Source organism: Mixophyes fleayi, chromosome 3 (genome assembly GCF_038048845.1).
Source record: "Mixophyes fleayi isolate aMixFle1 chromosome 3, aMixFle1.hap1, whole genome shotgun sequence".
NCBI lineage: Eukaryota > Metazoa > Chordata > Amphibia > Anura > Limnodynastidae > Mixophyes > Mixophyes fleayi.
In genome coordinates, this window is record NC_134404.1 from 327,251,895 (window position 1) to 327,322,353 (window position 70,459).

Here is a 70,459-nt window from a genome sequence, read left to right on the forward strand (position 1 = left end):
GCATACGATTAGCTCTCTCATCGTCTTACCATCCGCAATCTAACGGACAAACGGAACGAGTCAATCAAGATCTTGAGACTTTTATTAGGATGTTCTCTTCAGCCAACCAAGACAACTGGGTAGAATTGCTCCCTTGGGCTGAATTCGCCCATAACAACATGTACCATGAGTCATCATCCAAAACTCCATTCTTTGTGGTCTACGGTCACCATCCGTCTTTTCCGGAATTTCCTGCCCTCCCACCCACCCAAGTTCCTGCTGTGGAGACTGCTTGTCAGACCTTCAAAAATATCTGGTCTCAGGTCAAAACCTGTTTAAAGAAGACATCTAACAAATATAAGTCTTTCGCAGATAAGAAGAGGCGGGCTATTCCACCACTAAAAATTGGAGATCGGGTTTGGTTATCTACCAAAAATATTCGTTTGAAGGTTCCATCTATGAAATTCGCCCCTCGTTTTATTGGTCCATATAGGATCATTCAAGTTATCAATCCAGTATGCGTTAAACTTCTTCTTCCTAAGAATCTTCGAATTTCCAATGCCTTCCATGTGTCCTTGCTCAAACCTCTCATTATCAACCGTTTCTCGACTCCTCCCTCAGCACCGCAGCCAGTTCAAGTTCATCAGGAGGAGGATTTCGAGATTACTGAGGTATTGGATGCAAAAATTTCGCGAGGAGTCCTCCGTTTCCTCGTTCATTGGAAGGGCTTTGGTCCTGAAGAACGTTCATGGATCAAGGCTGAAGATCTTAATGCTCCTGCTCTTCTGAAGAAGTTTTATTCCAAAAATCCGGACAAGCCCGGTTCCAGGCGTTCTGTGCCCACCTTTAAAAGGGGGGGTACTGTCACTCACCGGACCGTGAGTGCCTCTTCCCGGACATTTAGGAACCGTGGTCGTCCTTCATCCTGAGGGTCTGCGCATGCGCAGCCCTTTCCAAACCTTCAGTGTATGTTCCTTTAACTTAATTGGCAGATCAGGCAACCTCCCTATATTAAGCACCTGTGGTCAACACCACGTGGCCTGATCTTGGAGTCTCATTCCCTATGAGTCTCTGAAGGTGTTCCTGTGTTTCCTCGTTATTCAGCCCAGCTGATTCCTGTGGTTTCCAAACCACTTCTACCTCTGTGGTTTCCAAACCACTTCTACTCCTGTGGTTCCCATACCACTTCTACCATCAACTGTATCATCGTGACTGTGAGCTGATTCCTATCCGCTGCCTCCGTGCACTACAGTCTTCTAACCACTTCAACCCTACCATTTATTATTGGGACTGTTAGCTGATTCCTATCCGCTGCCTCCGTGCACTACAGTCTCCTAACCACTTCAACTCTACTTTGTATTATTGGGACTGTTAACTGATTCCTATCCGCTGCCTCCGTGCACTTCAGTCTCCTATTCACTTCCATTCACCTGTTCCTGATTGTGACTGCCAGCTGATTCCTATCCGCTGCCTCCGTGCACTACAGTCTTCAACCTGCAACTCGTCTGTGTTTCATCATCGTGACTGCTGCTGATTCCTATCCGCTGCCTCCGTGCACTACAGTCTTCAACCTGCAACTCGTCTGTGTTTCATCATCGTGACTGCTGCTGATTCCTATCCGCTGCCTCCGTGCACTACAGTCTTCAACCTGCAACCCGTTTGTGTTTCATCGTGACTGTTTGGCTGATTCCTATCCGCTGCCTCTGGCGCTTCAGTCTTCAGTCCTTGTCAACTCTCCCGTGTTTCCCTGAGTCTACTGCCTATGGTGCTACCCGCTATTCTCCGTGATCAACAGTTCCAGTTCAACTCTGCTCTCCTGTGTCCCATCGTTACTGCACCTGCTGGTTGCTATTGGCTACCTCCGTGTTTCCGCAGAGACCCGCTGTTACTACTCCTCAGCGCGACTTATCCATCTGCTGCTGATCCGCTCTCCACGCTTTCCTGTGTTTCCCTGCTGGTCTACCTACCTGTGCGCTGCACCTACTAGACTACCGCTTCACCCATCCAGGGACTTCGCATCCTGCCGGCCTCCTGCCGTTCAGGTATCTCTGCACTCCTGTCTGACTGCCTTCTCCTGAACCACGGTATGCCTACTTCTCATTGACTGTGCTGTGTATTGCATACCTTGCTGGACTGTGTTGGTTCTCCTCTGGAGTGTGCTATCCGCTGAGTCTATTGCCATCATTGACTGTGTTAACTTATGCTGGACTACTTCAAGAGACTTTCTATATTGGCAGTATTGCTCAGTTATCTATACATTCATATTGTGCATATTACTGTGGTTCAAAGTCAAGGTGCCCGTGTATATCTTGTGTTGCAGTTTCTCCCCGTGCACCTCCTCACATATATATTCAGTGGTACAACTTGCTGAAGGCAGACCACTGATCCCTGTTTCCAGTATCACCTGTTTGATTATCCTCTCACATAGCAGTGGTACAACTTGCTATCGCAGACCACTGACTACCCGGATACCTCCACTTGGATTCCATTCCTTCACTCAGACAGCGGTACAACTTGCTATCCGCAGACCGCTGACTCTCATCACTCCCTCGTTTCTGTTGGACATTCCTCCTCACTATAGCAGTGGTACAACTTGCTACCGCAGACCACTGACTACCTTCACGTGTCCTTTGTCCATACAGTTCCTAGTGTATTATCTCTTCCATATTGCCAGTGCTGCTAGTCATAGACTTTCCTGAGCATCTCATCAGCTGCTATTTCCTGTTCCGTGATCACCCTGCTACCAGAGTACCATATTACCACCTATACTGCTCTGGTAAGCCTATCACCTGGTGATCCCTGGGTAAAGACTCCTAGTGCCCGTGACAATAAGTCTATCTAGAGCGGGGCTTTGAGGCCTACTCCAAACTATGGCTCTGTGACACTCAAATTTTTTAAACAAGTTAGAAACTTTTATTTGTCAGCGGCATATTTGAAAATAACAAACAACTAGCACATTCAGGGCACTGCCTCCCTAATTCGACCTCCACTATCAAGTGTGCAGCTAGACTGCTTACCATTTTAGCTGAACTAGCTTAAAACCTATAATGCACAGTCTTTATAGCATGAGGTTCCCTTCTCAGCCAGTTAGTCTCTCTCTGTTCCAGGACAAGAAACCCTCCTGTAATTAATTTCCATTAATGTCCCTCCTGTCCTTAATGTGCCATCTTCAGTCTCTACTCTTTCCTGCGACCTTCAAGTCTCTACTGGGCCTCTTTCCTGCGACCTTAAGGTCTGTACTAGGCCCCTTTCCTGTGACCTTCAGGTCTGTACTAGGCCCCTTTCCTGTGACCTTCAAGTCTGTACTAGGCCTCTTTCCTGCGACCTTCAGGTACTGGGCCTCCTTCCTGCGACCTTCAGGTCTGTACTGGGCCTCTTTCCTACGACCTTCAAGTCTGTACTAGGCCTCTTTCCTGCGACCTTCAAGTCTGTACTGGGCCTCTTTCCTGCGACCTTCACGTCTGTACTGGGCCACTTTCCTGCGACCTTCACGTCTGTACTGGGCCTCTTTTCTGCAACATTCAGGTCTGTGCTGGGTCTCATAACTGGGACCTTCACGTCTGTACTGGGCCTCTTTCCTGTGACCTTCAGCTCTGTACTCGCCCTCTTTCCTGCGACCTTCATTTCTGTACTAGGCCTCTTACCTGCGACCTTCACGTCTCTACTGGGCCTCTTTCCTGCAACCTTCAGGTCTGTACTGGGCCTCTTTCCTACGACCTTCAAGTCTGTACTGGGCATCTTTCCTGCGACCTTCACATCTGTACTGGGCCTCTTTCCTGCGACCTTCAGGTCTGTACTGGGCCTCTTTCCTGCGACCTTCACATCTGTGCTGGGCCTCTTTCCTGTGACCTTCACGTCTGTGCTGGGCCTCTTTCCTGCGACCCTCACGTCTGTGCTGGGCCTCTTTCCTGCAACCTTCACGGCTGTACTGGGCCTCTTTCCTGCAACCTTCACGTCTGTACTGGGCCTCTTTCCTGCGATATTCAGGTCTCTACTGAGCCTCTTTCCTGGGAACTTCACATCTGTACTGGGTCTCTTTCCTGCAACCTTCACGTCTCTACTGAGCCTCTTTCCTGCAACCTTCACGTCTGTACTGGGCCTCTTTCCTGCGATATTCAGGTCTCTACTGAGCCTCTTTCCTGGGAACTTCACATCTGTGCTGGGCCTCTTTCCTGCAACCTTCACGTCTCTACTGAGCCTCTTTCCTGTGACCTTCACATCTGTACTGGGTCTCTTTCCTGCGACCTTCAGGTCTGTATTAGGCCTCTTTCCTGCGACCTTCAGACCTGTACTGGGGCCTTCTGAGCCCTTCTCTGAGCTGTCTGAGTTCCTTCTTGAACTCTATCTTGGACCATGACTGTGGCATCTGATTGGTCCTCTTGCCTATTATCCCCTTCCATCCTGAAGCATAATACTACCGTTGTTTTTAGCCCGAGCTGTCTAATGAACCAAGGAGCCCTGGAAGAAACAGCTGCACAGAGGGGAAGGATCAGGTCATTCATGATTGGTAATGCAGATTTAATGGACATAATGTAAAAAGCAAATTGACTGATAACAAAATAAACCCCATATATGTCTCCTTCAGTAGGATAACAATTTTAACAGTAATTCCTAGTGAAACCAACGTAGCGCAAAATCATGAACGAGGGCCTCATAGTAGATGCGCAACCACTTCTGGTCTTTTCCTTATCTAAAGATATTTTAAATATCTAAAATTATGTTAACCTTTCAACCTATTACACTTGCTGCTTCTGATCATCTGTCTTGACCTGTTTCAACCGTCTCTCTTCAAATGTAAACTGAAACTCTACTTCTAAGATGATCAGAAATTACAAATGCACTAGTAATTAGTAAGTGCAAGTAAATGCACTATTTAACACTTAAAGTGTTCTCCACTTAATGGTTTGCGCCGATGGAACCCACTTGATCTTTGTAGAATATATTTATAAAGGATACTGACAATACTTACTTAGTAACCACGGTCCAGCAATGATTATTATATTTATATCCTTAGACAGAGTTCCCTGCTCTCTCCTGCCACCTGTTAATGGTTACAAAGTGCCATACTATAATTTACCATTATGATACCATATTATAGTAATACATATTATAATGTGTTATTACAGTATAGCACACTATAATTGCTTGTAGGTGGCAGGAGAGCTCAGGTATGCAGGAACCAGTGAACGATGTCTGCAATGCAAAGGACAGGGGTGAATTTTGGGGTTAGTGTTTTAACAGGGGGCATAGACTGGTATATTATGTGTGAAGATGGCACAGGGTGGTACTGTATATGTTTGTCATGTGGGTTATACAGTATGTAATTGTCCAAATGTAAATGTTTTCATTAAGTGTTCTACATTGTTAATATGCTGTACAAGCAAGGCATTGTGATTATCCTTACTCCTAAATAGCTTTTATGTTAGGAAATTGGTGGCTCCTAATATCGGCCTTGCCTTGTACATTATAGAGAAAGCTATCCAGGCCTGAATTAAGACAAATACATTCTGGGTAATTTTTTTATATTGATTTTAGTGTATAAAGTAAACCATGGGGATACTTATGGAAATGTGTATTTTTTTTTTAACTGTTTTTCTCTAGCCAATGCATGAAAAATATAAAAAAAAAAAAGGCAATTTTACTACATTACTAAAAGAAACCCCTCTATAGCATGGCAAAAAAGTGAAATAAAACTGGTTTGGGTGGAATTAAAACCCAATACAGCATGAAAATGTGTCTGGCCACAGAAGTGCAATCCACTTTTTGGCTTTGAAAGGTTAATTTGTGCATATCTTCTAAGGAGACCCGTTGCAGCGGTGAGAAAATAGTCTGTACCCACTTTTACCACTCACTTGCCAACTGCAATTTGCATTAATCTGGGCGGTTTATGTTGAAAGGTATAAGTAAGGACTGGAGAACATGGACAGTTTTAGAACCCTGGGAAATTACGACTAGGAAATCACTGTGTTCTGAAGGTAATAAATACACTCATAATGTGGCATTACATGTGGAGAGCTAATCCCCATCAGACGTAAATGCTTCACCTGTAAAAGTACAAATTTACTTAGATTGTAAACTCTTGTGAGCACACAGGCCCACCTATGTTGATGAGTACAAAAGAAACTGTCTTCTGTTGCGCATTACATTTATCACAGGGAAGCTCTTAGTCTCATGAGATTACCAAATCTCATGAGACTTAGAGCTCCGCGGCTTGCTCTGCAGGCTGTGTCCTGTCCGGGAACTGGGAGCAGCTATCCGTTCCATCCTGCTAACCATAGCTAGATTAAGGCTGAGGGGCCCGAGGCACTTAAGATAGGAGGGGCCCTATGATGTAAAATGGTTATCATTTTAGCCAAATACACAGGCAATACTGTGTGCACTACTGTTAGGTGCACACAGCTCTTCCTTCACGAGCAGTACAGTGTGAAGTGAAGTGGTACTGCTTGTGAAGGCAGAGTTGTGTGCAAATCCTGAGTAAGCGAGACAGTCACCCAAATATGGGACTGCCCACCAGATTCAGGACAGTTGGCAGACTGTCCTGCTCTCTCCTACCTGTTCTTGTCACTTTCACTGGTGTCTTTAGCTCTGTTGCTGCTTGTCTGGATCCTGGAATGTTGGTGCCCTATTTGAAAAATAAAATGGGTACATGAAATTTAGAAAACTCCAACCACCCCAGGTGTTAAATGATAAGCACCCATGTTTAATAATTACGCCCCCCTCCAGCCCCAACATTAAAATAATAGTATTCACATATGATAAATAGATCTATTTACATCCAACCAGCCCCAACATTAAATTAATAGTATTCCAATATAATAAATAAACCTATTTCCCTACCTCCAAAGAACACCAGTAATAAATTAATAGCATTTATGTTTAATAAATATAACCATTTCCCATGACCATCCCCGGCATTAAATAATTCATATCCACATTTAATAAATACCAGTCCTCCCCAAACTCAGCCTACATTCAATCAATAGTCCCAAACCACCCAGCTTTAAATTAAAAGGTCCCATCACTCATCTTAAATCACTATGCCCAACTATTAAATTGCTCCAACACCCGACAAATAAAATAGCACCCCTTATAGAATTAGCACCCAACTACACTACATTAATAGCCTACCTCCCACCCCCATTATATTAAGACCCCCCTCCCTTCCTTTGCTTATTATATTAACATACCCTCCCATACATTATAATAACATACCCGCCACCCCCCACTTCACTCACACTTACCTTGTGTTACACATCTGATCCCATGGACTTACCTGCTCCAGGCAGGTAGGAACTCTGGCAGCCATTGTTACGTCCTCTAGTTGGCGCGCGCAATCTTGCGTTTTTCTATTTAACACCTCCCCACTCGCCTCCCATTGGTCCCACTTTATTGGAGGGATATTTAAATCACTTGACAGCCTGTTCTTTGAGCTCACTTCCCTGGAGTGTTAGGAACTGGCTCTCTCTGCTCCTGGATTCCTCCAAGCCATATATTTGTAATGTTATCCGCTACTCTGTCACCTCCTTGTGTACAGCCTACAGTTCTGTGCTACTTGTCCACAGACTATTATTGGACTCCACGCTGTTCCAGTGACGCTATTACTTGTTACTGTGACACCTCCTCGTGTACAACCTACACTTAAGTGCTACCCATTCGCAGACTTTCTGCATTTTACTTCACGCTTTCCAGTCTCTTGAGGTTCCCATTGCCTTTAGCTACCATCTCTCTGTTCACTACTTTCCAAAGCAGGTCTGTATGGAACTCACCCAAGGGGCCGCGACCTGTGGTACAGGAGCTGCAAAGACCATACCTCCTTGCAGGGGTTCCTGGTGAAGACCACCTGTTCCGTTAGACTCCGCGCCTTTGGGTAGAGTTGTGCCAAACTGGGCAGATCCGGGGGATCCCAAGATCACCCGTAACACCTTGTTCCATCTGTACTGTGTAAGAGACTCTTCTGTCTGCCACTGGTGCTACGCTGGCCACATGAGACGGCAACTGTCATGTGGTGTACATCCCATGCCAGGGTCTCCAACTCTGAAATGAAAAACAAGCAACCGCTAAGTGAAAAACAAGCCCAAAACATGCCCAAACCAATCCTAAAAAGCCCAACGTACTACAACTACCCCACACACACACCAGTGCACCCCTCGCCTTCCGCTGGCTGTGCCCCCGCTCACACCAATGAGGAAGGGCCGCTGGTGACTGTGCTCCTGAACATCCAATTTCCCTGCTGAAGCCATGGGCCAGACAACCTGCTGTCAGTGGGGTTTAGAGAAGAACTACATCTCCCATAAGCAACACTACAGCACAGAACCTAAAGCAGCAATGAGAGCTGCACTGCAAAGCATTCCGGGAGTTGTAGTTCCGTGTGCCTGCCATTGCTCATGCGCGGCCTCAAAGAGCATGTGACTTGGTAGGAAGTGACAGCTTGGGACATGTGAGAGTTGTGACATGATGTGACTCCTGGGGAACAAAAACGTGCCGCCGGGAGGTGCTGCTACTTGGGCAGACAGATCGGCCCATCTAGCCAAAGGCCCTTCTGGCATTTGCCAGAAGGGCCAGATGGCCAGTCCACCGCTGCTTGTACCTGTCCATGCTGCTTCCTCAGTTTATTTGCAAATATACAGAGCTTAAACTTGTAATGACATGCAAACATTTTAATATTATGGTATGTTCTGTCCTTAGCCTGTAAACATATTAGAATTTTCAAAATATAAGTATTTTTAGAAAAACATGTTTGAGCATATACCAATAAGAGCTTGTTCACAACTATCCAGTGTTAACAAGGTTTTCATGCATTAATAAATGCATGAAGTCAATTTAAAATAGTACAAATTAGAGCCATTGATTCCCACCATTACATTTTTAAGTTTTGACAGTGTTTAAAATTTCCGAACACAGGGTGTCCAATTGATCATGTGTTAATGTGCAACACCAGTACAATAAATCTTATTGGTAAAAGCACAATGCATGAAAGTGCATGGAAAACCGTTTAAATATTCATGATTAGTGTGTGATATGTTGTATGTTTGAACCTTTTCTTTACATGTACATAAGGGAAAGGTGCAAAATCATTATCATTTATTTATAAGGTACCTCAGATTATTTAGTGCCAACCTTATAGATATGACATACATGAATGCAATAAACATAACAACATTAATGCAATAAACATGATAACAAATAGCAATAGCAGCAAGTACGAATACAGATATGAATTCCATACGTAAGAGTGAATGTACAGTAGATTCAGCATAACAGATGATGTCAGGGTCCTACAAAGTAGACAGACATGAGACATAGGGTACAGAGGACCTTACCCATGAGAGCTTACAATTTAGAGGCATGGGGGGGGGTGTAATGAGATATTAGGTGCAAAGGAGCACAAGTGGATTTGGTGGACAGTGGAAGTAGAGGGTGTGTAAATACTTGAGAGCCGTTTGAAGTATTGTAGTTTGGGGAAGTGTCTGGTGGGGCAAGACAAGATGCTCCATAGAAGGGGAGCAGCGTGGGAGAAGTCTTGGAAACATGAGTGGGACAAGAGTTGAAGGTCCAAGGTGGAGCGGTCGACCTGGGGTGTATCACATGAAGAGGTTCACTGTTAATGAGGGCCTTGTAGGCGACTGATCAGCGTGAACATGTATCCCTATACAAGGATGAGTCTCCATCTCCAGGACCTCAGAGGTGGCAGATAATTTAAGTTCTTTACCACAGTGGCAAAAAATGTTTGTTTTTAAGAAGGGGGGGCTGTGCATTCCTTCTTAAAGCAGGGACAGAACTGTAAATGCCCCCTAACTATCCCTTTTCCTCATTTAAATAATCCTGTCTAAATTGAGTAACGTGTGCATCCATGTAAAACTGGATGAACATCCGCAAATGTAGGCGCAGGACACCACAAAAGTGAAGTTGGCCTGTGTTTTTGCAGTTTGCAAATGATCCTTAGTACCTGGACAACTTGTGCAAGCCCTACCAACTATAAATTCTCCTGGTGAAATTACCTGGAGGATAGGTCAGACAGGAGAGAGCAGAGCCGTAACTCAAAATTTTAGCGCCCGGTACGAAAAACAAAAATGCCGCCCCCCTAGCCCTCAATTTTAACCAAATGAACCTAAAATATTCATGAACTGCGCCCCCCTTCATTCTTCACAGCCCTCATTACGGCCCTGGGAGAGAGTAACTTAATAAATACACAAAGGGGCATGTAATGTGATTTTGGAAAATGTGTTAGTGGATTGGAATTTGCCCTTAAGTATAGCATTTATTTTAATGAAATAAATAAATAAATATATATATAGCAATAACTTAAACTTTTAGTGCAAGAAACAAAAATGTCGCCCCAGCCCTCAATTTTGACCAAATGAAGATGATCCTAACTGGCACAGTGTGTCATTTTTGGGGTCCAGAGAACCCACATTAGAAGCCCCTTACACACAGATGAACTAGACTCTATGGGTGGATGAGGACTATGTACACATACAGAAGTATAACACATATGGGTGGATGAGTACTATGTACACATACAGAAGTATAACGCATATGGGTGGATGAGTACTGTGTACACATACAGAAGTATAACGCATATGGGTGGATGAGGACTATGTACACATACAGAAGTATAACATATATGGGTGGAAGTGCTATGTACACATACAGAAGTATAACGCATATGGGTGGATGAGTACCATGCACACATACAGAAGTATATCGCATATGGGTGGATGAGAATTATGTACACATACAGAAGTATAACACATATGGGTGGATGAGTACCATGCACACATACAGAAGTATAACGCATATGGGTGGATGAGAATTATGTACACATACAGAAGTATAACACATATGGGTGGATGAGTACTGTGTACACATACAGAAGTATAACACATATGGGTGGATGAGTACCATGCACACATACAGAAGTATAACGCATATGGGTGGATGAGAATTATGTACACATACAGAAGTATAACACATATGGGTGGATGAGTACTATGTACACATACAGAAGTATAACATATATGGGTGGATGAGTACTATGTACACATACAGAAGTATAACGCATATGGGTGGATGAGAATTATGTACACATACAGAAGTATAACACATATGGGTGGATGAGTACTATGTACACATACAGAAGTATAACGCATGTGAGTGGATGAGTACTATGTACACATACAGAAGTATAACGCATATGGGTGGATGAGGACTATGTACACATACAGAAGTATAACATATATGGGTGGAAGTGCTATGTACACATACAGAAGTATAACACATATGGGTGGATGAGTACCATGCACACATACAGAAGTATAACGCATATGGGTGGATGAGAATTATGTACATATACAGAAGTATAACACATATAAGCAGCACAGACACAGAATTATCTTTATTAATGTATAATCAGAGCCCAGTGCCCGGCTCCCTCAGGCTGGCACGTCACTCGCAGCCGTGTCACACCGCACCAGGACACCTCACGGCGGCCGCTTCCACCAGGTCAAAGAGTTCATCGCCGGCACAGCCCGCACTCCCCGGGACAGCCCGCCCCGTCACACAGCCGCAGACTCTCCGCCTCCGGCGAGGTCCAACCCTGTATCTATCCCTCCGCTCTACCCACCATCAGCCGCGAAGTGGAGCCCTGGGCCCGGCGCAGTGATACGGTGTAGTGAGGCTGCCGTGTGAGTGCGCTGTTGCCTCCATATTAACGAGTCCCCCCCCCCCTTCCCCAAAACACCTACACCGGGACCGACCATGCCGGGCATGATGGACAAAAGCACCGAATTCCTCGGCAAGAGTCGGAGCAATGGCACCAAGAGCCCGTCCAGCGCCTCCAATGGACACTACTCGGAGGAGAGCGGCAGCGACGACGAGCACGGTGGTAGCCTCGAACTGAGTGAATGAGCCTCCCCGTCCCCCCTCTCCCCCGTGTGAGTGAGTGTGAGGCCGGCCTGGCTGCTCCTGCTATAGCCGTCTCCTGTTTTTCCCCTTTGCAGATGTGGGCATGAGGGTGGGAGCGGATTTCCAGGCCCGGATCCCCGAGTTCGAGCCCGGTACGTATCCATTTTGGTCTGTGTTCCTTTGGGCTGCGGCCGGGGTGGTAGCCTCGGTATAGTGGGAGGGTCTGTGTGAGCTGGGGGATCCTTCAGTCACAATATTATATATCTTATACATCACAAAATGGTGACACATGAGGCATGAGATTGAAAACAGACCGTTTTCATCCTATCCTATGACATATTATTGCATATTGTATGTGTGTAGGGCTACCCTCCATTTTATATTAATATTGAGCCTATGATGTGTCCCTCTAGGGCTTGGATGTTAAGACTGCAACACACACCATTAATGCATTTTAATGACAAAAGAGGAAACACATCACTGGACACTGACATCTTTGCATTCTTATTTTTAACGACATGTTTTATTTTTTTTTATAATACAATATACTGTTGTTTTACTGGTGCTGAGAGAAATAATAAAGCGCTGCAGATTGGGTCCAGGTCACCGGTTAGATTGACCCAGCTTTAATTCTACTTTTTTTTTTTTTTTTTTTTTTTCTTGTCTCTGAACAATATTCTCTTTACAGGCGAGACGGAGGAGTCCAGATGCCAGGCTGCTCTGGAAGCTTAATGGTTATCAGCAGTGGTTCAGTTAGATCCTGTGACCTGGATCCATCTGGTAGCTGTAGTGTAATGACAGATCCAGGAATTTTGCAGGATGAATTGGAAGCTGTGTGAGTTGAGATTTCCTATATAGGTGGAAGTGAATTGGTAAAACTGTATTAGGGCACAGGTTGGGAGTAAATTGTTAAGAGAAAGACAGGGTCCATTGGTGCACTTATTTTATGGCAGTCATTCATTATTTATTTGTAAAACATGTCTATTACTGCATAATTTCATCACTGATTCATTTTTTTTCCATACAAAATTGGCTGATCATTGAATAATGTGCTTCTGATATTGTCTCTACTGGTTTTTCTTCCCCACTAAATGAATTTTTAGAAAAACATTATAGTATTTCTTACCTTCCAACGTGACCCATTCAACTGGGAATATTTTGTCTGCTCTCATTTTCCCACTTCTTTCCAAGTAAATTAACCTAAGCTGAATTAAATAATATAGAACAAAGCCCTAAAGGGCTTTTTTTTTTTTTTTACAAAAAACAAAAGTTATTGGGAAACACTGTTTCCCTGTTCAACAATTTAATTGCTGAAGACCCCTTATCACACAAGGAAGGTGCATTTACTAATCAATGTCACCACCATGCCAGGACTCTACACATTTTGTCCAACAGTTAGAAGCCAGCAAATTCTAATAGAAAAATTACCCACCTGAGCTCAGGGGTGGACCTACATTTTCCGTTAGGGTGGGGAATGATTTAGCATAACCATGCCCCTCCTCCACTCTGGTTGGACTTGCCCCCTCCCTTCCATTTGATCGGACCTCTCAGCCACAATTCAAAGGTAGGAAGATTGCCGCTGGGGGGCTATTGCCCCGATTTCCCACCCATTCCCCCCGGCCTTAGTTTCATGAGATGGGACTCTTCAATCTTGTCTTTTCTGCAAGACTAAAAGAACCATAGTGATTGAAAGGCTGGCAGCGAATCAGAGTGCAGCTGATTGATTTTGATTTGCTGCCAGACTGTGTGTCTCCAGTACCTCGAGCCCCGCAGTGAGAGGCATGCAATATCTGCAGCTCAGACAGAAGAGATACAGGGAGACCAGGACGACCAGGTGTAATATTTATTTATGTGCCATGCCCATATTTCATTGATAAACCGTAAAAAGTGTGGTGTGATGATGTACGCGGAAGAAGATTGCTGATTAATGATCAGCTATATGGTTGCTATTTGCTTGCCATTTCTTGTAAAGCTTTGTGCCATTGGTTGTTGGTTATCATTACTGGGCCTCTTTATACTGGTTACAGATAATTCAACCTTGTAACGCAAGTTTTAGTCTTCCATAGATTGTCCTCTGTTTTACCACAGATCCTCTGTATTTAGTATGTCATTGTAGTTTCAATGAAGCCTAATTAATAATTGAAGTGCACCTGTTCCGTCAGACACAGCTCGTTAGGCTTGCCTTATCCTGGCTCCTGTATATACAGTATATACTTGGCCAATTCAGTCATTTGGTTGTGTTTGGCCTATGACAAATAATGACCAAATAATTTATATGTCTGGCATCTGGCGCCAAATTGCCCAAGGATTTAGTTATACAGAAATCTGCCAAACAACTCCATCAGCCCATGAAGGGAGGGGAATTACTATTATTTTACTATGTACTGTCCACGGGTTTCCCGCCCTATAAACATGAGGCACTCCCCGTAAAAACAATATTTGTTCTTGTTTGTGAATGCTTGTTCAGAGTTCAGGTCAACTTCAGTCTTTGACCGATGTTAATACAGGTAGAAGTTTATGCTGTTAGCACGGTCTTGTGGTCAAACAAAACTGGCTCTATTGATGGTTTCCACATGAACTGTAAGCCAGCCTTGTAAAGGTCTTACTAGATTAAAACACATGGAAATGTGTTAAGTGTTGCAATGTTATGTAAGATTTTGTCTTTATTCTGTTTTAGTTCCGTAGAATCTAATGTCCAAGGGTGTGTCATATACATTATACTTATTCTACAATTTGTCCAAAAGTTTTTTGGGGTATGTGTTTGTGTTTTCTCTTATGAAAAATGGCTGTGTTCTGATTAATAAACGTGTTTTTTTTATTAGAAATATTATTTTGTACAAATATCTAATTTCTTAATGGGTATATTTTACTCTTCATATTAAAATAAGTAAATTGAAGATATTCAAAGCTTAATCCTACATATATTTTTCCTGTTGTATTTATCCAATAAAAATATGAAGGATTGAATGTGAAAAACGCATGTTACAAGGCTTCACATAGTTTCTATGATGGTACTACAAAGTCAGGTTTCAGGAGTTTAATCTTCAGTACAGTTGTCATTGTTTTTTTTTGGGTTTTTTTTTTATCTCTTACTTATAATAGATTAAGCTCCCTCCAGATCCCATTTGTCAGTATTATTGAGGTTTCTAGCTTGAACATCTTGTGTTTTTAGCAAGGGGTATGTGTGACATGATTGAGGACATGGCCAAGTCTAGAAAGGACCAACAATATAACGCAGAGTAGGCAAAAAGCTAGCAGACACAAGCGCCTGCACAGAGGATAACATAGTATTAGGTCTAATATATACATTACCCTGTTTCAGAGGTTTTAATTGGGAGTCAGAATTCTGACTTATAGGAACTTTTTTTTATTGGTTCAACCCTGCTGAAGAGTCCAGGATGTAACCATGTGGGAGTATGGAATGTCTGCTTCACTGATTGTGTCACGAAAACGGACAGATATGTTACATTTCGGGTATATGGCTAGAGCTGCCAGGAACACACCTTTAATTACATGTGCATGCTGAGCTTGCATGACCTGCATATTAGCCAGTTGTATTTAGAACAGATAGCAGATAGTATTGGGCAGAGCTGTGAGCACTGCATTGGTATGGATCAAACAAGTAGTATTTGCACATGGCCATAGCCTAATACCAGGCAGGGATCTACAATGCATTCCTCACTGTAGTATATTCCTTTAATTTTTAGGTCTCTTCTGTGATTACTACGGAGAATACTCTTAATTTTTGCCACACAATGGCATTAATGGAGCAGGAACCATTCAAATGTGATCATTTTAAAGCCTGACAAGGCAACTAGAGTGGGCAATATTTTACTTTTGAAGTAATTGAAAATAACACTACAGCATTATAAAAATGTTATAAGTTCTTATTTATCAACATCTGAAGAAGTTAAAATTCCCTGAAAACTAGTTTGGGTGATTTCCGTATTAATTAGTAACAAGGCTGTTTATGGTTATAGGACCCAGCCTCTTTATTGTAAATCCAGTCCACATAAATGGCTATGGGGACTACGATTATGCTCTATTTATCAAGCTCTGAAATTTGGAACTTGCCCCCGACAGCTGATAGCATCTAAAGATGGCGTTCGTTGTTGTAGCCTCGCAGGAGAAGGATCTTCGGATCCCTCCCCCCGGCAGGCTTTGTGCCCTTCCCCATACAAGTTCTGCCTGGCCATAGAAACCTGTAAGTAAGGTGGGCTAAGGGGGCCTCCATTCTTCTGTGAGGCCCTCCTCCCCCCCCCCCCCCCCCCGGTGATCCGAGCCGTCCCCTCCCCGGTGAGCTGAGCCGCCCCGAGGCACTTGCTCTCTTCTCATGGCATTGCAGTCCTTCCCCGGCACGCTGTACGCTCTGTACTGAGGAGATCTCGTGAGTGAAAGTGCTCAGCAGCATTGATCGTGCCGGGGGCGCCCCCGACCGATCAATAATGCTGCTGAGCACTTTCAAGGGCCCCCTGGATGCCCGAGGCCCCTGGGCTGTAGCCCAGTTAGCCCTAGGGTTAATCCGGCCCTGGTTATGGTAGATACTATATATTAAATTATCAACAGTTCACTACTAACAATTGTTTTGACATTCCTCTTCCTAAACACCAACTATCACTTTGTCACAAAATTATATTTACATTTCCCTTTTAATACTAACAACATATAATCCAGAACTGTAGAATCTTTCTGATATAAATGAGGTTCAGCTGATGTTGCAGGCATTGTTTTGCTGATGAAGTTGGGCAATACATTATTTAGATCATCACAGCTGCTGTTTTGCTGCTTTGTAAGAAGTTAGAACATGGTGTGTAATGTAGATCTTTATTATATAGCCCTTACAAGACACGCATAAGTTACTACTATATGCTGCTCTCCTTAAAGATATCTCCATAGTTCTTCTTATGAAGAGCTTGTGGCACAGCTCATTCTAATTGTAACCACAATGAGTCTTTAGTGGATATTAAACAAAGATTTGCCCAAGAATCCTGTAACTTTCCGTAAAGAATACATATCTTTAATGAATTAGTACCTGAATAAAATAAGTATTTTATCTGTAAGCCAACATACAAACAGCACTGAAAGGACCAATAAACCTAAACACAAACAAAGCTGAAAGAATGGTAGGTTTTTACTTCACTCCACAGCAAATTTACTCAGTATCCCAGTATGTCAACTTGCATGTAAACCTCTTCATATATATTTTAGGGATGTTTACTAGTAGCTCTTTTAGAAAAGGCAGCTTGTATTGTCCTCAGTGGCCTTTGAAGGCTCAAAATTATGTATATGGATTAGTCACATGGTGTTATGTCAGGTAATATTAAGTCAGTTTTCACCTGGTCAAACAGGATGTTTTAAATAAGCTTCTATCAAGAGCAGATTATTCTTGTGAAGCTATAACATAAAATTTCAACTGCTATATTCCCTGTTTATCAACATAAAGTAGATGTTTGTTCTGAAGATCTATAGACATGAAAGCTGGGTACACAATACAGAAAATTACAACAGATGCGATTTCTGTAACGATTTTACCAATAACTGAAAGTACCGATGAGCATGCAGATATATGTCTACACATTTACTCAATTTACCTTCAGATCTTTGCTCTTCATCTGTCATAACCATCTGCTGAAAAGTTGGGGACTCTACAGATATTTGCCTATGTTTTCTGGTCGCGAGTGCGTGCACTCTGCAGAATTGAAACAACATTGTTTTATCGTTGATAATGATTTTTAGTCGGTTTATAAAATCGGATAAAACAATGTGATGTGCTTTGGTACGATAAAACATGATCATGGGAGTGTACACACTGATGTGATATCAGTTGTTTATTGTGTGATTGGCACGGTAATTGGTTGATAAACCTGTAGTGTGTACCCAGCTTAAGTTAGGGCTATTTAGAGTAAGATCGCATGCCTAGTATAACCAGACTGTAAGGGTTGCCTATAAAAGCTCAGATTATAATGGTTGTAGACCTAATTAGCTATAGATAGCTGGGTACAATATTACTGCTGATTTAGAATCTGATTGGGAATGTTCCAGTGTGGATTGTAACTTGCAGAATATGTGGTTAGATGATCTGCCTGAATGCCCTTATCTGTCCAGTTTGTTCATAAGCATGTGGCCCAATTGGACTGAAATTTGGCTGCTCAGCCCATGTACGGGCACCTTTTATATTTAAAATAACGATAAAATCCTTCTATATTTTCACATAGTAAGATACTGCTATAATGTTCTGTATAATATAAATATAAAATCTGCTAATTATGTCAAGGATTATGTAATCTCTGTTAATGTTGTTTAGCACATGTACTGTAAGGTAACATATTTATGTTTATCGTTAAAGGTCTCTTTTGAATGTAAAAAAAAATATCACCTAAAGTTGCATCCCCTCCACTTCATATATTTTTATTCATATGACAAATGAGTCAAGGCAATATTTGAAATTTTTGAATGCAGGATGCCCTGTTTCTCATGAGTTAACAACAACCCTTTGAGCGACTACTGTGTGACTATATCATATAGACCACTAAGCACTTTTTACCTTTGCATTCTGGCTGGACCAATATACAGTATGTAGCACTTACCCTCATGCTCAAACTCCCACTCTCCCATAGATTGTAAGCTTGTGAGCAGGGCCCTCTTACCTCTTTGTTTGTATGTATTACCCAGTCTTGTTTTATTACTGTGTTTGGTCCCAATTTTAAAGCGGTACGTAATATGCTAACAAATAAATGATAATAATATGCTGGAGCTATATAAATAAATGATGATGATGAGTTAACACACATTATCGGTACAATAGATTGTATTGGTAAAAGCACAACATGTTAAAACAGCATGTGTAAAATATGTTGGTGTTCTTGCGTTTATTCTCACCCCCTACCCCCCACAAGTTTCCCAGTGCATGTGTGACAGAGTCCTTTAAGTTATCTAATGAGCTTCATGAAGTTTTTTCTTTATGGTCCAATTGTAAAGCATATGGAATATGCTGGTGCTATATAAATAATTGATGATAATGGTTTTTGCTCTTGTCGCAGAGCTATTCAGCAACGCCTACCCAGTACTGATACTACTGCACTCTAGCCTATCCAGTACTGGTACTACTGCACTCTAGCCTACCCAGTACTGGTACTCCTGTACTCTAGCTACCCAGTAACGGTAGCACCGCAGTGGACTGCTTCACATTCTCATCCTTCCCATTGTGGCACCATGTGAAGATGGGCCAAGGTCCAATTTTCTGAGCAGAAGCTGCAAACTCTGTTCATTTGGTTACCCGCTCCCTTCACAGTTGCTAGCAGAAGGGAAGTCGTTATGCGGCATCGTATTTATTCGTACCCGCATTGCGCAGAGGGCGAACTTCCAGGTTAGAGGACACTGTAGTTGCTATCAGGTGCAACCTCTACTCCTGTTTCTGCTCCATCAGCCTCCCTTCACCTTGTGCCATCCTGCAGAGTTCTTTTGCATTGCCTGCTCTGAACCATTACTGTATCAGGGGTCTATGTCTCAGCCACTGGATACATCTGGTCAGTGAGGTAACTGGGAAACCAGCATGGTGCCTGGCCTCTTACACATTATAAAGAGCTTTTCTAAGATCTCTCACTTAATGACTCGAGTCCTAGACCACATAGCGAGTAACATGGAGGATACCAGAACTGCATTGGCCCCCTTGGACCAAGGGCTCAGCCCTATTTGCCCCTTCTTCCAGTCCAGAGGCAGTCTGAGTGCAGCTTCTTAGGTCTCCCCTTAAGACGCAGAGGAAGTGAAGTTTCATCCGAACTGGAGTAAGTTCAGGAGGTTATGTCTGAGGGTGAACTGTTCTCAAAGGAGCAAGGAACCACCCCGACCTCATGCTGCAGCAAACTGATCACCTTAGTGAGAATATCAAATAGCTCAGAGTCTTAAGGAAAATGACTCTGCTACGTTGGGGAACTAGGATAAGGTCATTTTTTGGAACAAAAAAATGGACTTTGTGCATATTTCTCAAACACAAAGACATTGAGGGTACTATTACTCAGGAATGGAGCACAAGATAAATGGTTTAGCTTAGAGATGAAGATCTATAGCCTGATTCATTAAGGATCTTAACTTAAGAAACTTCTTATTTCAGTCTCCTGGACAAAACCGTGTTACAATGCAAGGGGTGCAAATTAGTATTCTGTTTTGCACATAAGTTAAATAATGACTTTTTTCATGTAGCACACAAATACTTGATAGCTTATTTGTACACTGAAATTTAAAGTAGATATTTGTGTGCTACATGAAAAAACAGTCCGTATATTTAACTTATGTGCAAAACAGAATACTAATTTGCACCCCTTGCATTGTAACATGGTTTTGTCCAGGAGACTGAAATAAGAAGTTTCTTAAGTTAAGATCCTTAATGAATCAGCCCCTAGTATAGATCTAGACTATAATGAAGGCTTGGAAACCATTTTCAGCTTGCAATTGCCATTGAACTAAAGAATCTTCCTACCAGTGCGCATTAATTCATCAAAAAGAATAGATCATGAATCTGGAACCAGGAAAGAGTTTCCCATAACGTACATACAACATCCCCTGTCCTCTGCTTTCAGCGATAGACACCTTCCTGATTTTTACCTGAAGTAGAAAAATAAGATCACTTTTTTATAATGCCGTTTAGAAAGTGAATGGTTGTCTTCAGGTACATGAGACAGAGAAACATCCTATATACTGATTGTGTACCCTAAATGAGAACGGGTTGTAGCGGTCCTTTCCTCGTCTGTAGATAATATTAAAATTTACAGTAGAGTATATTATCCTTCAAATACTGTGTTCCTTAACCAATTCAGAATATTGTGTTCATTCTATGAACATACTTCTATAGGGTGACAAGCAAATATCTTTTTTAACCTGTTAGGGACATTATACTGAAGAATGTACTTTTAGTAAGAGCAATGTATGGTTTCCATAGTTTGTCTTGTAACTCCCATCTCTGGTAATGCCTCTGAAAATTGATAATGCCAAGCAAGTGTTTTGCCATTTCTTATGATCTTTTGGGCAGCAGCTATTCAGGACTACAAATGTTTTTTTCCTTGTCCTTCAGAATACAATATGGCATTTTACACCCAATTTAGTAAATGCAAATATAGTGAAAAGCATTGTTCTGTGTGCAATTTGTGTTTATATTTTACAAGACATTGATAGAAATGTCATGTTAAAGAGCCACTATACGAAGCAGCACTGTGCAGAGAACATCTATAATTCACATCAGCCCCTGCCACATTGGAGTTTATAATCTAATTTCCCCGCCACACCCACATACAGATTATTGGTCCATTTTGTCTGACGACAACCTACCAGTATGTTTTTGGACTGTGTGTGGGATGAAAGGTATGCAAACACGGGGAGAACATAAAAAATCCACACAGATAAGGCCCTGGTTAGAATTGATTCATGACTCCAGCGCTGTGAGGCAGCAATGCTAACCACCATGCTGCCCACAAGGTAAAGTATGAAATATGTTAGTTTCCATCCAATTCAATAACTATTCTAGTATTATAGCTCTATTTTCCAAAGAAGATCCATACCCTGTTTAATTTACATCAAGTTTCGTGTATATTATAATTCCACACACATGTGCACAAACGTGTGCTAAAATATCAGATTTCACTGCGCTTTTTCCTGTACGAGATTGCTTAATTTATAGAGAAGGGATTGTCTACTTTAGCACACTCTCTCCCTCTTAGTTAGCCACCCTCTCCCTCATGTAATATCCCCCACCACGGTGTTAGACGGGAGAGCGAAGGCTGAAGGACAGTGAGGTGTAAAGTGAATGCCGCTCTGATCATTATCAACAATTATTTATATAGCGCCAGCAAATTCCGTAGCGCTTTACTTTGCATCTATCTCCTGGGCAGTCCTCTATTCTGCACTAGCAGCTTGCCTCCTCTTCCAGCAGTAAGATGCCACTGATAAGTGGTGGGACATAATAAAAATATATATATATATAAATTTCTCTTCCCTGCCATTGGGGGGGCACTGCGAGACATTGGGGTATAGTAGTGGGCTCAGGACTCTTGTCACTTTATATAATATTATATGAGAGAGAGCACCTGGGAGGGATGTGTGACCACTACACTGTTCTGTAAAGAGGATTTTTGTAGCTGTTGGATCCATAACAGTCATAGTACATAATAGGAATGTTTCAGGATCACTTTACAGTATGGATGACAATTTGACATTTGCAGAATGTGTGTGTTTCAACCTCTTTATTACAAAGATCAACATGGTACTAAATGCAAGTTACAACTCCTCAAATAACTCTTTGAAACTACAAATTCTGGGCAAATAATTATGTCAGACAATTTTTCCTTCTCTTTGCTGCCTTAAAAGGGATTATATTGAGTTTTACTACATTCACGTTCCATGGTTCTTTTATATAGAAAATCAACATTTTCTATAGTCTCCTCTTACATTATTTCAGTCTGTCCTCAGCTGTATAGTTGGATAACCAAAAGAAATCCATTTACTTTTAATAAAGTTGTTACACACAGAACAATAAAATTACACACCGTATTATTCCAGTTTTTATAACTAGTGATTAAGTGAAATATAATTACTTGGCTGCTAACAAAACACTTTTCATTTAAGGTGCTACCAAGTACACTGATAAAGACAATGGAGGGATGTTGGTGTGGTCTCCTTATCACAATATATCGGATCTGAAGTGTAAGTGTTTTTTCCCAGCCTCTTGTTTATAATACATCTCAGCTATTAACTTAAAGTTTACTTTGTAACTGCTATGATTTGCTCCACCTGGCTAATTATTACATATTGATGATCTTTAAGTACTAATGACTGGATTGCATTAATAAAGATAATTTGTTGTGCAATGTGAAATTGCTTGTTGTCTCCATAAGAGAAGATCACAATCATACAGTCCATAGGATGCCTAGGAAAACAATGAGATCACTATTCATAAGAATTATTATAATTAGCAATATTTACATGTATCCTGAAATAACTTACAAACTTTAAATGTACCCAATTGTATACAACACGTTATTAAAGCATACATTTTTATGTTAATAAGAATAAACTATAAAGGCAGTCCGTAAACACAGACATCTGCTACTGTGTAAATTGCAGCCTAAACTTTGTGTATCTTCTATTACAGTGGATGAATATATTGCAATAGCAAAAGAAAAACATGGTTACAACGTGGAGCAGGTATGTATTATTTAATAAACACACACTGTTTTCCACTTACATTTTGTGCATGTTTCATGGTTATGATCGCAGCTCCACTACAATTTATAGTATGATAAATGCTTTTGGTATTGAGCCTCATTCCTGAGATATGCACCATACACACAGTGGTTTTACAATGGTGTCAGGATGGTCCACCAATCACATTTCACGGTGCACGCCTACTCTCTGCTCTGTTGTGGTGCCTTTTGCAGTGTGGAGAGCTGGATAAATCTCCAGAGGCACAGTGTGTATGTCACAAACAAAGTAATTGGAAGGCCTTACCTGCTGGTATTAGCGCTGCTACGCAAGGAGGCGCGGAGTCTATCCACGCCCCAGGTCTTCACCAGGGAACCCCGCAAGGAGTTATGGACTTAGCTGCTGAGACGTGTCGGTCGCGGTTCTCCCAGGTAGCCACCAGCGAGGTCACGTGAACAAACGTAATGAACAGTCCGAGGTCAAATCCGTGCAGGTAACGAGGTACAGAAGGATGAGGCAGAAGGGTAGTCAGGGAGCCGAGAGTCAGAACCAGGATAAGGTAAGAGGAACCAGGGAGAATCCAAAGAATCGTCAAACAGGCAAAGGTCAATCCGGAGGAAGCGGGCAGGAGATATATAGGTATAAGAATAACGGGGCAGCCTAGAGACAGGTTGGGAGACTAGATACTCTGGCACCTTAGTGATGCCAGAGTCTAGTTTAAATAGAGGCGCCACCCCTGTCATTGGTGGAGTGGAGCTCGGCGGTCAGCTGATCTGACCGCCGACAGGAACTGCTGGCAAGCGTCTCCGTTGCCTAGCAACGAGACGCGATGTTCGGGCGCATGCACCTGGGACTCCTGTGGGGCCGGAAGTGACGTCCCGTTGCCTAGCAAAGGGACGAGCGGGGATCGAGAAGGCGTCCGTCCCGGCACCAGGTAAGAGTGCGGGACGGCGCCTGACAGTGTAAATGTCACAAAGTCCAACTCCCTACCACTTTACAACCACAGACCATGCCGCATTTACCAACATGCCCTAAAATGATCAGAGTAGCCTATTATTCCTATTATTGGGAACCAGGGTCATTTTGGGCCTAGTTTATATTGGCTGCAATTACAGAAGCAGGTGATATAATGCTATTTTGGCAACTTGGGACATACCATTAGGATGTACATTGGGAGTCTGGTTTTTAGTTTAACTAAAGTGATTCTTCAGTGAAGCTTGAAGAGACCTGTGCGAGCGGCTGATAACCATTGGAATTTCACTGTTTCTTTCCCCGCCAGAGCAGCCATATTTACAGAGCACAGAAAAAAGCATGGTGAAGATCCTGAGCTGATCTGATTGTACTAGCTATATCCTGTACCTGCATTCCTTCAGCAAAGTGGTCCACCAGCCTCCCTTCCTCTCACCATCACCCATTTCTCTTTCATCCAGTCTGGGGAACACTGCTTACCATGGGTTGTGGAGGGGAGCACGGGAGTTGGCACCTAACTAGTTAAGTTTAGCACTGCTAACAGACCCCTCCCCTCTACAATTCCCCTGCCTCTTCCTCTTCCTCTCAGGTTTTTTTTTTTGGGTGCCCATGGAGTTAGGCAGTGTTTTAGTTTCTGCTAAGTTTTTTTTTTTTTCATTTAATTTTATTATTTAACTTGTCTTTTTTTTTTTTTTTTTTTTTTTTATAGGAATTTTTCCTTTGGTGGCAGACCTGGGAGTGTGTTCTATTATAGAGAACACACTCCCAGAACAGCAGCGCAGGCACTGCTCTGTCAGATGAGAGCCAGAGGCTCTCACTGGCAGAGTAAATAGGGTGCCTGAATACAGAGTGACAAGTGGTCTCTCCGGACCGCTGTTACTCTTGGGGCCTGCCCGATAACCGGCACTGCCACTGCGGGCATGGAGTGCCGGTTATCGGAGTGAACAAAATGCCGGCGGCCATCTTGAAATCCGCGGAGGAGAAAGGAGCTGAAGGGGGCCATACCAACATCCCCCTCATACATAGGAGAGGGCATCGTGGTGCAAAACTGCTGCAGAGACCTCAAATGGAGGTCTCCACCACTCTGCCATATACCACCTTTTTTTTTATAATGGTGGCCTCTAAAGATCTTCAGAGAGACAGCATTATCAGAGGGGGGGGGGGAGGGGAGCTAAGACATAGAGCTCCCCTGCCCTTCAGAGAAAAGTGGACTAGCCCGGTCTTCTGGCGCCAAGGAGAAGCCCGGGAAAAGGACACCGATCAGAGGGAGCAGGCACCAGGACACTGCTGTTGGACTTCTCCCCTGTTTGGCCTATGGGCTAAGTATCTGACTTATTTAAACACATATTACTGTATTTGCTGACTGCAAAGTGGGCTAGTAGGGGTTATATTGTAGTTCTCCTACTTGCCAAGATATTATATTGTTGTTTAACAAAATACAAGTACAACTTTTATGTCAGATTAGTTGATTACTTGTTTTTCTTTTTTCACACTGTTCTCTCTCAGTCTCTCTCAGATAAAAAATCTAACAATTTAAGGCTGTGTGTTTGGTGTGCCTTCCTTTGTAAAAATGACAGATAAAGGAAAGGGCCCTATGGCAAAGTATTTTACATGTTCAAGATGTAATGTAAAATTACCATGTGGGCAGAAGGACCCGTTGGCGCTCTACTCTGTCTGCGAGGCAGGGTCCCCCCTGCGCAAACCCAGCATATTCCAGCCCCACTGATGGAGGAACCGGCCTGGGTGGCCTCCCTGACACAGTCGGTTTCCTCTTTAGCACAGATGATCTCACAATCTACTCAGTTGCTATCTACTGTGGCAGCCTCGGCGGCTAATAATGCTAGTACACCTTTTGGCCTCCCTGCTACCACAGGTTCTATTGGAACGTCTATACCAGGACCTTCCTCATTGCTTATGGACCAGGCCCCTGTTCCCACAGAACCGGCATGGTCCGCAGCTTTTATAAAGGTTTTGGACAAACTAAACCAGTTACTTGAATCCCCAAACATCCCGCCTGCTAAAAGGAAGCGGCCTAGATCTGCTAATCCCCTTATGATCCTTTCAGACTCTGAGGGGTTTTCAGAGGAGAAGGGGGAAATAAATTCTGATCCTGACCAGGTTCAACCTTTGGAACAGGAAGAGAACACTAAAAGACAATTTATTGATGATTTGGTTTTAGCGGTGAGACAGGCGTTGGACCTCCCAGAACGGGAGGATCCTACTCCTAGAGACAGAAGTCTCTTTAAGAAGGCCAAAAGGAAGGCTATCCGTTTTCCCCCTTCTGTAGAACTCAGAGATATTGCAGAGGGAGCCTGGAAACAGCCTGATAGAAGGTTCTCTGTTCCCAGGAGATTCTCTTCCCTGTATCCATTGCAGGAGGAAGATGTGGCTCGCTGGGAGAGTATTCCTAAATTAGATATTCCAGTAGCCCGTTTGGCCAGACACACTTTACTACCAGTCCCAGGTTCAGCAACTCTGCAGGATGCCACTGATCGCAGAGTGGAATCCCAGCTGAAATCTATATTTGTGGCAGCGGGTTCTTCCTTTAGGCCCACATTTGCTACAGCTTGGGTTGCTAGAGCCATGGAAGTGTGCGCAGACCAACTGGCAGAGGCCTTACAGGACTCTGATTTACTTCCCCTGGCTTTACATTTGAAGGAGGCATCGGGGTACCTTTGAGGCGGCCCAGAACACAGCGTCTGTGTCCTCCTCTACTAAGGCTGCATCTATTTCAACAAGAAGAACGTTATGGCTGAAATCCTGAGAAGGAGATTCGGAATCAAAAAAGTCAGTTGAAACCATTCCTTTTTTAGCAGCAGGTTTGTTCGGCCCGGAATTGGATACTATGATTTCCCAGGCAACAGGGGGCATAAGCACTTCTTTGCCGGTATTCTCAAGTAGGGGCCGGACCCCTCGGGTCAGCTCCTTTCGTCAGCCCTTTAGGGGGACCTCCTTGCCTAAAGGACAGTCATTTAGAGGTAGACAACCAAATGCTTGAGGCTCCTCTGTCAGGGGTAGATCCTCGTTTGCAGCTAGGTGCCAGGCCTCCAAGACACAGGAGAAGCCTGCGTCCTGACGACCACTCTACTCTGCCGGAGGTGGCGCCAGTGGGAGGACGTCTGTCTTTGTTTCAGGAACAATGGTCAGCGTCATCCCAAGACCCTTGGATTCGGGGCATTATATCAAGGGGGTACATGATAGACCTGCTGGGTCTGGTACCACATTGTTTCTTTGTAACCCCGCTACCCCGAGATCCAGCAAGTAGACAGGCAATACAGGCCTGTGTCGCCTCTCTTCTTTCGCAAAGAGTCATCTGCAGGGTCCCAGACAACCAGAAGGGACAGGGGTTTTATTTAAATCTGTTTCTGGTCGGACGGGTCCTTTCGACCCATTTTAAACCTAAAGAACCTCAATGTGCACTTACGGATGGACAGATTTCGGATGGAATCCCTGAGGTCGGTTATAAACGGCTTAGAGAAGGATCAGTTTATGGCTTCCATAGACATAAAGGACGCATACCTCCACGTTCCCATTTGGAGCGACCGTCAGTCTCTCCTAAGATTCACAGTGGGGTCCTCCCACTATCAGTTTCGGGCCCTTCCCTTCGGCCACTCCACAGCTCCGAGGGTCTTCACGAAGATCATGTCAGTGATGGCAGCGTGTCTTCACTTAAAGGGAGTTCAGGTCGTGCCTTATTTGGACGATCTGCTCATCAAATCCTCCTCAGAGATTTGCTTATGTCAGCACTTATCCCTCACCTTGGCGGTTCTCGAGAGCCATGGGTGGCTAATAAACTTAAAGAAATCCCAGATGGTTCCTTGTCAATGCATGGTTTTCCTAGGGCTCATCATGGACACCAGTCAGCAAAAGGTGTTCCTGCCTGCCGAGAAGATCAGTTCAATTCTGAGTATAACATCTCAGGTCTTGTCTTCTTCCGGCCCCTCAATTCACTTGTGCATGCGGATACTGGGAAAGATAGTGGCCTCCTTCGAGACCATCCCCTTCGGTCGAGCTCATTCTCGATGCTTCCAGTGGGATCTGTTGACAAAATGGTCAGGATCCCACCTACGCTTGGATCTTCAGAGGATCTCACTGTCTCAAAGGGCGAGAGAATCACTTCAATGGTGGCTGAATCAGGATCACTTGGCGGTGGGCAGGTCTTTTGCTCCATGGTCATGGATCATAGCCACAACAGACGCCAGCCTGAGAGGTTGGGGGGCGGGTTCAGGAATCAGCCTTATCAATCAACACATTAGAGTTGAAGGCAATTCTTTTAGGTCTCCGGGGGGCCCAGACTCTTCTTCAGGGCCACCCAGTCAGAGTTCAGTCCGACAATGCCACGGCTGTGGCATATGTCAACAGACAGGGAGGAACCAGGAGTGCAGCTGCAATGCGAGTGGCAGCTCAGATATTCCTTTAGGCAGAACAGTATGTTCCAGCAATCTCGGCGGTGTTCATTCCAGGAATAAAAAATTGGGAGGCCGATTACCTCAGTCGCAATGCGATGATGCCAGGGGAGTGGTCCCTCCACCCGGAAGTATTTCAGTCTCTAGTTCAGAGGTGGAGTCTTCCGGATATAGATCTCATGGCCTCCAGACACAACAAAAAAGTTCACAGGTTTTGCGCAAGGGCAAGAGACCCCTTAGCGGTGGACATGATGTCCATGTCATGGGAATTCAGGTTGGGTTATCTTTTTCCCCCGATTCCCATGCTTCCTCGAGTACTCAGACGAGTGAGGCAAGGCGGTCGGCCGGTGATTCTAATAGCTCCCTCATGGCCGCGTCGAGTGTGGTGCGCAGACATAATATTCATGGCGGTAGGGCAAGGATATCGTCTTCCGTCACGAGACTACCTTCTTCTCCAAGGTCCCTTTCGTCACCAGAATTTACTTCAGCTCAGTTTAAAGGCATGGCTGTTGAAGCCAGCTTCTGGAGAGCTAGGGGTTTTTCCCCCCGTGTAGTGAACACTATGCTGCAAGCTCGAAAACCAGTTTGGGCTCACATCTATCATCGTATTTGGCGAGCCTATATTAGATGGTGCGAAAATAAGTCCTGTCACACGTCTTCCTTTTCGTCTCCCTCGCTTTTCTTCAGGATGGGCTGGAAGCAGGGCTCCGTTTTAGGTTCATTAAGAGTTCAGGTTTCAGCGCTGTCAGTTTTCTTTCACCTGAAGTTAGCGGACCTGCCAGACGTCGGGACTTTTCTTCAGGGAGTCTTACATATTCAGCCTCCTTACGTTCCGCCCACAGCACCATGGGATCTTAACCTGGTACTTAATATGCTTAAAGGGCCTCCTTTTGAGCCATTACCTACGGCAGATTTTAGGTGTCTTACCTGGAAGGTCGTCTTTCATTTAGCTATTGCATCTGCACGTAGGGTTTCAGAATTAGGAGCTCTGTCTTGCCGGGAACCATATCTGGTGTTCCACGAGGACAGAGCGGTGTTGGGAACCCTCTTTTCCTTCGTTCCAAAAGTAGTTTTGACTTTCCACCTGAACCAGGAAATTGTAGTTCCGGTTTTTTCATCTACTTCCCATTCTGATCAACAGTCTATGGAAAAGTTAGATGTGGTTAGGGCTCTCCGCATTTATGTCAAAAGAACTTCTCAGATTAGACGTACCGATTCTCTATTTGTTCTTTATGATTCTAATAAAAGAGGCTGGCCAGCCTCAAAACAGTCCATTGCAAGATGGATTACGGCAACCATTAGGCAAGCTTACATAAAGACTAACCGTCCTGTGCCAGAGAGACTTACGGCCCATTCCACCAGATCGGTCGGGGCGTCATGGGCAGCGAGAAATGGGGCTTCTGCAGACAAGCTTTGCAGGGCAGCCACCTGGTCCTCTGTCCACACCATTACAAAATGTTATCAGTTTAATGTATTTGCATCTGCGGATGCAAATTTTCGCTGGTAGTGCTCTACGAGCGGGGCTTTCAGAGTAGTCCCACCCTTAGGGGGCTGCTTTAGAACGTCCCCATGGTAAGCATTGTCCCCCAGACTGGATGAAAGAGAAAAGAGGATTTATGTACTTACGTTAAATCCGTTTCTCTGATTCCGTCTGGGGACACTGCGATCCCTCCCTTCTGCTTTTCCTCTGAATGCTCTTGGTTGATTGACCTTTCTCCTTGGGGATTTTTAATTAACTGACAGGAAGAGGAAAAGGCAGGGGGATTGTAGAGGGGAGGGGTCTGTTAGCAGTGCTAAACTTACCTAGTTAGGTGCCAACTCCCGTGCTCCCCTCCACAACCCATGGTAAGGAGTGTCTCCCAGACGGAATCAGAGAAACGGATTTAACGTAAGTACATAAATCCTCTTTTCCCCATGGCACCCTGTCAACTGCCCTGGGACCCTCTGTCCTAACCTAGAGCAGATACAGGGAAGGAAATTACTAAACCATCTGACTTAACAGTTATATGTTCTGGCACTGATATACATTTTGAGTGACAGGTGAGCCACGTCAGATGACTGGCCTGGATGGGAGGGGATTGGATGCCTTTCACAGCAGCAGGGTGGGTAAAAAGAAGCCCGTCCAGCATTGTGAGGAAGTGAGACAGGGACTGAGGAGTTTAATAAAGGATACAGAAAGTGGAAACATTTTACTGTATGTACAGGTTTTTAATATACTTCACAAACACAGGTGGCCATACAAGTCTGTGATCCCAGTGGTGGCTGTTGCATGTAACACACCTTACACAAAGCATGCAGTGTTTGGCACATTAAGCCTAACCAAACAAAATTAGAAAAGAAACTGTGTTCCTATTGGGGCACTCAGTGGTCCAGATTCTGTATAAAAAATATTATCTTTTTCATTAAATGTAAAAATTCCTAAAGCTGTGGAAAAAATGGATTAATAAACATATCCATTACGAATTAATTTAATCAGGGATATTTGATCTTTCATTATAGAATAGTGACCGCTTATAATTCATGAAGGATCACCTTTGAGGGCGGCGTTTTGAGAGACATCTCAAAGGGAATCATATTCCCCTACACTGCAGTTGTAAATTTGCTATGGAGGAACAGGAGATTAAATATTGAAGATCAACATTTGAATTTAGTAACAATTCGAGGCATAGCAATTTAATATTGCTATTTTAAGTCACTATTTGCACTTTATCACATTGTTTTAAAATATTTTGCTAGTTTATGGAGAATACGTAACAATACTGCAAGCATTAGGAATGTTTACATTTAATGAAATAAAGATAATAATTTTCATACAGAATCTGAAACACTGAGTGCCCCAATAGGAACACCTTTTCTTTTCTAATTTTGTTTGGATATGCCTGATCTGTAATGTGTGGGTGCACCACCCGAGATATGTTAAAGGTCTTATTACTGTATTATAGAATCTGTACTCGGGATAGTGACGGCTTGGTGCAGTGGTAACTCTCTATATTACAGTGTTTGGCACATTGAAAGTCTTTCAGCAATGACATATGAATGAACATGTTTATGATGCAGAGGTCATAGAAATGAGTGATAATTATTTCTTATGGCCTCTCACTGGGCAATTCCAAGTAGTTTGTAAACAGTTGTCCACCCACTGTGCAATATAAATGTTTATTGAGGAATAAACAAAATGTAAACTCAGTCAATAAGCAACCACAATGTATATAAATGAGTTTCCATTGGTCCTGCCAGTCTTTGGAATCTCCAAAGCATCCTAGCATAGCATCAACTTAGCCCAGAGTCTCATGCTAACATTGTCAGTCAGGGCTGAAATAAGGATTCCTTTAATATACTGATCCTTGGTGTGTAATACTTGTAATGTGTAAGGCAGGGTCTTGGCTGTACAATTACAGGACATGTCTGTCTCCTCTCTAGGCACTTGGGATGCTGTTTTGGCACAAACACAACATTGAAAAATCCCTTGCTGATTTGCCCAATTTTACTCCTTTTCCCGATGAATGGACAGTTGAAGATAAAGTTCTTTTTGAACAAGCATTTAGTTTCCATGGGAAGAGTTTCCATAGGATTCAGCAAATGGTAAGATATTACTGCGATCATTATATAATGATAACGCTACTAGTTCTTATTCGTTTGTGTGTGTGTGTTCCAGCCGGGTATCCGTGTTGTGTATTGCTGAGGTTTTTATACAGACATAGCTCTTTTAAATAAAAAAGATTAATGAACTAACTTAAAAGGGACTTCCACCTTCAGATGACTTCAGTTTATGGGCTTCCACATGCCTTCCGGCAATTATTACTAAATACAATTTCTTTTTTGTTTTCTTTCCAGTTTCCATCATTGCTTTTCAAACATGCATTTTCATCAGTTGTTCTCTTAGTTTATGACACAATGATACAACATTGTCTATTGATATAAATGCGTGGCCAGAAGGGTATAGCAGTGTATTTTGTAATAGTTGTAGGAGGGTAACTATAAGCTTAGTTAAAGTCAAATGAAGGTAGAAAACGACTTTACAATAGGATGTTTGTACTCGCCGTAAATTCCCTTTCTCGTAGTTCATTGAGGGACACAACTATACAAAGGGGTATAGTAGGTGGTTCCAGGAGACCAGGCACTAAACAGTTGACCTCCTTCAGATTTGCTAGACAGTTAACTAATTTAGCTAAACACAACCACACAGTGAACCATACAACATTCAAAGCAAGGGTGGGCGTGCAGTGTCCCCTAATGGATTACGAGAAAGGGATTTTATGGCGAGTACAAAAATCCTATTTTCTCATACGTCCAATTAGGGGACAGTGCTATACATAGGGGACCTACCAAAGCTGCCCCCTAAGGGAGGGACTGCTATGACACGGCTGCACGCAGAATCCTATGGCCAAAGCTGGCATCCTGTGATGCAAAGCCCTGTAAATAATAGAATTTCACGAACGTGTGAACAGATGTCCACGTAGCCGCATGGCACAGCTGTTCAGCAGAAGCTCCATGATGCACCGCCCAGAAAGCACCCACAGCCCTAGTGGAATGAGCTTAACAGTTATCTGTTCTGGCACTGATATACATTTTGAGTGACAGATGAGCCACGTCAGGTGACTGGTTTGGGTGGGAGGGGATTGGATAACTTTCACAGCAGCAGGGTGGGTGAAAAGAAGCCCCGGATCTTTTCAGCAGGGTGGGTGAAAAGAAGGGTGGGTGTAAAGAAGCCCTGGATGTTTTCTGGATCTCCATCTTCAGGGCCTTGCGCCGAATACCGCAGGCTGGAAGCCCCGTGGTGAAAAACCGTCAATGAGGAAACTGAAGTAAATCTATGACGTACCCCCTTGTGACAGTGCCCCTGATCCATGAATCTAAAGATGATTCCAGCCGTCTGCCCCGTAAAATCAGAAGACGTGCCCCCACCACAGCTCTGTGTATGGAGGTCACGTCATTCTGAAGCAGACTCTGTCGGCTTAGGATGTCCCCTACGTGAGGGACCCTGGCCCCTATGGAACCCGCCCCTAGCGGGGGCGTTTGACTGCCCTCTAGCAGGGGATCCTCTGGATCTCTGAAAGGACCGAAACCTAGACAACAGTCTATCTAACCTCGAATAAGCCAGCTTGATGGTGGAGGTAATCCACCACCCTAAAGAGACCTTAGAAGCAGGCCAAACTCTCTTCTTTGCGTCATAAAGCACAAATAGATTTGTGGTTTTGCGCAAACTAGCTGTGCGGTCCACATAGCACCTAAGAGCCCTGACTACATCCAACAACAACAAAGACTGATCCCGTGACCTAATACTCTGAGGAAAGGCAGGGACAACAATTTTCTGCTTTAAATGAAAACTGGAAACAACCTTAGGGACAAAAGAGGGCTTGGTGCGAAGCACCGCCCTGTCTTCATGAAAAATCAAAAAGGGGGAGAACAAGATAAAGCCCCCAACTCAGAAACTCGGCGTGCTGAAGACACCGCCAAAAGAAAAGCCAATTCCAAGTAAGGAAACTAAGTTCCACCGACTGTAAAGGCTTAAAAGGATCCCTAATCAAAGCCTGGAGAACTAAATTCAAGTCCCATGGCTCGACAGGATGAACAAATGGAGGCAAAATATGAAGCGCCCCCCCTGTAAGAAAGTATGAACTTCCGGGAGGGAGGGCAGTTTACACTGGAAATAAATGGACAGTGCTGAAACCTGCGACTTCAACGAGGATAAGCTCAACCCCTTGTCCAAACCTGCTTGAAGAAAGTCCTGCAACCTAGAGAGCTTGAAATGGGAAGTGTGAAAATTATTTATTTCACAACATAAAACATAATTCATGATCTATAATAAGTAGCAGCTGATGAAGGTTTCCTGGCCTTGATCATGGTCTTAACTACCTTAGTAGAATAACCCCTGGCCTTCAGAATCATGGTTTCAATAGCCATGACGTTAAATAGCCATGCCGTTAAATAGCCATGCCGTTAAAGTCAGCCAACCTAACGAGTGGCACCAAAGGGGACCCTGGGTGACTAAGTCTGGACTGAGAGTCTGAACGGAGGTTCTACTACCATTCCTAACCGGTCTGAGTACCAGGCTCGGTGCGGCCATACCCTTGGGGCGGTCGCTAGACCGAAGGGTAACGCCCTGAATTGGAAATGATTTTCCCCTACTGCAAAGCAAAGTCAACAGTGATGGCCCTGCCAAATAGGACTGTGCAGGTAAGCGCCCTTTACATCAAGGGAAGCTAGTGTGCGGTCAGTGTGCTGCGGTTGCAGCTGTCAATGCTGACAGCCGGCTGCCGGCAGTGTAGAAAACTTATAGAGACAGCGGCTGTCTCTGCTGTGGGTGAGATAGCTGTCAAAGCTATTCGCCCCGGCTCAGGGACTCGCGTGGAGGAAGGCAGACTACCCATCCCCCGGTAGACATCCCTGAGTCCAGCATTTCCCCTAAAAAGAACAGAAAACTAAAAAATTAAATTAAATCCAGGGCAGGAGCCCTGGAAGCATGAGTGACTCCTGAGACACTAACAAAAAAACGAATTATCCTTCCTGTGGGAGGGGTGTAGCAGGGGTGGAGTGTCACTCAGTTAACTGTTTAGTGCCTGGTCTCCTGGAACCACCTATTATACCCCTATGTATAGCGGTGTCCCCCAATTCAACGTATGAGATAATATAGTTACAGCTCTTATATTGACTGTCCCTTGACATAAAGTCTACCCATAGCCTACACACTGTGAGGGCAGCTATGTGTGAACTAAATCCGTCTCCATGAGAATGCAGCCTATATTTGCACAAGAATCCAGTCATATACAGATAGTGGAATAATAATCTCACAGAGGTTCCCGGTGAATTGGTAAGCTACATGAACATGGATTCAGCTCATGTCTGATTCCACTTTATATAAGCCACATGGGGACCTGAAGAGCCTGATGGTAATCATTATAGTCACAAATAGAGGTGACAGACTGCTTCCATTGTGTGTAGATGATTGCTGCACCTTATCTTAGAACCGAGGCTTTTTCACCTTCATTATATTGTTTATCTGACCATTACTCTACTGAATGGAAATTACTATAAGCCATACAGGTAGATGTAACTGGGAAAACAGGCCAATGATGACATCGTGACAGTTGAGTAGCAATAACAATTGTTGTGGCTAGGACATGTCTTTTTCATTTTAATATACACTGTGCAGTCACACTTTTCAATTAGAGATGTTGGGCCTGATTCATTAAGGATCTTAAATGAAGAGGTATCTTATTTCAGTCTCCTGGACAATACCATGTGACAATGCAAGGGGTGCAAACTAGTTTTCTGTTTTGCACATAAGTTAAATACTGACTGTTTTTTCATGTAGCACACAAATACTTGATAGCTTATTTGTACACTGAAATTTAAAGTTGATATCTGTGTGCTACATGAAAAAACAGTCAGTATTTAACTTATGTGCAAAACAGAAAACTAGTTTGCACCCCTTGCATTGTAACATGGTTTTGTCCAGGAGACTGAAATAAGATACCTCTTGATTTAAGATCCTTAATGAATCAGGCCCGTTGTGAATGGACTTATTTGAGAGTCACTTAAATTAGCAATATATTAAAATAAATCATCCCCTTTTTTTTTTAGCTTCCAGATAAGACCATAGCAAGCCTTGTAAAATATTACTACTCTTGGAAAAAAACTCGATCCCGGACAAGTTTGATGGACAGACAAGCTCGGAAGTTAGCCAGCAAAAATAACCCTGGAGAAAGGTACCATATAGCTTTTTTTACATTTTTTTTTTAAGTTGTTTTTTTGCGAGGTGATAATTTAAAGATAATCATTGTTTATTAGTAAGGTGCCACAAAACTGCAGTGCCGGACAGTTTGTATAGCAAATCATACAAAAAAAACAGTATAAGAGCATACGAGATTGATGATCAAAGTAAAGGCATGAGATAGAGGGTAGGGAGGACCCTATTTGTGAGCGCTTACAATCTACAGGGATATCAGTGTATATATATTTTCTTTTCCTATTATTTGGCTCCCCTTCCCCTACAGAATTCTTTTCAGCCTCCTCACCATCACCTACAAGGCTCTCTCCCAGTCTACTGTCCACTATATCTCTAACCTCCTCTCCATTCACACTCCAACCCGCTCCCTGAGCTCGGCTAATGACAGTCGCCTCTCCTCCACTCTGATCACCTCATCCCACTCCAGAATCCAAGACTTCTCCCGTGCTGCCCCCCTTCACTGGAACGACTTCCCTCGCTACATCCGTCTGTCCCCTAACCTGTGCAACTTCAAACAGGAACTTAAAACTCACCTGTTCCTTAAAGCCTACCAGCCAACCACCTAACCCTTTCTTATCTCTTTTGCTCGTTATCTCCTCTCTCCTCCCGCCCCCTCTCTTCGCTCCTTCCTTGCTATATCCCCTAAACTGACTCCCTTCTGTGCCTGATGTCTGTTTACCCTCCCTTAAGATGTAAGCTCTTATGAGCAGGGCTCTCTTCCCTCCTGTCTCTATACCTGTTCCTATGCTCCATCTTTCCTGCAGTAGCCTCACCTGGAGTTTCAGAAGTCTTTGTATTATTTGTTCAGTATTGTTTCACCATGTATAATCTACTGTTTGCACTGTGTACGATGCTGCAGAAAGCTTGTGGCGCCTAACAAATAAAGGATAATAATAATTGGAAGCTTCAGAATGTGTATAATTGTGTGTTCGCTGCACTCCAGCACTATTACATGGGGGTTAGAACGTTTATGAACCCTTTTAGAATGTTCTGAATTTCTGCATAATTGTGAGTTTAAATGTGTTCCTATCTTCATCTAAGTCCTAAAAATAAAGAGAACCCAATAAATCAAATAACACACAAAAAGGATATACTTTTTCATTAATTTATTGAATGATCCAACATTAAATTTATTTGCTGGAAAAAGTATGTGTGCCTATGCTTTCAGTAACTGGTGTGAAGCCTGGAATAGCAATGACTTCAATCAAATGTTTGTTGATCAGTCCCGTACATACTGGTGGCTTTCTCTCTTGAACACCTCGTTTCAGGTCTTGCCACAACATTTTGATTGGACTAAGAACTGGGCTTTGACTTTCATTCCAAAACGCTAAATTGATAGAAATGTATGTGTCTGTGTCAAGACCTAGTTGAAATTAAACAATTGGGTTTTTGTTGACAAGCGATGACTGATATCGTCATGTGTCGGCATCAGTTATTTATCTCAACGCTAACCGATGTTGAATTATGACATTTAATTACATTACACTTTTCATTTTGTGTAGGTGAAATTGATTTAAAATCTCAAACGCCATTTGAGGCAGATCTTGGATCATTGTAAATGTTTTTTTCCATAATATTACAATTTAATGAAAATATATATAATTTATTTATTTTATTTTTTGCTTTTCTTTTGTCAAAATAGTCAGTATGTGTTTAATCATCACTTTGTCGAGCTGTAATGTGGTCTGCTAGAAACCTGTCTTAAGAGAAACTGAACCCAATGAAAATGTGTTGTGTTTATGCTCAGTGATGAAGAAGTGGAGGACACAACCCCTAAGGATGGAAATGATAGCGATTATGATCCTAAAAAAGAAGCAAAAAAAGAGGTGAGTAAATCTCTGTATTTTTACAGTATAATGTCCCCTTAAACTGCATTCAGTGATGTTTTCACTTTGTGTTTTAGATCTATTCACAAACCCTAGTCATATATAACGCCTCTGCTTTCCTTCCAACATGCATCTGCCATCTGTGTCTCTTGTGTGGCCAAACTGAATATGGATCCGGCTTCTTAGTGCTCTGGTCAGAAATCCGTGTCTGGCCCCTCGATCACCTTTAGATCTTGCCCTATCCCCACACAGAATATAACGTTAGTTTATTGTAGCTATAACTTTATATAAGATTTGAAGAAGGAAACTGTGTTTTTATTTTGTTTTGTTTTTTTCCCTCTTAATTCACACCTTGTTCTATAATATAAAAAAACATACAAATAATTACCGCTTATAGAAGCTGAATGTTATCTAGGTAGGGAATAAGGAAACAGGTGCTGGTCTGCCTGGTTTATGTGAGACACTTCGTTTTGGTTCATTGTTGAAAATGGATTCAACTTAATTCTTTGAAACTAAATGACATTGATGACTCTGTTGAATTTCTGTTTGCACTTTACCCATCTCCTATTAGCATTTAGGGGCCTTGTGCGCCTCCTTTGTTGAACCCAAATTGTACATTAAATTAGATTATTTAAAAAAAATGTATTGTTTTAGTTTTTTTTTACTTTCTGATTACCGAATCCATGATGGTTATTATCAGATCTACGTTATACTGAATCCTAACGTTCTCCACCTTTATGTGCTCAGCAGAAGATCCTAATCTGATGACCCCAAATAAATATATATAATTAAATGTTACTGTTTTCAGTCACAAATGCTATTCGTTTGTGTTCACGTTAGTGGTAAAAACAATTTACACCATAAGTAATAATTGATTCTTCCCATTCTTTTATTGTTTTCTTTCCTTCCCCATAGCCGAGTACAGAATCCTGTATTCAGCCTGTCAAGGTTGCTCTTGGTAGAAGAGAATACCAAAGTTTACAACATCGTCACCACTCCCAGAGATCTAAATGTCGCCCCCCAAAGGGCATGTATATAAGCAAGGAGGATGTTGTAGCCGTGTCCTGCAGTCCCAACGCTGCCAATACAATCCTCCGTCAATTGGACACGGAATTAATATCCCTAAAACGTCAGGTAATGCTTGTTTTTTTGTTAATATTGTATACATTTGTATTGGCGTATTTGTTCATGTGAAATTTTATTGTGTGAGAAGTCATGTTTAGCCCGTGGCTTAGTTGGCAACACACTGTCCTTAATAAAATAAAATATTAATCATAATTTATATCCAGTATATATGTACATTTAAAAATGTATTTGTTTGAGCTATTGCTTGCCCGTCAATCTTTATATTTTTTTCTTTTTCATGCAACAGTACATTTTAGCTGTAGAATGTGGGTTCCAACATGGAACACTAACGAAAGCTCTGAATTTATGATACACAACTTTAATAAAGGAAAAGTCATAGAGCAATGACAATGTTTTGGGCACGTCATTTGTAAAATGACGGATCTTTAAGACCGATGTGCAGCAGTTGACATACAGTATGATAGATGGTGGTAATTGGGTTATAAAATAAAGCATGATACCCCTGCTATCAAATTATTAATATGAAACATACAATATCATTATTTCTTTTAAGCTGTTTGAGTCTTAAATCATAGTGGGTGGCATTGGAGTCTTATGATACCCATAATCATCAACATTCATCATACAAGGCCATCAACAAAATTGCACCAACATACATCTCCTCACTTGTCTCCAAAATATCTCCCAACTAAACACGTCCGTTCTGCACAAGATAAGCATCTCTCTTCCACTCTCATCACTTCCTCCCATTCTCGGTTACAGGACTTTTTTCGGGCTGCACCCACTTTGTGGAATTCCCTCCCTCACACCACAAGACTTTCCTCTAGTCTTCAAACCTTCAAGTGTTCTCTGAAAACCCACCTCTTCAGACAAGCTTATAGTATTCCTCTACCACCCTCTTAATCTCCCTAGGTTACCCTATTACAACCCTCTACACAGCTAACACAAGACAACAACCCTCTGACCAACATAGTTGTGTGACTGACAGCCCACTACACACTTTGTAACCTTTGCATTCTAGCTGGACAAATATTCAATATGATGTAGAATTTACCCTTGTGAATCAAACCATTGTCCTATAGATTGTAAACTTGCGAGCAGGGCCCTCTTACCTCTCTGTATGTCTGTATTTGTTAGTATTGTTTTATTACTGTTTGTTCCCAATTGTAAAGCGCTAAGGAATCTGCTGGCACTATAGAAATAAATGATGATGATGATTTATCTAGCGCCAGTGGCATTTTTCAACAGTCTTCATTACTCCACTATTAAGGACAAACCTTTATTTTTAGGTTTATAGATAACACAATTTTCCTAATCCGCTCTGATTGAATCAGAATTTATCACATAGAGACATTCAGTTACAGATAAAACATCCAATACAATTCAACCCATGCTACCATATAGACAGGTCAGTAATTGTTTAGACTGCTTTCAAAGCACATTAATTGTGGTACAAGATCTTTCAAATAGATAATCAAATTACCGGTCACTTATTTGGTATCGATAAGCTTTAGCGCCACTTCTGAAGCCGATGATGTTTACTAGTGTCACAATCTACTACAGACACCAGGATTACACTATAAGTAGAGTTTAGCAGAGCCCACTTTTTACATAACTGGGAGCACTCCAGCAAAACTGGGTTGAAAAAACCCCCTGAGAAACAAGATTATCAATAATAACGCTGCCTTCCTGTGTGGTACTCATTGTCTTGTTACTTTTCACTATTCTGCAACCAATAGGTAGTAGTACCACTTATGTAGACAACAAGTGGGATTATCCACATGTATAGATGGCTAAATTAGTCCGGATCATTTAATGACCATTAATTAATACCCCCCCCCCCCCCCCCCCCCCAGCCAAGAAAGTGCACTTACCTGGTCAGTCAGGATCAGGAATCGCAGTCTTTCCAGTGGAAGAAAGAGGGATATCAAGCTGGGCTGCCTGTTACCCATATGCTCAATGGAAGTTGCCCGGATGGACAACACTGTGCTGTGTTAGTTAGTTATACTTTACTCTGATTCCTCTCTGTCCCTATCTGTAATGACCATATTAGAATCTTAACTGGTTAGTGTATTCTGCAGCAGCAACTGTAAAGCTCGTTATAAAGAATATATTGGTAAAATATTTACTTTTATTGACTGTTCCTTTGCCCCACTGTTGCAGACTAGTGGGATTAGCGGGCCAGTCTCAGGCTGGATTACCCTCGATTCCATGAATTGTTTGTATCAAATGGTTTATATACAACAGCAGCAAAGACACATGTGACCACACAGTGGATCCAGGAACAAATAGGGGGATTAAAAGATGGACTCTTGCTGGGCCTGTTTGGATCCTACAGTGAATAAATAGGATCAGTGCATCTAATGAGTCATATGGGTCTGTGACTTGCGTGGGGTGGACAAAACTACTCCTAATTTACTTTGTTAGTAATGTCTAGACAATAGACAGTCACTGCAACATCATATATATTCTTTTTTGTACTTTTAATACTTTGTATTTGTCTAATGTAAATATTAGTGGATGAATGTTTTACAAATGTTCTGGTTATAGAGCTTCACCTAATTTCTATGATAGTGCTAGTAAGTTCACTTACAGATTTCCTTATTCAGTAGAGTTGCCATTGTTTGTACTCCCTGACCCATAATCCCTTTATCTCCTCTTAGAGTTCTTATGTCCATCTTACAGAGATGTGCTACTCCTCTGTTCATATAATACTTTGAGGGCATGGCCTTGTGGCAAGATGTACCGCAAAAGGACTGTTTGTAACCCCTAATATGTCTCAGTTGGACTTTTGTTCTATCATTTAGTTTTATATTTCTGTTATATCCCTGTCTAAGTGAGAATTTTGCTTACATTTTAAAGGTTCAGAACGCTAAGCAAATTAACAGTGCACTTAAGCAGAAGCTGGAAGGCGGCATAGAGGAGTTCAAACCACCAGAGGTAAAGCGGACGACATAGGATGGTCTCATACATATCATACAATACTCGGTCTTCTGACATTTTAGCTCTTTCTCTCTTTACGTTTTATTTTGCCTTTTACAGTTAAATCAGAAAATAAATGCCCGTTGGACTACAGAAGAGCAGCTTCTCGCAGTACAAGGTAAGTGGACACTATGATGAAAACTATTTGTATGTAGTATGCTTTTACATATAGTCCTGTAATCCTAATACAAAATAAAATGCCATGTTCTTGTATTATTGATATGAACTGGCTGTTAAGACAGTTTCCCAGTATGTCTACATAAACCTTTCACAGCAGCTCAGTCTTCACACAAGGGGTCTGTAGTCAGTACTGTCAGCTAATTAGTGATCACGGTGCTGTAACTCAATTTACAATTGAGTTAAGTGTAAGCAGCCAATAGGAATTGAGAGAGAAAAGTCAGAGACAACTTCACTTCACATTCATTTCCGCAGTATAACCACATTCATAGGAAGTTTTGTCAGATTTGCAGAAGACATGGCCCAGAGACTTGAGGGCAAGTTTATTGATGAGTGGACTTTCACTTCAAGATGTCAACAAGTTTTAATTAATCATCATAATCCTAATAATAAGTATGCAGCTAGTATATACATATTTTACGTATAAGCAGCTAAAACATTTGTTAAAACATAAAATATGCATCTAACACATATATGCATAGTTAAGACATATTTAATACAACACATGTAAATATGCAGCCAATACATATATTTAATAAGATACGCAGCTCACGCCCGATACTGTGTAAATAAAAAAATAAAAGGTAGAAGGGGGTGAGTGGGGTCCTGCGATCTACCTTTTGGGGTTGTCTGGCTTGTACACTCCAATGCGATGATCCTAATTAATATCTGACACACCCTCACACCCTGTACAACATCAGGCAGTTTTGCCATATAGCTATCGCTATGTTTTGTTAGCTTTACAGTAAAGAACCATTAAAGATGAAATTACATCTAACATAATGACCACTAACCAGGCTTGCAGAAGGAAGATTGTATGTTTGTAAATAGCCACAGTTTTAAAAAGCCAGTTAAATTAATTTATTTATTAATTTTTAGCTGAGTTTGTTTCCCAGCTCTTTTGTGTGTTCTTAATTCACCAGAACTCCGTTTGGTGCCTCCTCTTTGCTGCGATAAACCTCAGTTTTTATAAATTAACCCTCATTTGCCATTGGCCTGCCCATTTTATAGAGTAGAAGCCTACAGCGTTTATGGATAATTGGCATACTTGCCAGCCTTTAAACCATCACTGAACTTATTAAATAGAAGAACGAGGAGCTATATCTAGTGTTCTTGGAGAATCATATTTCCATTCATTATTACAATTAATTGTCTTTACAATATATTACTGTAAAGGATTTAAAATTTCATGTAATTAGTTCACCTACGTGGTGCTGCTGAATCCTATAGCATTAATTTGGAATGTACGCATCCAGAAAGCAAAAATCTTACAGCGCTCAACCACATATGAACATAAACCTATTATATGTTATTGCACTTATGCATCAAAGCATGTCTGACCTTAAATAAACTGGCTCCTGATTAACATGCTAACACACCACACCACGCCGAGGCAAGACAAGTCTCCATAGGGCTAATACAAAGTGTTCACATAATATCCTCACCGAACCGTACCCGCTTTTCTCTTCATTGAGCTTTCAGAGCGACTTCATTTAAAAGCCCAAGTTACCTAGGTGCGTGTGTGATCAGCAATCACCAGACATGTATGCAACCCGCATGTAATACATCTATATAAGGAGTTGTACTATGTTCCTATTTATAAGGGTTGGGTGCTGTAGGATGTTTGCTTTTTACTTGTTTCAGCTGTCATGTAAAAGCCACTTTTTACAAATGTTTCCTCCAAACTGAAATAGGAAATACTAGAACTGTATTACATTCTCTTATCGTTTTTGATATCTATTATGGTGGAAGACTTCATATGCTGATGTATTTTTTTTATATAAATATGGTGGATAAAGTCAGAAATGTGATCATGTTAACACTCAAGTATTAAAATGATTATTTCTTTGTAACGTTTGTTCTGTTTTGAACATGGGTTCACGATCTGTAATAATACTGATATAAGACATTGTGGAGGAAAGGATTACACTAAGTGACTGGTGTGCATCTGGCTAAGCACTCGCACTTAGTATTTGCCTCTTAACTTGTACATGAGTTTCCAGAGTATAGAAATCAGGATAAATAATAAATACCTACATCCCTAGTTAGAACCCCCCCCCATTGTTCCCCACCCTTGTTGAACCTAATGTTTCCTGATTTCTTGTATTGAATTACTTGTTCTGCCATCATTAAGGTATTATTTGACTTGACATTGTAAGGGGGCATCATTAGAGCTGCTGTGATTGGTTTAAATGCACCCAGCCACACACATGCTTAAAGGACCGCTTCACCTCAGTACTCAATGTTGTTCTACATATTCACTTCCCCATTGTGGGACTCCTCACGTTATTTAAGCCGTAATGCATACTACTGCTATTATATGTGCAGAAATCCATTCTGCAGAGCCGCAGTCCTCCCCCAGCCGCAGGTCTATAGAAGGGAGCGCAGGTGACCCTGTCACTTATACAAAGATGGGCTCACACAGGTGTTGAGCTCAAAATGCCTATGGCTGTATATGGAGTGACTGTGTCTCCAGCAGGGCTTTTGAAGTGAGCCTTGTACATCCATGGCTATAGGGGCAGGGAGGATTATTATGATTATAAAAGCTAATCTCTCTGGAGTTTGCTGTGACCTAGCGGGATCTAATCCCCTTCATTAAATAAATTCTCTTTGACAGTTTCCAAGAAATGTTTGGTTAACCCTGGGATTATCCAGTTAGTGTCGTCCTCTCCACCACGTTTCAGACATTATCCTTAACATATGCATTATTTTAACATTAAAGAGAACCTGTCACCATGGTGGTATGTAGTGGCCCTATCTTCCTGGGTGAGTGCTTGTAAAATATAGCCTCATTTATGATAATGGTTCGACCATGCTTCCATACTGCGTCATGATTCCTCCCAGGCAAGACGAGAGCTGTGACCTATGATAAGTTTCACAAGAGCTGTCCCAGGTTAATGCTTATTATGCCTAATGCACTATACAGTGTTTACGTTAAATACCAATCCAGAACCTGGTGACAGATTCTCTATAAATGCAAATAACTACAAATATTTTGTTCACTATATTTAATTATATTGGCTGTGAAGGTATTATTTTGGAAATTCATTACATAAGAAATATTTACCCAGTTGTTTTAAGTAATAAACTGTCATTATATATTTCAAGATGTACTTATTGGAACACCATTCTTACAGTTTTTCAGAAAATAAATTCAATAAAAGTATAGATATTCTTGGTTAAAATACAATTAAGTGACACTTACATTGGTCGCTCTCATGTGATTAGTCTGTCTTCATATACACATACTTACCTACTCTCCCGGATTGTCTAGGAGACTCCCGGATCATTTCAGGCAGCCCTCCTAGAACCCTTATGAGAGCAGGCCTTTCTCCTGGATTCCGCCCACTTCCTAATGAAGTAGGGGTAAGGGGGGGGGTCACAGTAATGCCACACACCCCTGCACACTTCACTTCCCCTCCGGGATCTCTATCGAAAAATGCACACCTGTTTATTTATTTTTTGTTACTTTGTTCTTCCATCATTTACCATGCAATTGAGTGCCACAACTGGGTGCCATTACCTACATCACTGGCGAGTGTGTTGTATCCTTATATATCCTGTAAGTGTCGAAACTGGAGAAATTGCTGGTGTCACACTGGTGCTTTTCACTCCAGGTTTAAGACACAACATGTAAATACTTCAAAATGAATTATTTCTATTAATAAAATGGAGAGGATGTTGCTTGGGTGTTATACAAAACGCAGACAGTAACGTTTTTTTTAAGTGTCCCAAGTGCTTAATAAAATCACTTTTCTATTGAAAGGCATTATATGTGAGCTGACCCTCTGCGCAGAATATTCTAAGCTGTAAGATTTAAAAGAGCTGCACTTAGGGAAAAAAAAATAGGTGAAAAATTAGGCATGAGCACTTATAAAGATATATGCTGGAGTTTAAAGCACCTTTGTGACTCTACCCTAACACTGTGTTCACCTAAAAAGGTGTTCACAAATTAAGAAACAGTCTTCAAGTGATCCAATTGTTTGGGATTTTTTGTAAATGTAATCTCTTTATTGAGCCACAGGGACATACAGTTTCCATACAGTCCACTACACACAGCTCTGACATGTAGACAGAGACCCGATGTACAATTGGTTTATTTTAGATGTATTTGGAGTATGTGTTACATTCTTTTATCATGTGTTATTTTTCCCTGTTGCAGTTACATATTACCAGATTATAGGATGTACAATAAGGACAAAAGTTACAGCCCTTGATAAAATCATTTTTGTTATGTCATGTAGACAGAACTTTTGCCTGGATTGACAGCTAGATTAGCTGAACTGAAAGAAATTTGTGGATTGTTTAATTTATCACATACATATTAACAAGCTGGATGTTAGACTTTGTTTCATGTACAGTTGTGATTTACAGATATACCTAATTGTTGTTCTATTGTTATATGTATAAATTTGATAACTAAGAATTATTTTTATAACAAGCAAGAGAATTAAACATTCACTTGTGGGATTATTTGTGTGTTCCTCCTCTCTTGAAGCCTAATGTAAAATAATTAGTTTCCCTACATCTTAATATATTTGCTATACATCTAGATATGTGCACCCAGTGCTAGCTCCACCAGTTGATAAGCTGGGCCTTATTGGAGGGGCAGTGAACTACTTGTACACGTCACACTATTTTTTTTTTCTTCTTTCTACTGTTTATAATATATAATTTTCTCAAGTCCCTACCCCTGGGCACCCGGTTGTACAAGTTGATAATTTGACCTGTCATTTCCCATCATATGTAAAATATTTGTGCTAATTTGTGGTGAAATCCATCTTCTCCCATGGTTAGCACTGTGAAATTGCCCCCCTGCCCCCCACTTCTGTGTCAGGTTCCCGATGTCACTGAATTTAAGCGCTCCATATGGTGTTTTATTTCAGCTGATCCTTTAGCAACGTTGGGTACATGATGCATTGACTAGGGGAAATCGGTAGACAACATTGCGAGCAGATTCTGCCTAGAAATCAAATATTCCACAAATACTTTGTATTGGAGAAAATCCCACAATGTGTGTGTGTGGGGGGAGGATTTCTGAAAAGTGGAGATGGCATTTAGTTGAGCTTGTCATCTTGGAACAGTTTAGGAACAGGGCTCGCTAAAATCTGTTATTGACTGTGTTGTAGGAGGAATTTGCAGTTTTTATGATATCCGATAACCCAAAATGATTTCCAGTATTATTTTTATCAGGCAGTTGAATATTGTAGTCAGTGTCTGTTTCTTCAGAGTTTAAACAGTGCTTGAGCCGGCTAGTCACGTTATGCCGGGGATCAGTGTCCAGCTTGGCTACAGGCACTGGCTGGTTACTTGGCCGAGCAGCTGGATCACTTCTGGCCTCCATCGAGCCTGTTATTACAGTGGGAACAAGACCACACGCGGCTGCTGTCATCCTCCAACTGGATTTACCAACAGGCCAAGTAAAAAAACAACTGATTTAGATTGGATGATTATTGGGCTACTTTTGGGGGACAAGAAGATATTGGCGGGAAATGTGTCTTAATATATAGTTCATGTATAGGTGTGGAAATTGGAGGTCATTTGTGAAGCACAAATCGTCCGCTGCACAAGGCAAAAGCAGCTTTGGACCAACCGTGTGCCTAGATTTTCGACTTGGCGTATGAGTTTAGGAAGCAAGATGGGGGCGTTTGTGGGACAAAGATGGAGAAGCATTGCTGAAATCAGACTTCATTGTCTCCGTTCAATAATCACACTCTGGAAAAGGGAGTGAAAAAGGCAGATTTTTATGGGCATTTCTTGCACTTCTACAAATTGGTGCACAGACATTATTTCCATTCCACAGAAGGACTCTTACACCAGCTCAGAGCTGGCCTTTATTGGATCTCATCCAATACATTTTAATATGTACATGTAACATGTTACAAGGTGCCTAACTAAGATTTAGACAGGAAAGAAATCTGCTGTGCTTACACCTTTGTTCAAAGTGTGACAGAAAGCAACTCTCTGACTGAATAATGTATTAATACAATATATTTCCCAAACAGGCACACCGTTCACCGTTCCTTAGAGCAGTGATGGGCAACAGGTGGGGTTAGGGGTCGGACAGTGCTGTTAGCTGCAGAAACTGCCTCAATATAAACGGTCCAGCTCCTGGTGGCAGCTAATGTCTAGGATCCCCCCATTTATGGACAATCCCTATTAAACACACTCTGATCATCATTAGAGGGAGCAGATGAGTGTACACCACTATATTACGAAGGGCACAGTGGTACCTGTGCTGCAAATCACGATCAGAATGTACAGGGTTGGACAGAGGGGCACAACTTGTACTCCGTGCTAGTTATCCTTAAGATTGTAAATGATATCAAAGCCAGTATATTACTGAGCTAAACAATGTACTTGAAGGAAAAAAAGCCTTGAAATGATTGAAGCGTGTGTACTTTTTTATTTTTATTTCTCTTGATTCAAATACACATGTAAAAATTGCAAACATGACACAATGTAGGTACAAAAAATAAACCTTTTCAAATTTGCAGTACAAAAATGGCATCACAAAATAATAATTAAGATACTTACAACCTTAGAAATAGAAACTAAAATCGTACTTCTAGAATGGGACCCAGACTCAGTAAAACTTATTACAAACTCATCCACAGAGAAATGACAAGTTTTTGAGAATATCACCAGGCTACATCTAATACATCCAGGACTATAAGACCCAGATCAAAGGGTCACCCAGGTCAGATCCCAAACATGGGCATGGAAGCCCACTTAAGGGTAAAAATAGTGATAATAATCATCAAAAACAACTGGAGAACCATCTACCAAAAGTCTAGATTGATACCAAGATGTAGATTTAAAGCAGGACTGAATTTGTCGTTTGATAGATCTGGGAAAATAATATAACTTTCCCATATTTGAATGAAGCCCTCTTTAAGCAGAGAAGACTCAATCCAGTCCATCTTAAAGATATAAAACTATTTGGCCTTAAACACAGATAACATTGGTGGGGATTACTGAATCCACACTTGCCGGATGCTTTTTCTAGTAGTTAGAGATGATCAACAATAGTTTCCTACTTCCCTTCGGCATTTTAAGTGGTTCAGGATTTATACCTCAGACAGCCCCACATACCATGATAAAAGGAATAAACTTGCGGTGTGGAGACAGGTACCCCCTGATGAAAAGTATTATAAAATATTTCTGTGTAATTGCGAGATGAAAGAATAAGAAGAGTATAAGAGAGTGTCTTAAGAATTAGATCTATAATCGCTAACCCCCCATCCCTTCCTCTGGTCCCTACATGTCCCTCTTCCATTCATTAGGCCCCCCCCCCCCCTATATACCCTATTCTGAAATGTTAAAACAACATCTGTACAGTACTAGACAAAAAACGCAATTATCTCCTGAATATGAGGGTACCGTGAGAGTGTTTAAGTGTCCTGTTGTATGTAAACATGTGTTATCTGTTATTGATTAACCTCTCGAGAGTTTGTAATGCCTTTTCTATTGGAAAAAGATGTTTCTAATAAAAAATATTTAAAAAAAAAAAAAGAATTAGATATATGGAGAAATAATGTTAACTAATGAGACAGTCCTGAACATATCTTAGTAAAGTCACAGGATTTCCTCAAGAGTTTATAATGCATTGAGATAACATTTGTACCAGAAAGGGGCTTGTCCAGCATTAGAACAAGGTCATTACTCCAGTCCTCAGTTGATAATGATTCCAGCACAGTATGTACTTAATGCCTGACCTGGAAAATTGCAAACATATGTGTATGCCATAATTCAACTTTTTCCATAACCTGAGGTGTTGTGAGAGAGGTCCACGAAGAGACAATGACCAATGACTTTATGCGGGCAATACCCCTCGACTGCCAATGATTAAACGGATGAAAGGGCTGACCTCGTTTAAATTCAGGATTATGTAGAAGAAGGTAGGCAAAGACCGTAATGACTATTAAGGTTATACTTATGGCGAATAAAGTGCCAAGACTTCCAGACCGTCGTCAAAACCAGGTTGTCCCGAATCTCCTCTGAGATAGCCGTTTGTGAAGGGGAAGAAAAGCGGTCACATGGAGCGCTTGTTCTTGACTGATGTCCAAGTCATAATTGACATAGGAGTTTCCCGCATGCATCCAACCCCTAATCTAACATAGGGTGCCTGCGTATCCATACAGTTTTAAATTTGGGAAATGTATCCCTCCTTCGGGTATACTCTGCTGTAACTTCAAAAGACCTATTCTGGGCCTTTTTAATTGCCAAATGCAATGTCGAATATCTCTATTTAAGAACCGTTGATCCGCAGGTGACAAAAATAGGCAACGTTTGTAGCAGATATAGGAGTTTAGGAAATGCGATCATTTTGATCAAATTGTCGCGGCCCAAAAAAAGAGGGCATCAAGTGTTTCCAGCTTGTCATTTCATCAATTGCTGTCTTGATCACCTTTCTCATGTTAAGGAGATCTAAATCCTGTATATTTTTTGGCAGTTGAATACCTAAGTAAGTAAAGGACCTATTAGTCCAAGACAAAGTACACTGTGCACTCCATAACGACCCAGTTTCAGGAACCAAAGACATTGCTATAGATTTAGATTGATTAATCGTGAAGCCCGACACTACCATATTCCTCAATTTTCTGAAGTAAGGAAGTCAAGGTATGATGTGGGTCAGATAGAAAGAGTAACAAATCGTCTACAAAAACAACCACTTTAATCTCATGAAGCCCAGTATGAATGCCTGACAACAGCTGATTAAACAAGAGTTGCGATAAGGGACATAGTTATTGGAGAGCTAAGCTGTCCATTTATAAGGCAGAAGGTTATCGGGGTAGTTTATATAAATCTAATAAATTGTAAAAATTCCTGACCAAAGACTTGGACTCACAACTATGTATCCAAGAGGCCTTAAGGCTTAATAAATATCAGGAATTCTCTTGCCACCACAACAGCTGCAATAGCTGCCCCAACCCCTTCAACGGAATGTCTGTTATGGGTGAAACCCAGTTAATGAGATGTTAACAATTCGGGTAGAATAATCTACAGCCTCATTGCCAGAATTTTGGCTAAAATTTTAAAATACAAATTTTATAAGTTAATTTGCCTATAGTACGAGACTGATTCTGGGCTCTTTCCTGACTTAAGAATAAAAATAGTGCTGTCCTCATTAAATTTAGTATACGGTACATGGTCTTTGTGCAGTTTCTGAAACAAAGAAGTCAAGAAAGGGACCAAGTTATGTCTTAAAAGTTTATAGTACTTTCCATTATAGCCATCGGGGCCTGGGGATTTATTAGAGGCTAAAGACTTAATTACCCCCTCTACTTCCTTCCATTTAACCTTACTCGCTGATCACTCGTGAGCTTAGTAAGCTTTGCCGTGTGTGAAACCTGATGATGTAATACTGGGATTGACAGGATGCGCTGTATAAAGCTCCTCATAATAGGCCTGAAATTGGGATAGAATATCCGATGTATCAGAAAAACAAGAACCGGTAATTGGATCCATAAGAAGTAGAACAGGGTTACGTCTTCTATGTCCCTTTATCATTTTGGCCAGCATGGTAGCATAGTGGTTAGCACTCCTGCCTTACAGTACTGGGGTCATGATTATCTGTGAGGAGTTTGTATGTTCTCCCCGTGTTTGCGTGGGTTTCCTCTGGGTGCTCCGGTTTCCTCCCACATTCCAAAAACATAATGGTAGGTTAATTGGCTGCTGACAATTTGACCCTAGTCTGTGTGTGTGTGTGTGTGTGTGTGTGTTAGGGAATTTAGACTGTAAGCCCCAATGGGGCAGGGACTGATGTGAGTGAGTTCTCTGTACAGCGCTGCGGATGATGATAATCTGCCCGACTTGTTTCCCCACGTATAAAATATATTTCTAATATAATCCACACCAACCTAGGTGTTCGCTAAGAGGAAACTTTCAAGGAGTTGTTTAGCCAAATCATAAAGATCTAAATTAGGTGAGGGGCAAAAGGTGTACGTGGCAAACGCTCCTCTCATAGCAGCATATAGCGAACTATATTTGGATTGAGTACCCTTCCGATTTTTTGCCAGATATGCAATAACATGACCTCTCATAACTGCTTTTGAGGTTTCCCAAAAGAGGACAGAGTCCTCCCAATTTTCTATGTTATCATCTATGAAATCTAACCATTTACTATTAAGGCATTCAATAAAAGGTTCCGAGTTACTTAAATAGGAGGGGAATCTCCACATCCTACACAATAGATGTGGGACACAAAAGATCATTTGAATAGAAACAGGAGCATGATCTGAGATCATCATACTATGACTTTGTGGTGAAATGACACAAGAAAAAATATGATTACATACTAGTATGTAATCTGTTGTAGACAGAGTATCGTGCACTTGGGAATGGAAAGAATAGAATTTATCTTGGGGGTTATGTATCCTCCACAGATCCAAAAGAGCATGATGGGACTTAAACCAGTGAATACTATGCCTCTGGTGTCTAAGTAGAACAGGCAAAGGATTAGATTTGTCTAGTGTTGGTTATCTTAACTAAATCTGTCCTGCATGCTCTCATTCCTTCAGAAAGCAGACACCAGATTGTTTCTATATTTTGCATGGTTCTGGAATTGGGAGAGCAGAAGAGTGATTGCTGGTAACAGGAATAGTATCCACAGAGATGTGTACAGTAGTGTCACACTGGATCCTATATCGAAACCCATTTACCCACTGTCTTATAATCTTCCATGTCTGGTTGTACTTCGTTGTCTGTTAACCTGTTCATGACAAGGTATTTCATGCATTCCATATTTCACAGTTTTACTCTGTGTTTGTTAAATAGAAGCGAATAACTGCGTTGTGTATCCTAGAAAATGTCATGTTTTTACCAGGCAGATCTATCTTTTGGTAGCATACTGAAATAACTAACTTTATATTTTCTGTACATTATATGGGGGAAAACAGGCAAAATGAGCAGAAAATAAAAATCCTTGTATATAAAGCTTCCTATAGCTCTTTTTTCCTCTATTAGTGCAGCCCAAGAACTTTATCCTAGATGTTGTCATGTTCTTCGATATGTGTATGTTGTGTAAGGTATTATAGGGCCTAGATATAAAGGTAGATATTATAAATAATATATAAAAACGGAATAAAATTGAATTGGTTAAACAAGGAGCCTGTCTCAGGCTGTAGAATTAGTGTAACATAGATATAATGGCAGCTGACATGTACTGACAGCAGCAGGGGCGTCCCTACACTGGGGATATCCCTGATGATGTCACCATGATGTTACAGGATAGCCCAGTCTAGGCTTCCCCACTGACCTGTACATGTCCAGGAATCACAGTGATGGTTCCTGGTCCCTTCAGACACTGGAGCATATGCCTGCTGTTTATAGATGACACAAACCCACACACCGCCAATATAATTATACCATTGGCTGTCAGGAACAAGTTAATTGCGTTTCTTTGAGGATTGGGATTAATCCAACTTCATTTATGAATATATCCAGTATTCCATGTTTTATTCTTTGAATATAGTTCTCCATGTGGACAATTATTTAGCTCACATCATTAAGTGAATCTCATATGCTGCTCTCACAAGGTCACTTTGCCTGATCACAAAATGACCGGATCAAGGTCCAATTTAGTTACACACACAGGTCCCAAACAATGCAGACATTGCATTTTACATCATGCCCAATAAAGATCCAGTCAATGCCACATGTGTTTGGGTTACAAATGACTGAATTTCCTAACCTGATTGAATATCCATTATTTATGTTTTCATTTTACTAATCTGTGTGATAGACATAAACTGACAAATTAGTTTTGTGTAATGCAGAAAATGAACAACATAGTATTTAGTGGATTATTCTGTGTATGGCAAAGTGTAGTCACAGTCCTATATAGATAGATGACAGTTACCTCTCACATCACAGGCAGTTAGTTTACATTACTGTCTTGGGTTAGAAAGAAGTTGAAATCCATATTCCAAATAATATAGACCGGGCAATCTGTCCAGCAGAAGTTCCTTTGATGGTCTCGGGCTCCCACTGAAACATCATAAGTGTTATTTGTAGAAGTGGAGGGTCTCCATATTATTATATTTTGTTTGTCTGCATTCTCTGCCATTATTCCAGCACACAGACCCCTTTCTCATTACATTTACTGTGTGCTGGAAATAGCATATTTGTGGCAAGGTAAACTGCAGTCTCCCCAATCACACATCATCCAGCCATGACACCTAGTAACTGAATCATCATCAACGCATCTGTCATTTAGCAAACATTTGTTTTTGTATAAAAGTGACTTTAAATTGTCGATACACACACTTAGGGGATCATGTGGGCTCATCCTACGTCTTTATTAGCATAAAATACCCAATTCCATACGTGCCATACAATGCGTATGTCCATATGCAGATTTGGTTGCATTTTATACCCGCGGCTTCTTAACGCTGGAGAGGCGGAACAGGAAAGTGAAGGAGCCGGCAAACGTAGGCCGAAGACTGTACGTGTGTGTTCATGTAATTGTAGACCTGGACGCAGACACATATGTCAGGCTGCGTATCTGTCGTGGGGGCTGGAGGGCTGGTGCCACAATGATTATGGCACAAGCTGGCTGCTTCCCCGCTTCAGCTGTTCTTAATGCATTAGTGTGGCTTCTGTATTATATTATATAAGTCGCAGCTGTCTATTCACATTAATTGATGTTAATTGATCATTCCATTTGGACTTAGGCAGAGAAGGCTTTATAATGGTGATAATAACAGGTGTTATTTTATTTTACATGGTAAATGTGACTGGGCAGCATTTTTAATGTGAAAGACATTACTGTCGTGTATTTGTCATTTCATTACATTATTATATTGTGTAGAAATAGGGCAATGTGACTTTAGCCGCTTCTCTTGTTGCCCCTGATGTATATACTAGTGTTTGTGCAGCAGGATGCATCGCAAATGCACTTTATAATGCATGCGTCTGTTCCTGTTAATGTTCGCAGGGACAAATACGTCAAACTCTGCATAAAGCTATCAGTGAGGATTGTTGTCAGAATTTCTTAGTTCTAGTTATTTAGCAGACACACCAATTAAAGCCCTGGGCTGTTCTTTTATTATCTATACTTTGTACATTGTACATAATTAGTAACTGCTATAAATAGCAATGCCTTGCATAGTGCACAGTAGTAAAATATTTTTACTGCACTCGACATTAATCCTATAACCCTGGCGGTTTTCCAAAGAGAGAGAGAGGGATTATGGAAGTGAGTCTGTGCACCAGGTAACACGTCCCGTACTGTCAGTCAAACCATACATTGTAGTTGTGCACCAGGTAACACGTCCCGTACTGTCAGTCAAACCATACATTGTAGTTGTGCACCAGGTAACACGTCCCGTACTGTCAGTCAAACCATACATTGTAGTTGTGCACCAGGTAACACGTCCCGTACTGTCAGTCAAACCATACATTGTAGTTGTGCACCAGGAAAACACGTCCCGTACTGTCAGTAAACCATACATTGTAGTTGTGCACCAGGTAACACGTCCCATACTGTCAGTAAACCATACATTGTAGTTGTGCACCAGGTAACACGTCCCATACTGTCAGTAAACCATACATTGTAGTTGTGCACCAGGTAACACGTCCCATACTGTCAGTAAACCATACATTGTAGTTGTGCACCAGGTAACACGTCCCGTACTGTCAGTAAACCATACATTGTAGTTGTGCAACAGATCTCCTTTGTCCTCCTTGGCCTGCTCTCCAGACCATTCCACTATTAATGAAATATCTGCTCCTTAATGACATTGTGCTCTCTGCAGTATCTGCTGGCTGTGAGCTGGATTAGCAGCTGATTTGCAGCCTTTCTACCTGCAGAGGTGAACTATTTTATTGTGTTTAGCAGCCAGTTTATATAAATGATTACTGAGGTTTCAGCCCTGTTGGACAGCAAGATCGATGCATGGTCTGTCCCAGTGATTAGAAAACATGCTCTGAAACTCAATTTGGCCAAAGCAATAGGTTTCTTTGGTACTCTGCTCCCTCAATTATCAGGCTATTTCATTGTGTAAGGAAATCTAATTAGAACAGTTTGTTTCTAGTCATAGGTTACATGTCATTGTCTGTACCAAATATCCAGAAAACCTGGCCTATAATATAGTCCAAGACTCCTGTATGCTTCCTGTACCTCATACTGTGCTGGTGATTGTGGAGAGACTAGAGGTAGCTCGGACCCTTTCATTCCTAGATTTAGTGTTGGCTTATTTGTTCATATATAAAGTAAATGTCATTGGATTGACATTTATCTTTTTACAATTATTTTTTCTTTTAGTTTTAGAACCCCTGCAGTATTATAAATATGGACCATGTGTGCACTAAACATGTTTTTTTGCAAAGAAAAAAATTGCAGAGCATGGCATATTTGTATTGTTTTTATTATATCTCCATATTATTTCTGCTGGGGCGAACATATCTGCAGTAGCCTGGTCTAATGTGGTATTTCCCTAACTATCCATTGAAGTTAATATTCCTGACCTAGAATAAGATGCGACTGGCACAATGTGTGGCTGAAGAACACCACATGTAAAACTTTATAAATATAAATGAAAGAGCTCTATGCATCATAGCACACTTGTTATGTAGGATAGGCGGAACACTTAGGAATAATGACGGCCATCGTATAGGTATTCAATATGCAGAAGCCAAAAGATCATCCTTGCACATTTGTTGACATACAAAGCACCGAATGAGTCTATCGTCTTTGGTGAATATTGTACTTTGCCTTCCAGGTGTCCGCAAATATGGTAAAGATTTTCAAGCTATTGCAGATGTAATTGGCAACAAGACTGTTGGTCAAGTGAAGAACTTCTTTGTAAACTACAGGCGTCGGTTTAACTTAGAGGAGGTATTGCAGGAGTGGGAAGCAGAACAAGGATCCCAGACCTCTAATGGTGATGCTTCTACTTTAGGGGATGACACAAAAAACACTTCTCATGTGCCATCAGGAAAGAGCACTGATGAAGAGGATGAGGTGTGTTTGTGTATCCACAGTATTGAGTTGAGAAGTTTTTCTTTTTGCCCGTTGTTGATAAATGACAACTAGATAACAAGCTAGTATTGAGCAGTGTAAACTTCTAATCTGGTAACTGCCCACACTTGATGTATTGCATATGTCTAGAACTATAGCTGTTTATTATTTACTAGATACAAGAACATTGTGTATCGCTGTATGTTTTTTTTTTGTACTTCAATAATGTATAGAAAATGTTGTTTGAGTTTGTAAGGGAACTAAATAATGACATTGTGGTAATGGTGTTGGCTTGAAATACACTCTCATTTTTTGTTTTAGACGCAGACCAGCCAGACAGTACCTCCAGCAGGACAGTCTCCCCCAACACAGTTGTCAGCCCCAGCTCCGACAGCCTCGGTCACAGCCTTGAATCAGCCTCCACCTCTGCTTCGGCCGACACTTCCGGCTGCCCCAGCGTTACACAGGCAGCCCCCGCCTCTACAGCAGCAGGCCCGCTTTGTTCAGCCAAGACCCACTCTCAACCAACCCCCACCACCGTTAATTCGCCCAGCTAGCTCTTTGCCGCCTCGCCTAAATCCAAGGCCAATAGTGACCGCAAGCGCTGGTCCACAGCCATCATCTCTTATCGGGATCCAGACTGAACTGCAGCCCACAATGCATTGATCCAAGGACCTAAATTCTCCGAATGGAATCATAAACTTTGTCTTAAAATTCTTCAGAGAGAAGTTTTGGAGCCATTCCCTGAGTTACAAGGCAATGTTTTGATACATTCACATGCTACTTCTAAAGGTCATCAAATTAAGACATTAAAGCGGTTTGTTTGTTTTTCTACCATACACTAAACTGATCTAGAATGTAACGTAGCCTTTTTTATATAGACTGTCAAACATAATCATTATGTAAACCAAAGTGTTTTTCTCCAAGTCAAAATTCATTTATGTGTTATCATGTGTCATAAATTCAGGACTTTAATGCTGGCCATATGCAATAAATCCCAAATGTCAAATAATTGTGAGCAATTAACGTAATGATGTGCAGACTTAATTTTCGTTTCTTTTGTTAACGTGAATCCATCACAAACACAAAGTGGAATGGGGTATTTTGTTGTCTGAACCAGTATTCAGCTGACACCGTTTGTACATCACACCTCAGTCATGTCACAAGTTCCTAGTGAATGGATATTCTGCCTCTTTTTGAATCCATTGTGTGTAGTTAACCCGATCCACGTTAATAAATCACAGGTATTCATTTTCATCTTGTTATCCCATTTGCCTAATTTTAAAATGTTGTTTTTCAACCGAACAGTGTAAATAGCTCAACATATATTGTTTTATATATTCAATATTTTATTTGATCATGTTTAAAAAGTTAACCATTTTTATGGTCCTACAGTTGTTCAAAACTAAATTCATTATGTGGACTTCCTATATACTTTAGTTGTTGGCATATATTGTGATTCTCTAACATGTTTAAATGCTAGGACACGTTTGACCTGAAATAATTCTCCTCCCCTTCAGTGTTCATTGAAAAAGTTGTAACTATTTTCGTTTTTTGTTTTTTTTATCTTGCACTTATCACCTTCCATTAGTAACAGACTTAACACTTATGTACAAGAAAATATAATGGTAGATTTGTCATGGTCTATTTATTTATTTTCTGTGTTTGTCTAGATGTAATCTGATGAAAACTGTCTTCTGTATGTGACGTCGCATATGAATCTTCAGCTGTATTTCTGGTTTACACAATTCTATGTGGAATTACTGACTCCTGCTCCCTTACTGAAAAGGGATCATTGGCTTATATTTTTCCATTTTTTATTTTTTAAATAAATTATTTATTGCATTAACATTTAGGTACTAGACTTTTCATACATTTGCCTTTGTCAATGAACAACTTATAGTTGTATATTTTTTGTTTGTGCTTTTTTTTTACCACATATAATTTATAGAAAGTGCTCTTATGTGACTATTTGCTCATTTTAGTGCTGCAAAGTATTATGAATAATTGACTCCCTTAAGTATTTACCAGCCACAGACCTTTGGCATATGATCACACAACTATTCTGCAAGCTTTGTACAGTTGGTGTAATGTAAGTTTAAGCAGTGATGACAGTAACAGCAATGTACGGTTTCCATTTGCATTTTTTTTTGTTATACTGTTTATTTTCAACCCACTTGAAAAATGTATTAAATGCTGTGTAAATAACTGTAAGATTAAATTGATTTTCTTGTACTTACTGGCAAAAGCAAAACTGAAATGACAACAAAAAACATCAAAACTAAACTTACTAATTTGGGGAAAGATAAAAGTTTTTTTTGTTCTACAGTCCCCAAGATATAGCTATATGGCTTCATATTATTGTTTGACCAATTACCTAAAATGCGGTTCGTAACATTCACAGTTCTATATGTAAAAGGTTTTTGGTGGAATAAGTATTGAACACATAAACATTTTTCTCATTAAATATATATTTAATTTGGCTATTGTAATGAAATTTACACCAAATGTCAGCAACAACCCTTGCAATCCACACATGCGAAGAAATCAAACCATAGATGTACATAATTTTAAGTTCTGTGTAATAATGTGAAATGACACAGGGAAAAAAAGTATTGAACACGCCTCCTGAAATTTGATACTTTGTACAAAAGACTTTGTTGGTAATGATGGCTCCAAGACGCCTCCTGTATGGTGTAACTAGTCGCATGTATTGCTCAGGTGTGATTTTTGCCGCATTATTCAACACTAATAATCTTCAAATCTTGAAGGTTCCGTGGGTTGCTTCTATGAACTCTGATCTTGAATTCAGTTGAAAATCCATGGAAAGAACTAAAGTCAGCTGATTGGCTGGGCCATTCTAGCAGCTTTTATTTTCTTTCTCTGAAACCAATGGAGAGTGTCCTTGCCTGTGTGTTTGGGATCATTGTCTTGCTGAGATGTCCACCCTTGTTTCATCTTCAGCATCCTGGTAGATAGCAGCAGATTTTTATCAAGAATGTATTGGTACATTTTTCCATTCCTCCTTCCTTCAATTATATACAGTATGCCAGTGCCGTGTGCAGAAAAAAAGCCCCACACCATGATGTTCTCTCCTCCAAACTTCACTGTTGGTATGGTGTTTTTGGGATGATGTGCAGTGTCCTTTCTCCTCAAAACATGGCATATATTATGGCATTCAAAGAGTTGAATGTGCTCTAATCTGACCACACTTTATTCTCCCAGTATTTCACAGGCTTGTCCAAATGTTGTGCAGCAAACTTTAAACGAGCTTCAACATGTTTTTTTCTTCAGCAAAGGAGTCTTGCATGGTGAGCGTGCTTACAGGCCATGGCGGGTGAGTGCATTACTTACTGGATTTTTTTAAACAATTGTACCTGCTAATTCCAGGTCTTTCTGAAGCTCTCCACAAGTGGTCCTTGGTTCTTAGACAACTCTTCTGATAATTTTTTTCACTCTGTCAGAAATCTTGCGAGGTCCACCTAGGTGGTCATGGCTGGTTTATGGTGAAATTATGTTCTTTCCACTTCCGGATTATAGCCCCAACAGTGCTCACTGGAACATTTAGCAGTTTAGAGATCCTCCTGTAACCAATGGCATCGGTATGTTTTTGCAACAATAAGGTAGCGAAGGTCTTGAGAGAGCTCTTTGCTTTTACCTATCATGAGATGTTTCTTGTGTGACACCTTCGTAATGAGGCACGTTTTTATAGGCCATCAGTTGTGGCTGAACCAGCTGGCAGGATTACTTTCTATTTACTGATAGATTTCAGCTGGTGTCTTGGCCTTTTTGCACCTCCCTTTCTTCATGTGTTCAATACTCTTCCCCTGTGTCATTTCCCATTATTACACAAAACCTTAAACTATGGACATCTATGGTTTGATTTCTTTGCATGTGTGGATTGAAAGAGTTGTTGCTGACATTTTGGTGTAAATTTCATTACAATAGCCACATTAATTATATATTTACTGAGATAAATGTTGATGTGTTCAATAATTATTTCACCCGCTGTATATCCTCTACAGACTGCAAGATCATATTGACAATGTGGTTTACAAGTGACAGGAAGGTTTTGTGTAGAAATATTTCACTTATGGTTCAGAAAAGTGTCCCTGAAGTAGTATGCTCTGTAAGCAGAGTTACCCTTTATATAGATGGTATTTGTATATTTTCGTTAGAGGCCTTTTGGGTTCCTCTAAGCCAGTGATGGGTAACAGGCCGCCCTCTGAGCCTGCACCTGCGGCCCCAGCTCCATGCTGCTTTTATTGTCCGGTTTACTGGTTATACCTTGTAATACATTTGTTTAAAATGCCGGCAGATATGTTATTACAGATAGGTGTCTTTCTTAAATGTAGTGTTTTAACTTCGTGCTGAGACCAAGGACAATATGTGGCCCTTCTGAAGTTTAGAGGGCCACCCATGTGTTTCAGGTTGTCTATCGCTGGTGTATGCCCACCTCACCTGGTTGCTGTGTATGTTGTAGGTGTACAAAAGTGAGACATAGGTTTGGTGTGTGTTCAACACCTGGCAGATGTTTGAGATTTGCATATTACCCTGTCCTCTAAAACTTTGCCACATACTAGCAAATCTATTGTTCAGCCTGAGCGCAAATTGATTTGATCGGTTTCCAATTAGGCACCTTCTTTGTATGGCTACATTCGACACACCCTATTATATAACAAAGAGGATCACACGGAGACCAGTCAGTGCAGTCTGCCTAAGACTGCTGGGACATAGTAACCACAGTTGCTGGGTGACTGCATTTATCAGGGGTCCATATCTCTAGCTAATTATGTCGTGTGTGAGCTGCTTAAAGCTGGGTACACACTACAGTTTTCATCCAATAAGCCTCTAAATCAGCCGACATACGACCTCTCATTCAAAAGTCGGGTCAGTGTGTGCAGTGACACGATGGTCGAAAGTCTGCTCAAATGGACGATTATCGCCTCATTTGGTTGGTCGTACCATTTAATATTTTCGTTCCAATCGCGTTTCCGTTGTGTAGTGTGTGTATAAACCTCCGACCGATCCACAACAGTGAGTATGAATGAAATTACAGTCATTGCTCACGACAACATGGCTGTAAAAAGTCTCTAAAGGGACGTCCGCTCTTCCCTTTATCGTCCTAAACAAGGCTAGTGTGTATGCAGTCCATGGACCGAGCAATCGGACCATCGATCGCATGTAAAATCGCTCGGCATAAAAAGTTGGTTGAAATTTCTGTAGTGTGTGTACCCAGCTTAACTCTCCACGAGCTATTGTCTTCTGTTATCAACCATGCCTACTGTGTCCTTCCTACAGATTACTAAAATGAAGCCTCTAATAATCGACATCTGAAACTTTTACATATATATTTCTGAATGTTATTAGTGCTCCTTCTTTTTTAAATGAATAAATCTTATTTTATGTTTAGTTGTCCTTTCATTCAAATTTTAAACTGTACCTCAAGCATCAGTGTTGTCACTAGTTAATGGTCATTGTATAGGCTGTATTCTAATGAATATTGGTTACGCCCACAATATGGCTGCCTCTACTGTATGCAGGTGGCTGGTCCTCTTTTAGAACGTTTGGGGGTAGATTTACTAAACCTGAAAAGGAAAAGTGGAGGTGTTGCCCAGAGCAACCAATCAGATTCCAGCTATCATTTATCCTTTTACATTCTAGAAAATAATAACTAGAATCTGATTGGTTGCTATGGGCAACATCACCACTTTTTTCCTTTTTAGAATGTTTAATAAATCTACCCCTTGGAGTTTGCCAAATCATCATCTTCCACAATGTAAAGCTACAGAGACCATCCATGGTTGCAATTCTTAAGATATAGCAGCATATGAATGAAAATCAATAAAGCACAATTCTTTGCACAGTGTTTAATATTTTCAGGAAGGCAGTATTGTAAATTTCTATCGTAGAGCATTATTTCCTAGCCAGTCAGATTATGTAAAAGAAATTTTTCCTAAATAAAATGCCTTCTAAAAAATATACTGCAGCCTCTGTATTTTCTGCCATCTGGTTAGATAACGTAACAATTGATTAACACCATTAGTGGCTTCAGTGTTTCATTGCTACTAATTGCATTCATTATGTATTTTGCCATTTAATATTAACTCAGTGATTAAAGCAGAATGTAAGACGCTGTGTAAATCTATTTGATGTTTTAAAAATATGTATTCCTTGTCGTAATTTGCAAACTTGCTGTAATTTTATGATCCCCATAGAATAATGAACAAGTATAGCAAGACTAGTGCTTACAAATTACCTGTCATATTTATGTGCTGATAAATCATAAATATAGTTATTCATCTGGTTTTAGTGTTTTCATTTGGTTTTTTGTTTTTTTGTCTTTTTTTTTTTTTTTATTATTATTTTATTTTCTTGTTTTTATTATGTCAAACTGTTATTTGCTTGATGCTTTGGTCACAGGATTAAAGTTTTAAATAAGCAATATGCGTTGTGTTCTGTATTTTAGGCAGGGCCATCTTAACAACATTATGGGCCTCCGAGCAAAGCAATGCACTGGGGCCCCTATCTGCACAACCACTCCCAATGTAAATTGTCAATAAAATTAAGTTTTATATTTATTGTTACCTGCAAAAAAAAGTCAGTGTTTAAACATTAAAAAAAACATGCTGTACTTAAGAGATTAATCCACATATTGTTTTGTTTTTTTTACAATATCTTGCCAAGTGAAAAAGAAAATATCCAACAATGCTAAAATGTTCACAATAATCACCAAATCAGCACAAGTCTTACCTTGCTGCTGTATCCAGGTGAGGAGGTTTCAAAGGGCTAGATATAGTCTGTTCACAGTCCTTCCCAATCGCTGTGGAGGGAACTGTTGAAGTGGGAATAAAAAAAAGTTATAAAAGGCCAACATAACCATCACACCACTCCACATACCATCAACCACAACTAAATGCCCATCAGATCTCTCCTTAAGCCTCTGATCCCCCCCCCCCCCCGCCACAGTATTAGATACTGTGCCTGTACTTTCCATTATTCTTCTCTTTGCCCACCTTTCTATCGTCGTCTCCTCTTCTTTTTTTTTCAAAAATCTGTAAAGCAATCTTGTGTGCCCTATCCAGTTCTTAAAAGGGTTTGAGGCTTTTTTGGGTGGGGGTTTTTGGCTAGTTTTTTTGGTTTGTTTTTTTTACATAAAATTAATTTTGCAATTAAAAATGAGGTGTGTTTCTTTAACCTAAATCACTTTGATTACCTTTTAAGTAGACACATTGTTTTTTTTGCCTTTTTCCTGAGTGTTTTGGTTTAAGTTGCAATTACCATGACAGCCACAGTCACATGACCTGTGATGTAGTGCATGGAGAACACTGGAATGACCCTCTTCGTAGCATGTATGCCCCCATCCTCAAATCCCTTTGTCTGTGGAATTTCACCTTCAAGGTTGCAATTCTAAATACAAGCCATAATTAGTACAACCAGATTCTGTTGACAAATACCGTGTCCATTTAATTATCTTTTGCTTTCATTATTATTTTTGACAATACATGGAAATCTTGGCCTACATTTTACTACTTGATAACCGAATGTGAATTTATGCAGTTGTGGTAAAGAAATGCTAGGTCCATTCAAATAAACGTTTAAATATTTGTTATGAATGACCAAAAATACATAAAAGATGACGTGTGGCCCCTTTTGTTAAGTACAACCCCTCCACTAGGGGAGGTTAGCTGTGGAGGGGGCCAGCTAGCGTGCTCATTACATTAACTACTCTGTCACTTGTCCACCAGCCCCTTGTTCTATGCCAGAGCTTCTCACTGGTGTGGCGCAGGGGCACAGCAGTGGCCACAATTGACATACTGGGGTAGTTGGCATGCAATGCAGGCTTGTTAACATGCTACTTGTCCGTGCCTAGGAGATTCTACTGTGAAAACGAGGTTCTTGTTGATTAAACTACAAACTTTGAATAAAATGTTGCAAAGAACATTCACAGATATGATGGGCCTGATACATGTTCGGACATACGTTCAATTGTGTGCCGTATCGTGTGTGAATTCGCTCTACGCATGCTCCGAAACGCAACTTGCGCCGTTGAACACAATTGATGCAACTAATGTCTGAATGCAAATGACACTTCTTACTACCTACCACTTAAAGGGTGAACAGGGATAGGAAGAGGCAGACGTATGTAAACAGACAGAGTACAGTAACGGCGTGCCGTGACGCAGATATGGCCTACTCGGGTTCTGGGATTCTCTTAACTACGTTGACTAATAGTTTAGCTTGTATAGTTTTCCAGCATCCTAATTAGTGCCTTTTATAGTCTAGGCAACTTTGGTACTAACAAACAGAATTTGTTTGAGTGTGTGGACTTGGGCTCAGGAACAATATGTGACACAGTTACATATGTGTAGGAGGAGAGAAAAATTACGTGTACGGTATATGATGATCTATCCTCTTTAAGTGGTTCTTGGATTGAGATACTTAAGGTTAGTTATTTAGCAATAACTTTGGTGGAGAGGGCAAAGTCTAATTCACATTACTTAACAATAAACTATTGTTGGGCAGGGTCTGTTCACCAGAAAAGGAAGGGGAAGGGGGTTCCTCGAACTATCCGTACATAATGAAAAGTTGGAACTACAGCAAAACAAACATTGTACATCAAAGAGCATTTACTAAATATGTCCTCTGACTACCATGTGAAATCACACTTTGCTCTTTGTTAATACTCCTCTACACCAATATTCTTTGTGTTCCGACTACAAGAAATGAAAGTGATATTGTTCTGCATAAACGTTCAAGCAATCTTATCCCAGAACTTGAGTCATAACAAAACTCTCGTGCAACTATATTTTAACCTATGGGTATAAACAGGGCAAGATTCGACTCAGCAGGTTATGTTAAAGGGAAAAAATACAGGTGGTCCAGTGACCTATCCCACTATGGAACCGGCCTAGAGGGCATGTGCCCCCCAGCCCATCCAGCCTCTGGGTATGAAGTGGAAACCATTTGAGTAGAAATTGCAGGGTATCCGAGTTGTCCATAAAGAGGCATACGTCCAGGCGGGCATGTTTGTGTTATTTGTTTAGTGTCAGTAGTGATGTTATGCTTCAATTTTTTTTACTATAATGCATCTCCCTTCACTTGAACGGGGTTCTACAAAATATTCATGAATGCCTGTGAGGGCTTTATTTATGTTTTTTTTTAAGAAACCACCAGGTAATTGTGGGGAAAATTGAGGATTGTCTTACATCCCCATGCTCCTCGACAAAGCAGCACGGAAAAATATTCTGGCACTTTACTAAAATTGTTTTACAAATATTAGTTTTACTCCTCTAACCTTTATGTAGCCGTAGTGTGTATGTGTATAGATTATAATGTATGTGTGTGTATGTACAGGGCCGGACTGGCCATCTGGCACTTCTGGCAAATGCCAGAAGGGCCGATGGCTATATGGGCCGGCCCAACTCCCCCTGTCTTCTTGGTGGCTGGTGGTTCCAGGAACCAGCCACCTCTGCTGCGCGCTCCCCAGCTCCCTCCCCCGTTATGCTGTGCAGCCAGTTACACTGGTGAGTTTCCTGTTTTTTTTTCTAATTTGCTTTTTTTTTTACTGAAGAGGGGGGGGTGCCGCGATTTTCGGGGGGTGCCCGCGATTTTCGGAGGGGGGGGGGTCGCGGGGGTGCCGCGATTTTCAGGGGGTGCCCGCGATTTTCGGGGGGTGGTCGCGGGGGTGCCGCGATTTTCGGGGGGGGGGGGGTCGCGGGGGTGCTGGGAAAGGGGGTGAGAGCCAAGGGGTGCTAGGAGAGTGGGTGAGAGCCAGGGGGTGCTGGGAGAGGGGGTGAGAGAGCCGAAGGGGGTGCTGGGAAAGGGGATGAGAGCCAGGGGATGCTGGGAGAGGGGGTGAGAGAGCCGAAGGGGGTGCTGGGAAAGGAGGTGAGAGCCGAAGGGGGTGCTGGGAAAGGGGGTTAGAGCCAGGGGGTGAGAGAGCGGAAGGGGGTGCTGGGAAAGGGGGTGAGAGAGCCGAAGATGGTGCTGGGAGAGGGGGTGAGAGAGCCGAAGGGGGTGCTGGGAAAGGGGATGAGAGCCAGGGGGTGCTGGGAGAGGGGGTGAGAGAGCCGAAAGGGGTGCTGGGAAAAGAGGTGAGAGAGCCAAAGGGGGTGAGAGCCAGGGGGTGCTAGGAGAGGGGGTGAGAGAGCGGAAGGGAGTGCTGGGAAAGGGGATGAGAGAGCCGAAGGGGGTGCTGGGAAAGGGGGTGAGAGCCAGGGGGTGCTGGGAGAGGGGGTGAGAGAGCCAAAGGGGAAGGGGGTTCTGGGAGAGGGGGTGAGAGAGCCAGGGTGGTAGGGGGTGCAGGAAGAGGAGTGAGAGAGCCAGCGGAGAAGGTGGTGCAGGGGGTTAAGTGAGAGGGACAAAGGAGAAGATGGTGCAGGGGCATAGGTAAAAGAAAGTGTAAAGGGAGAGACATCTTAAGAATTCGAATGTCAGGGATGCAGCCATCATAAAACACAAGTAGTAATGAAGAATGGAAATGCACAGAGGGGACAAGTGTTAAAAAAACAAAAAAAAAACAAGCCTTCATACTCCATTCACCTATATTTTCTATACCCCCACTCCTAAATTTCTGCTTCGACCACTGCCCTCTATTCCTGCTCCCGACTGCCTGTGTGAGCTGACAGCTGCTGATCCCTCCTCGCCCAGCGCGCCCTCTAGGAACAGAACACAGGATGCCATAATCAGGTAAGTTCATATATTTTCTCGTGTGCAATATGTTTTTAACCATCCTTTCTTGAACTGGGGACACTACAGCGTATCCAATAATGTTTAACACTATGTATTGCTCATTATTGCGCTGTAAAGTTTTTTGCATATTTATCTGTACAGAGATTTTTAATTAAGAGGAAAAAACATTGCTTGTCATAAATTTTATCTGTAATTGTGTCAATATATCTATTTTTGTTTGCATTGTAAATGATGTATTAAGCTGCTCTTGGGAGACTCACACTCAGTATCTGATATGCTGTACCAATTTTTATTTGTGAATGAGTTTTTATCTGAGCTTTACTAATGATTTGGGGGCACTACTATGCCATAATATGATTTGTGGGCACTTCTGCATGACCGAATATGTATTGAGGGTACTACTATGTGGCATAATATGACCGTGGGGCACTACGATGTGGCATAATATGAACTGGGCACACTACAGTGTGGCATCATATGAACTTCTGCCAAAGGCAAGTCTTTCATTGTTGAATATGACGGGAGCCCAAAGAAGTTGCTGTATCGGGGCCCAAAATTCCTCTTGTCAGCCCTGCTTATGAGTCAAGGCGGTAGACGCCTCCAGGTAAATAATCTAGATGTTTCCTATCTAATCAAACTGATGGATCACATCCAATTATTTCTCACCCACCTCCTCTATCCCCCTTAATTTATATACTGTGTTATTTAAAATGAATAGAAAAGACGCATATCCAATTACTGTAGTAAAACAAAAATATTTTTCTGAGACATTTTGCTGTAGATGGAAATACTTTTAATGCGGCCGTGTGGGTTTAACTGATCATTCAATAGTTATGTTTTTTTTTAGATATATGTTAGTTTTATTTCATGTGGAATGATTCATGAAAATTCTGCCATTACTATTTAATTAAGGGAATAGGGAACCTGTTACCTATATGTGTGTGTAAGTACTCTGTTCGTTGTTGCTATTTTGTGGGAGATTTGAAAAAAGCAAAACATTGTTTCCTACAGTGGCGTCTGTATAATTGGTGGTATTGCTGTAGTATGGGGTGGCGTGCTGGTGGCAATGTTGTAGTGTGTTTGGTGCTTAGTATTGCTAATAAGTAGGAGAGTGTATTGCTATAATGTGGGGGGTGACGCTGGACGCTGTAATGTGGGGGGTGATGCCGGTTGCTGTAATGTGGGGGGTGATGCCGGTTGCTGTAATGTGGGGGGTGATGCTGGATGCTGTAATGTGGGCGGTCATGCTGGACGCTGTAATGTGGGGGGTGATGCTGGATGCTGTAATGTGGGGGGTGATGCCGGTTGCTGTAATGTGGGGGTGATGCTGGATGCTGTAATGTGGGGGGTGATGCCGGTTGCTGTAATGTGGGGGTGATTGATGTAGTATGAGTGTGTGTGGGGGGTTATTTATTGCTGTAATTTGGGTACTAATAATGTATTGTCATGGTGTTTATTGATGTAATTGGGGTGCTAATAATGTAATGTTGAGGGTCATTAGGAGAAATAAATACCCCTCCCCCCCCACACACTCATACTACATCATGTTGTACTGCGCCAGCATCAGTGTGCAACAATATAGTGCATGGAGCCCACAACACGTGGGCCTGTGTGCTTTAAATGCCAGGGCTGATTTTTAGTCCCAGTCCGGCCCTGTGTATGTATATATATATATATTCCAAAATGTAACTCTAAATCTAATAAAAGTTTGGCACCTATTACAAGCCTAAATCCATAAACTTCACTCAAGCTCTAGAATCATTATTAGTCCTGAGTACTGATCTTTCCTCCACATTCTAAAGATGCAGGAAATCCCCAGACAGCATAGTTGAAAGGACAATTAAAAACAACATGTTTTTGTTTTCCTGCTCTGTTGAGTAAGGACTTGATAGCTCTGCTCTGGGAGATACTTTTCAAGGCACCCCCTCATGTATTGTCTCAATCTATAAATGAAGAAAGCAGCTCTGGTGCAAATTGTGGGTGGTTTTAAAGGGGCACATTTTTCCCACCCTGTAAATAGCATGCTTTGCACCGTTTAAATAAAATGCCACAACATTAGTGGGGTATAGTCATTAAACCGGCGGTTCCCAAAGTGTGCGCCGCGGCTCCCCTGGGCAGAGGGGACAGAGGAGGGGGGACCAGCGTGGCAGAGGGTAGCAGAGGAGGGGGAATCAGCGTGACAGAGGGCAGCAGAGGGGTTGGGACCAGCGTGGCAGAGGAGGGGGGACCAGCGTGACAGGGGGCAGAGGAGGGGGACCAGAGGGCAGAGGAGGGGGACAGCGTGGCAGAGGGCAGCAGAGGAGGGGGGACCAGCGTGGCAGAGGGCAGCAGAGGATGGGGGACTAGCGTGACAGAGGACAGCAGAGGTGTTGGGACCAGCGTGACAGAGGGCAGAGGAGGGGGGACTAGCGTGACAGATGGCAGAGGAGGGGGACAGCGGCAGAGGGGGCAGCATGAGAGAGGGCAGAGTGTCTGGATGCAGAGGGGGCATTTTTGCATACAACTAAACAAGTATTTCTGTCCTGACCTAAATACATATTACAATTTTTTG

At 41.7% G+C, this 70,459-nt stretch overlaps 1 protein-coding gene across 5 annotated transcripts; it reads left to right on the forward strand.

The window, feature by feature from the left end:
• The first annotated feature begins 11,435 nt into the window (after nt 1-11,435).
• RCOR3 (REST corepressor 3) lies at nt 11,436-59,448 on the forward strand. 5 transcript variants are annotated; one of them, XM_075204203.1, is made up of 12 exons: nt 11,436-11,863; nt 11,979-12,035; nt 22,498-22,575; nt 23,024-23,076; nt 31,869-32,030; nt 36,033-36,157; nt 37,925-38,003; nt 38,919-39,137; nt 41,952-42,029; nt 42,132-42,189; nt 56,975-57,216; nt 57,535-59,448. In XM_075204203.1, the coding sequence occupies exons 1-12, from the start codon at nt 11,737-11,739 to the stop codon at nt 57,877-57,879; spliced, it is 1,623 nt and encodes a 540-aa protein (XP_075060304.1). In that variant the 5' UTR covers nt 11,436-11,736; the 3' UTR covers nt 57,880-59,448. The 5 variants fall into 5 exon arrangements, with proteins under 5 accessions (XP_075060304.1, XP_075060305.1, XP_075060308.1 ...); XM_075204204.1 differs by having other exon boundaries at nt 11,436-11,860; XM_075204207.1 differs by lacking the exon at nt 56,975-57,216 and having other exon boundaries at nt 11,437-11,863.
• The last annotated feature ends 11,011 nt before the right edge of the window (nt 59,449-70,459 follow it).

What these genes read in the sequence shown, in the direction of transcription:
- RCOR3 (XM_075204203.1), top strand. Translation starts at nt 11,737, where the DNA reads ATGCCGGGCATGATGGACAAAAGCACCGAATTCCTCGGCAAGAGTCGG. An exon ending in GATCCCCGAGTTCGAGCCCG is followed by an intron (nt 12,036 to 22,497) that starts GTACGTATCCAT and finishes TTTTCATTTAAG; the next exon opens with GTGCTACCAAGTACACTGAT. An exon ending in GCAGCTTCTCGCAGTACAAG is followed by an intron (nt 42,190 to 56,974) that starts GTAAGTGGACAC and finishes TTTGCCTTCCAG; the next exon opens with GTGTCCGCAAATATGGTAAA.